This window comes from Python bivittatus, unplaced genomic scaffold (genome assembly GCF_059951505.1).
Source record: "Python bivittatus isolate LINGU-HERP-01145 unplaced genomic scaffold, Pbiv_v1 ctg000700_np1212, whole genome shotgun sequence".
NCBI classification, from domain to species: Eukaryota; Metazoa; Chordata; class Lepidosauria; order Squamata; family Pythonidae; genus Python; species Python bivittatus.
The window spans coordinates 53,661,740-53,720,855 of record NW_028277098.1 but is presented as its reverse complement, the minus strand read 5'-3'; the positions used below and the strand labels follow the sequence as shown (position 1 = coordinate 53,720,855).

The following is a 59,116-nucleotide window of genomic DNA, read 5'->3' as shown; positions in this document are numbered from 1 at the left end:
TAAAGAACACCCCTCTTGTTGATCCTGATGGATTTTTCTTTTCATTGCAGCTTTGGGAAGGGTTAAACAATGGGTTCATCCTTCCCTCACAAGCTGTGACCACCCAAATAATAATAACTGCATTTTAAAAAATCTTGTTAGCTAGGAAATGTGAGAATATATGCAGGGAGACTGAGACTTATCACTTTGTACAAAAGCTTATTTATTGCTGATTTCAGAGTCAAAACAATTTAGAAGGGTCATAAAACCCACAACAGAGTTGTGCAGCACTTTGGATATGAAGGCAAAAGATATTTCATAGTAACATCTACATCTCTACATCTCATTAAAGCAGCAGCATCTTTTTTGAGAGTCATGAAACTGCAGCTGGTCCATGATCCTGGAAAAAAAGATGCATTTGGTTGAAGGAGTTACAGACAGGTGCTACAAACATGCTCCAAAACACCTTTTTGCCTTCAAATCCAAAGCGCTGAATGGCCCTAATGAATACCTACACAAAAAAGTACTTTCTTATGTAAGGGAATTATGAAAATAACCCCCTTACATAAGAAAACAAGCTTGGTAATAAAAGCAAAACCCTGGATTCCTAGTTATTGATGCTCAGTTTGTGCCATGCCCTATTAAACTGCTTGTTAAAGAAAGCTTGAAAGAGAAGTAAATGAAGTTGTAGGTATGTATTAACTATCTTGCTATGATGCCTCCCTGGGGAAATCCTGCATACCAAGAGCTTTTAACCTGAGGGAATGAACAGATAAGAAAAAGGCTAATGAGCTTAATAATTTCAAGAACATTTCCAAGTTGAAGAGAACTTGAATGACATATGAACAAAGGCTTCCAGGCAGCTGAAGAAAATGTAGACTTGTTACACACTACTGTAGGTGTTATTGCTAATGGAGATGGGAAAATTCTAGACAGGGCAGGTCCGAACCCCTCTTTCAAATGGACTGGGTTGCAAGGTTAGAGCAGATGGCAAGTCATTGGTCAGACTCCAAGTGTACTGGCCTAGACCAATATCGCTTAATGTAATTGGCAGTGCCTCTCCATGGTTCCCGATTATGTGCTACCTAATCTTTTCAACTGAAGGTCTCAGACATGAACTCAAGACTGAGTTCACACAAAGACTGAGCTCTGCCACTGATATTCAGATTTCCATGTACTTTATTGGGCAAGTGATCCATTGCCTTGGCATTATTAACAGCTTGCTCTGATAAACTCAACCATATAGCCAATGCTACCTGCTTTCTTCACTTGTTACATGATTATATTGACAATCTGTGTAGCAGCTGCACAGTAGCACTAGTGGAATTTTCATTATTCTATGAAAGTAAGATCATTTTTTTTCTTTTCTTTTTTGCAAACATGGCCTTGGAGTTAAAGGGCTGATGTTTTGTTCAGACCAATTCTGGTATTGCAGACTCATGTTAGTCAAATCACTTAGTCTCATTCTTAGTGCCCCATCTATAAAGGCAATACTGTATACAAATTGGGAAATGTTTCACAAATAAAAATGTTTCAGAAATAATAAAAGGGAAAGAAAATGAAGAAAATGGCAAAATACTGTGCCAGTAATGACTAGAAGATTTGAAATTTCATTGTGCATTATCTGGCTATACGTCTGAGAGCTCCGCAGTAAAAGCAGAGGCCCAGATCCCTTCTTCTTTGTTTCTCTCCTGGTGACAGGGATCTCTTGGCCGCTGGATTCTAAGTAAGCCATTGTAAGGAGGTTCTGGGTTCCTGACAGAACTATTAAGCAGTGGAACAGCTTGCCTCCCAGAGTTGTGGGTGCTCCATTGCTGGAGGTTTTCAAGAAAAGATTGGACAACCATTTGTCCAAGATGGTATGAGGATCCTGCCTTGGGCAGGGGGTTGGACTAGAATCAACCCTATGATTCTATGAGAAGAGAGGCTATAAAACCTTTTCCCCTTGCCATTTCTTCCCTGCCTCAACTCTTCCAGCCTGCTACCTATTATCACACAATGTTGGAACAGTTCTTCCAAATTATTTGGGGTGACTTGCCTCACCAGCTTATCTCTCGGTTCTTCAGCAAGCCCTTCTCTGAACTGGTGAATCAGGGTCAGGTCATTCTATTCCCACATCTCTGACACAGCAATGAGATGCAGAACCTGTAAATCTACAGAACATGCAGCAAGCAAGTGCCCATTGTCTTGGGAATTGAATGGCTGCAGTTACATGATCCAGATGTAGGTTGGACACAAGGGACACTTTCATTCCCATCCCCTAAATCTGGCAACACCAACTGCAGGCATTGCACATCCCCCCTCTCCAGGTCTGACACAGCACAATGGAACTACTACCTTGCCAGAGAAATACTCAGATGTATTTGGGGAAGAAGAGGTAACTGTGTTGCCTCCCCATCGAGTCTGTGACTGCACCATCAATCTGAAGCCAGGAGCCAAGATTCTAGTGAAGAGATGTCTGCTCATGAGTTAGCCATCCTGAAGGAATATTTGGATATGAACATAAAAAAAGGATTTATTCGCCCTTCCAAATCCTCAGCATCTGCACTCGTTTTTTGCCACTAAAAAGGAGGAGGGGTGTGACAGAAGCAGCGGAGAGGTGACAGGAACTGTGGGGAGGGGGCAGCAGGAATTCAGAAAGGAACTGGGTGGAGCATGAAGATTGTGCATGACTACAAAAATCTGATTATTACAGACCACTATCCTCTACCCCTTATTTTGGATGTCCTGGACCACGTCCAAGAGAAATGCATTTTTACAAAATTGGACTTAAGTGCTTACAATTTGATCAGAATGAATGAAAGACATGAATACTTGACTGCATTTGATAGAAGGTATGGCAGGTTTGAATACACAGTGATGCTTTTTAGCTTGGTTAATAGCGGGGCTGTCTTCTCTAGATTCATGAATGAAATGTTTTCAGACACTTTAGATGAGTACACAAAGGTACAATCTATTCTAACATGGCAACCCCCGCCCCCCATGTGAAAGATGTGTAACATTTTCTGGGCTTTGCTAACTTCTACCAGAAGTTCATTCCTAATTTTGCCCAACTGTCTCCACTCCTAAAAAAAGGGTAATAAATTCTTATGGTCTACTCAAGAGCAAAAGGTGTTTCAAGAGTTAAAAGAACCTTCACTTCTCAGCCAGTACTCAGACACCCAGACCCCACCCATCAATACATAGTACCTGCCAAGGCTTCAGGTGTGGTAGTAGGAGCCATTCCCCTCTAGGCAGGGGACAGATCTACTGCCATGTGCCTTTTATTTCAGGTTGCTTCTTCTAGCAGAAAGGAACTATGAGACTTTCAATGAAGAGTTGCTGGCAGTGAAAACTGCTTTCCAACAATGGAGGCACTTTCTGGAAGAGGCTGCCCGCCCAATACAAATTCATACAGACCACAAGAATTTAGTTCTACAGAAGGCACAGTCCCTCACTCCTCAACAAATCAGGTGGGTACAATTTTTCTCCCATTTTGATTTTTATATTTCCAATATTCAAGGCTCACAGAACAAGCTTCCAGATGCCCTCTCACATAAGCCTGAGTAAGACCCATCCTACTTAACCCCCTCCATCATTGCTAATACCATACTGCAACCAAGCAATTTTGATTCCACCAGAAGTAAAATCCTCCTGAAAGACTGGAAGCCAGGACACAGACTGTTGGGATGCAAGGACTTGGGGTGGGGGGACAACAACTTCCAGAATGGGAAAATGAAGAATGGGCAGCATAGCAGGAAGAAAGTGGGTGGGGGGAGTCACCTCTCAACTGGATTACAGGACTTGTTGAGTGATCTTGGGGAGCTGCCAGCAGGATGGGAATCGCATATCTGCACTTTGTTCCCATGGCCCAGACTCAGATTTCTCTAGGAACATGGGAGGAAGGACTGAGGCTGATGGGAAAGGTGATGTAGAAGACAAAGGGAATGACCTTGAGGGACAGGAGGAATAGCTGCTGCCAAGACAACGGTCAGAAAAAGGGCTGAGCCTGGGCCAAGAATGTAATGTGAGAAAACATCTCAGACAAGCCCCTTTCTCGTTCACACAGAGATAAAGGGAGAGAGGGAGAAGCACATTCAGACTTGCAAGATTCTGCTATTATAGCATTACAGTAAAAGTAGTATTGACCTACTAGTAAATTAGACCTACCACTAGCATTGGTGTCCTATCTAGACTATCTACCTTGAAGGGCTGACAAAAGGTCAGTGCTGCATGCCCAAAAAAGGTGAAAAATGGATTTTGGCATTTTCTCAAAGAATGGCTTTGGTGGGGAGGAGACAAAGCAGTGAGAGAGCGGGGTAGCACTGGAATCAGGAATTGACAGGTCAGCCTTAACTGAAAGTGACCTTTGTTAAGAGTTACCACAACTGCATTCTGCTGTAGGGATGCCAAAACTATGTGTGCGTATCTCTGCTGTTGTTGCAACCACATCTCCATCTTGCCCAATCTGCTCAAGTGGACTTGCATTAACTATTCATATCTCTACTTACAGTTTCTAATTTTGATACAAGTCAGTGGACTAATGTGAAGAGGAAGCTGGGCTTGGACAAACAAGATATATGAACATTTTTGATTCCTCTTCAGTGATGCCTTAAAATGAAAATGATTTCCTTCAAATGATTGCCCAGAAGCAGATTCCTACTTTTGAAGGACACTTTGTTGCCACAGGTGATGAAATGACCAGGGTGGACATGCTGGAGAACCAGCTCATAGATTCCCGAATAGGTCTTTCAAGTTGTGCTACATTCCAGATTTTGTGAGTGTTGTGTTTTCTGCCTTCAAACTGTAACAGATGATCTGAAGATCTGTTTGGGGTTGTTTTGGAGTGAGTGGGCAGATTGCATAATTAACTGACTCTGTGTTCCTAGGGTGGGCAGGGGAGAGAATAGTTCTGTATTTAGAGTTACTGAGCAGAGGGAAGGTAGCAGAAAGAAAAAAAGAGGCCTAGAAATGGGAAGGTTAAGATTTCATAACAGCTTGGCTGGAAACCAGCCTGTGTGTAACTGTCATTTTTTTAGCAGGAAAAAACTGAAGCCTGAGTATTTGGAGTTACTGCCTGGGAAGTTCAAGTTGTATTCTCAACTTTTGGAGGACAGAAGTGTGTGACCTACATAGAATCCATGATATCTGACACATTTCATTGTTCCATGTAAAATATTTTTCCATTATTAATTTTGCTAGCTTACCTACATATATTTCATTGCATATGATTTTTTGGATCAGCACCAGATGTTTCAGCTGACTCAGTTTTCCAATCTTAAGGATTTCCTTGGGTGGTTGAGAGTAACATATTATGATTTATCCTCCCCTAATTAAGTCTTTTTGTTGTGTCAGGCAAACCGCCTGAAGGCCACAGCTGTTTCTAGTCCTCAGAGTTTTTTTTTAATCACCAAAGTGTGTGTGTATGTGTGTATATGACAGAAGTCAGTGGAAAATTATTCTAGACATGATTGGAGAGTTATACTAACTACAATCTTATTAAATTTCAGTGTAATTGTATCATATTTAAATTTGGTCTTGGCCCCAACCACTACACTTTCCAGATACTAAGGAAACATTTGCTGGTTTTCCCAAGACTCTAGTTCAGATTCTTACAGTGTGTAATGCTAGTTAATAACAAAGTTCCTTCTGTTGGCTTTCTCTGTAGGCCTTGGAGAAGATGTTTGCCTGCATAATTCAGGTTATTTCATAAAGACTCCTATCTCCTTGAAAAGGATCAAGTGGGGCAACAAAAAGATTAGAGGAGTTCATGAGTCTTGCAGTGTCAGCTACTGTAGACATTGTATGAATGTGAGACCTTGAGTCATTCATCATTTCTCCATGTTTTTAAACTTTATTATAATACCATCAAATATATTTCAAGAAACTAGCCAATAAAATTATTTGGGTACTGAAAAATGTTATTTCTTTCTTAGTTTTCTGGACTGTGACCAAAAGTTTTCCATGATAATTATGTTTTATTCCCACCCCCCACCCAGTCTAATGTTAGGTTCTCCAGTGCTGGCAGCAAACCTGACTTGTGGGTACTTTTTTAGAAGATGAACATATGAATAATCCTGCGATGAAAAGGTAGGAGGAGTGTTTCTTTTCCCCCTGAAACACTCTTTCCATGTTCTCATGGGGAGGCAATCAAGGTGTCCTACCAAAAATGAACCTTCCAAATACACTGAACTCTGCTATATATTTATTTATTAAATGCATCCACTAAATATCCAAGCATTATATTCCACCCTCCCCCCCCCCCCACATTAAGACTTGTTTAAAAAACACACACACAGAGGAACAAAAACTACATAGTAAAATACTGTATTAAAACAACAACAAAAAAGACTAGAGTGGCTTTATGGCTATTATAAATGACAATATGAAAGAAGTTAAGCTGCCCTATGCTGGAAGGGAGTGCCCCCTGCTTACTAATGAGTCCTTCCATAAGGTCCCTACCCATCCAACTGTTCAAACTGGGGAAACAGAGAGCTGGTCCTGACAGTCAATTCCAGGCTGGTTTACAATGGCCCTTCATATTTTTTGGTCACAAAGCATTTAGAGCAGGGGTATACAACCTTTTTTCACCTAGTGGGAGTGGCATACTGGGAGCTGAACTCCAAAACAGTAGTATGTGGGGCTGGGAGAAAAATCAAATTTGATTTCATTTCACTCAGATTTAAATAAATACTCAGTTTAGAATGGAACTAAAGCTAGTTGATACAATTCTTCTCCAATAATAAATTTTAAAATGTCCCCTTTCTGTCCCACTTGAATTTGAATTAAAATTATGATTTGGCAACAATATTTTACTCCCGCCCCCAACTGGACCACAACCTATGATTTTTGGAGCCACACAAAGACCTGAAGTATCAGATTATGCACTTCTGACTGAAACCTTTGTAAATTTGTGGGAGCCACAGATCCCACCTCTTGGGATTCTGTTACCGCAACATGCAGGCATGAGCAGGTAAAAGAGCTGCAAGGCATAATTACCTGCGTGCTGGCATTAGGCATTTGGAAGGCTGTGGAGGTTTGTCACCATTTCAAGCAGAGAAACATCAGAAGAAGCTAGTAATTGAATGCCTTTGATTTTTGTGAAGATGGAGGAAAGAGAAAAGGATGTGTGTTCAGGACCCAGGAGAGAAGGATCAAGATGCTCTTTGTCTCTGGCCAGCAAAGAAGAGACAGTTCTCTCTGCTCAGCTAGAGCTGCTGATCAGTTGCTATGTCTCTTGAGCTCCCTAATGTCTGATGTCCAAATAGATCCCAAGATCATAGCATTCAGATGTTGGAATAAATCTGAATATAGTCAGAACAACCCAGATGAATCATGGATGCTTTAACCTGGATTCAGAAGGGAAGGGAGCTGTTCATCTGAAAGAGTTCAGTGTGGATTCCACCTGGAAGCATCCTTACTTATGCAAAACAACATTTAACATTGTAGTGCCTCTTCTGGAGTCTTTTGGGGCACTTCACATCGCCTCTCCCCTTTTTTGCCCTTCCAAAAAAGTTGGTGTTACTTGCATTCTTAACTAACTTATTGCCCTGCATTGTGGATGAACTGATCATAACACAGTTCTCTTCCAGTCCTCCCTCCATCAAGAGAAACATTCAGAGGATAGGACTGTTCTCTTCCCCCAAGTCTGTGGTTGGTTCAGAGTGAGGGACTATTGAATATTCTTGTGAAAATTTTAGTAAAGAACCATGGGTCTTACCTATCTACTCAAGCATCCCAACACTTCGTAATGCTTGTTGTTATTATTTCAAGAAACAATCAAAATAATTTCCCTTCTCTTTGTTATTTCTTTTCTTTTTATAAACTGTGATTGAGTGATTGAGTGATTGAGTGATCCCATAAGAGTGGGCTGCTGTAAGTGAATTAAAATCTGGACAGTTTTAATAGTGTTATTTTTATTATTATTTTGATCTGTACGGCCGCCCATCTCACTTAGTGACTCTGGGCAGCTCACAACAGATCGAAAAATGCTAATAATTTCAGCTGATAATGCTCAAGCACATTGTTCTACTATGCTTCAAGCATTTTCCTTCTTGTGTAAATCAAATCACTAGTGCTCCCCTCTGGGGAGGGGGCAATTCAAGATCTAGTTGACTGCATTCATACAGGCTTTTTCCCCTTCGTGTACCCCGACTCGTTCCTTCGTTTACGGCTCAAGGTACTTTTCTTCGTACGAATGCAGCCGATCAATTACAACGATAAGCCCAGAGCGAAAAATTTCTGAAAGGAACAGTTAAGGCATCGAGATGGGTCCCCTAAATCTGGAAAAAGCTCCTGTGGTTCAAGCGAATGGCGCTCAATGAGGGCGACCTGAAGCGCCGCGCCTGCCTGAAGCAGGTGACGGGCCGGGAGGGAAAGTGGGCTCGGCGGGCAAGGGGAGGGACACGCGACGGCACGGCGACCTGACTGTCCTCAGTCTTGGGGGAAGGCTTTCCCGTCGGCGGTCTGGTCCCGTCGGGACTCGCCCCGCCACCGCCCTTCCTCGCTGGGAGGTTCCTCCGCTCAAGCATAAAAGCAGCTCTCGCGGTCCGCCGGCTGCGGCAGGGAGCAGCTTCTGTTTGCGACGCGCGAGAGCGCTTGGAGCCACGTCTGAATCACCCCGCGAGGAAGATGGAAGCCACGCTGGGCTACTGGGACATCCGGGGGGTAAATCCGTGTAGAGGGAGGCGGCGGGCCGAGCAGAGGCGGGCCGGGAAGAGACAGTTGGAAAACTTCCCTGCCTTGGTGCCTGGCTCCCGCCCAGGACTCGGCGCTCTCCGCCTCCGGATCGAGCGATCGAGGCCGAGAGGCGGCAGCGGAGGGGCGAAGGCAGGCGGGCAGAAGCGTTTGCTTCTCGGTTTCAGCCGTCGGTGAAAGCAAAGTGGAGGGTTCCTCCCGCGGTGGGCGTCCTGCAGCGGGCTGTGGCACGCGGCGCTGTGTGAACCCGACTTCCGAGTCACGCAGCATTGTTTAGTTTGGGCTTCGCGTGTGTAACGGCTTGTAACGGCTGGGTTGGAAACCCGGTCATGAGGCTTATTCAGCCACCCGTGGTATGAGGACTGGAACCAGTCTGGTGTACTGATAAGGCACCAGGCTAGACCAGAAGACTGTGAGTTCTAGTCCCGCATTTGGCACGAAGCCAGCTGGTTGACCAGTCACTCTCTCAGCCCTCAGAAGCAGGCAATGGCAAGCCACTTCCAAAATCTTGCCAAGAAAACTGCAGGGACTTTCCAGGCACTCACCAGGAGTCATCCCTGATTGGAAGGCACCCCACCCCCCCAAAAAAAGCAAAAACCAAACCTCATGAGGGTAGCAGCCAGTGACAACCACAAATATGAGGACAGGGTGAGAAGCCTTGATGGGATGAACGCAGGGAAACCTGCCTGTTTCCTTTGGGGCAATTGCTTGTCTTGGATGCAACCTGCAACCATTAGGGGCTCCTGCCATCAGACCCCAGACCAACCTACCTGGCCCTCTCTTCTGCTCCCAGCAGCCAGTTTAAGTACCTGTTGGAAGCCCACCAGCAGAACATGAGCAAAGCAGCACCCGCTGTTCCTCTACACTTGATACTGGAAGCGAATCTCAACTATTTCAATATTTATACATCATTTAAAGCTGCCTTTAGGAGCAGTTATGAGTACCTATGAATTGGCTTACCCACCATGATATTCCTTTCCTGCAGTTGGCCCATGCCATCAGACTGCTCTTAGAGTATACCAGGACCCCCTATGAAGAGAAACGCTATGTTGTTGGAAAAGAAGGTAAGGAACTAAACAGAAGCTGTGAACTTCCAAGGAGACTTGTCTAGCTAATTCTGGGAAGAGGATGCTGGGCTGCCCAGAATGTTTTCTGAGCTGGCATGGCGGTTCTCTCCAGGCTTATAAATGTTGAACAAATATTGGATGTGTCTGGGCTTAGCAGATTTTAACTTCACAGTTTTTAACTGATTCAGTGAAGACTCCAAAACAACACACCCTATTTTTAAGTATTAGAATTGCCTGGATAAATAAAAGCTAGCTGGTATCTGTAACACAAATATCCTTGCTGAACAATATTTACAATGGTCCTTTTTTCCACTGGTGATTTAGATATATGAATAACAGCAAAACATCTGTTAGTCTGTTTCAGTGGCTACACTGCAAACCTTTGGTATTCTTGATCTTTGATGCATATTTCTGTAAAATTGGTGGCACACTGATATTAGACTGATAGCTTCTATGCCCTCTTGAACCTTAGCACAGCATAAACAAACCCTAATGATACCCATTGTCTTCCTTGTCCCCATCTCAAGAGTGGGCAAGCTTAAGTCATCATTAGCTTATCAGTATAAAAATAATATTTTCCCCTTCTTTTGACACTGTCCAGTGGCAGCATCAATGTGTGTAAAAGCTGTTAAGCTTTGTCATTCATTCCCTTGGAGACAAAGTCAGTTGACCCTTTCTACTGTACAGGTAGTCCTTGTTTAGCAGCCACAATTGGGACTGGGAACTCAGTCATTAAGCAAAGTGGTCGCTAAACGACTGTGCTTATGATTTTACTACAGCTTTCCTTTGCAGACCTATGAAGGTCATAAATGCAAGGATTGGTTGCAAAGTTCTTTTTCATCACTGTTGTAACTGTGAACAGTTGTTAAATGAGGCAGTCGCTAAACTACCTGTATGTGTGAATGGAGGTATGTTTTGGGAGTTCAGGGAGGTGAAAGCTTACTCATGCCCCTTTGATCACTACCCAGCCTCCACCGAGCCATTTATATCCAGCCTTTGCCCTTTCCATTAATATTTTGTTTCCTGAGTTCCTTTCATATCTGTCACCAACTCCTGCACAACTCTTCTCCAGGGGGCAGCTTCTGCAGTAATCTACAGTAATCCCAAAATGATGACATGTGTGGTGACATCATCGTAATTACTGCCCTTACTTAATTGCACCCCAGCACCTGATGCAAGTATGTTATTCACCACATCCATTTTTGTCATTGCCCAGTTCTCCCTGCCACAGATGCTTATGTCTGCAGGCTTTCAGCAAGGTGGGAGAGAGCAGAACAGGCCTGCACTATGCCACTTGGGGAAGAATAAAGGGCAACTTTGTGCTCATTTGCCAGTTTCCCTGTATTTGTCAGTTTCAGTCATGTTCCACCTGACTCTAGGTGAGAAAGATGGTTGTCCAGTATCAAGTCGGAGTTTCACTTCTCCTACTGGACAGGACCTAGATAGTTATAGCATCACAACAGGGTCTGTTTCCTTCCTCTCTGGGGCTATTTCCAACCTGGTGTTTTTCTACATGATTCTTTATGTCACAGTATTTCTTACTTGGGAGTTGGAGGCTGCAGAAGACCAGTTAGAGAAGCTTAGAGTCCCAAAGTTGGACCCATGCCATTCTGGGTCCACTGATCTGATTGGTAGATTTCTTCCTGCTGATTGGTGACATCTGGAAAGGAGGTGGCAGCAAAGCTGAAGGAGAAACTTCCTGTAATGAGTTGTACGCTCACCAATCAGGGCAAGTGGCAGCAATGTCTTGGAAGAGATGTACTAGAGACAGGACTAGTACAATGGGGCAGTAGATGTTTTGCAGGGGATAAAATAGGAGGGCCACCTATAAACCATTGACCCATTCATGATAGATCACTTTTGCTGCCCCCCCCCCCGCCCCACAAGCTGGCCTAGGGAGATCAAAGTAATGCAGAAGTAGGTATTTAGTTTCAAGCAAAGTTGACAACTTGGGATCACTTAATACCACTTGGTTATGTATTATTTATAAAGACATCTTCCTGGGAAAGTGTACAAATAATAATTACTATTGTTGGGGCAGTTTGGGGGGGGGGGTTGCTTTATTTTAAAAAAGGTTTGTGTCCTGGACAGGTAATGGGTGAAGTCATAGTATCTAGAGTCATGCAAAAAGGGCATTTGGTCCTCATAAATTCTATATGGTTTAACCTGTCCATTCCATACTTGCAATACAGTATATATAATACACACCCATCTATACTGATATGCATAAAATGTACTAATATGTATAAAATGTACATATTTAAATGTTGATGATAAACACAAGACATCTCATCATAGTGCCATCAGGAAGCACTTCACCACCACTTGGAGTTCTTGGCATTGGTGAGTATAAGATGGGAATGGAAAATGTTTTTCTAAATAAATTGGGGAATCATGCATAAACTGCAATGTATGTCAGATGTAATGGCAATAGGTCATTTATCATATTTCTGCATGAGAAAGTTCTTAATAGTTGAATTCGTCTGCCATGAAGCTACAAAAGGCACTAGAGTCCTGCTTTATCCAGCGTTAATCAGTAAGAGGAGATAGGACCTAAGCTTCATTGGCTATAAAACTGATGGTCCAGCCAGTTTTCAACTGGCCATCCATTGAACTTAGGTGAGCAATATTGCATTCAAGACAGGGCTAGGATTAGTTATTTCAGAGCAGCCACTTCCAGCCTCAAATGCAATGGGCAGCCTGGACCCAGCATGGAATGGGAAAACCAACTCCCATCAGGACAAGCCTTCTTTGTAGTTCCAAAGCTGCTGTGGAGTTCCGGAGTTCAACGTGCTGGATGGAAAGGTCAGTGGTGCGGAGAACGGCTTCAGTGGGGAGGAGACAGCAGTGAGAGAGAAGTAGCAATGGAATCAGGACTTGACAGGTCAACCTTAAATGAGAGTGACCCTTGTCAAGAGTTGCCACAATTGCATTCTGTTGTACGGATGTCAGAACTATGTGTGTGTATCTTTGCTGTTGTTACAACCACATCCCAATCTTCCCCAACCTGTTTAAGTGGACTTGCATTAACTGCATATCTCTGCTTACAGTTCCAAATTTTGATGCAAGTGAATGGACAAGTGTGAAGGAGAAGCTGGGCTTGGACTTCCCAAATGTATGTAGTGGTTGTGGAATAGGTAGCAGTATGTTCCTGTTGATTGAGAGGGGATGTTGGATCAAGTTGCTGCTGCTTTTGTTATGATGGGTAGAAGTAGTGAGGGAAGAGTCCTGAGTAGTTGCAGAAGCAGTGATGTTAGGCAAAATGTTTTGACTGACTCTGCTTAATTGCAATTACAGTCTAGTTGAAAACCGGGATGGTGTGAGAAGAAAACATAAATCAGTCTAGAGTGACCTTGGCACTGTCACTAAAGTCCTAGTTTCTCACTTGAGCACCGTTAAAAATAAGCAAGAGCTGAGGGCAAAATACTATATCACCTGTAGAAATAATCCCCTAGCTGGATGTTTAACTGTAGTTAATTCTGTATTGAGAAAAGATGAAAGGACTGGGGGAATAATGGAGTATTATGTGCCAAAAGAAGGGAGGTGCTGTCTCAGGGGAACAGAGTAGATAAGATGAGAGAAATAATAGGTTTTTCCACTTCTGGTACTTCAATTTAGTCTCTGCTGAACCCAAAAGTTGTTATTTTGGCCACTGACAACTCTGTAAAAAATTATTATGTCCATGGTCTTGAAGTCCTAAGCAATGTTTTGGGCATGAAAATGTGAATTCAAGCCATTCTCAGAAAATCCTCCAGTTGGCACATTCCTAGATTTTAACAATGCTCCAATATTTGGATGCTGCAATAATTCATAATATCCCTCACATCCTTACTTTCCTCCTTTTCCTTTCCCCCAGCTCCCATATCTTATTGATGGTGAGAGGAAGATTACCCAGAGCAATGCCATCCTGCGATACATTGCACGCAAGCACAAGATGTGTAAGTGGTTCAGATTCCCCTTCAGTGTTGCCTTAAAAAGAAAATTATTTCTTTCAAATAATTGCCCAGAAGCAGATTCTTACTTTTGCAGGACATTGTGTTGCCACAGGTGGTGAGACTGAAGAAGAAATGAACAGGTTAGACATGCTGGAGAGCCAGTTCATGGATTTCCGAATAGGCCTTGGAAAATTGTGCTACAGTCCAGATTTTGTGAGTGTTGTGCTTTCTGATTCAATGGAATCAGGCTGTAACAGATGATCTGAAGATCAGTTTGGGGTTGTTTTGGAGTGAGTGGGCTGATTGCATAATTAATCAACTCTCTGTTCCTGGGGTGGGAAGGGGAGAGAAAAGTTCTGTGTTAGTTATTGAGCAGAGTGAAGGGAGCAAAAAGAGAAAAGTGGGGAATTGCTAAGTTCAAGGTTCCAAACGGCTTGACTATAAGCCAGCCTGTACATAGTTGTCTCTTCTTGCAGGAGAAACTGAAGCCTGAGTATTTGGAGTTACTACCTGGGAAGCTCAAGCAGTATTCTCAATTTCTGGGGGACAGGAAATGGTTTGCAGGAAACAAGGTATTTATGCTATAGGTGACCTACATAGAACCATGATATTGGATGCATTTTATTCTTCCATTTAAAATACTTTTTGATTATTAATTTTTCTAGCTCAGCTACGTAGATTTCATTGCTTATGATACGTTGGATATACATCAAATGCTGGAGCCAAAGTGCTTGGATCAGTTCCCAAATCTGAAGGAGTTCCTTCGTCGCTTTGAGGTGAAATGTACTCTGTCTTATACATGAATCTCTACCAATAACTACTGAAAGTTTGCAATAGCAAAGGGAGTATGATTTTCATCCCAATTAAGCCGGATTTCCCAGGTGTGAATCTAATAGTGCTCAAATGGGATGTAAGCCAGGATCTTTGCAGCAAAGTCAGCATGCAGCTTTTTAGGGGAGGAGCTAGGAATATTTATTGAGACCTATAGAAGAACTTGAGCAACCTAAATTCCTTCCAACTCTCTAATTCCCATACTCAGTAGCGGCCTTCTGCCATTACTGAAATGTCACATCATGTTAAGAATCCTTGGTAGACATTTATCCTATACAAAGTTGTTTCAAAGATAGCTATTTTATGTGTTGTAGCATGGGGGGGGGGCTGGTATTTGAAGGCATTTCTTTTTCATTTTTCAGCAGAAAAAATGCTGAAGTAGAGGAGGAATATAGAGACCAAAGACAATAATAAAAACCCATGGTCTCTGCCTTTAGAGGGATGTGCGCATCTTGAAATTATTCAGAAGGGATGAGGCAAGGGAATAAACATGCTGCAGCTCTCCCTCTCTTTGTGCGGAAAGATGCATATATACAGAACTCAATTTTTCTGCCTCATTTGGGTTCTGTTCTGATGACATTTTCATAAGTTGCATTAAAAAGAATAGACTTTGCTAGCTTTTATTTCTTCTGAAAATGGTCAGTTCCTGCTGCAGTGACAAGGGACAAGAGCTTCCATGACCTTGGCAGGAGTTGATGACTTCACTGAGGTTCCTCTAATAGCCTTAAGGCAGTGTTTCTCAACCTTGGCAACTTGAAGGTGTGTGGACTTCAACTCCCAGAATTCCTCAGCCAGCATGCTGGCTGAGGAATTCTAGGAGTTGAAGTCTACACACCTTCAAGTTGCCAGGGTTGAGAAACACTGGTCTTAAGGTCTCAGCAGGTAGCAGCATCTGTCCACCCTTGCCTGGGCTCAGAAGCTAAACTGAATTGGAGCTATGGATGGGAGATCTCCAGCTTCAGGGAATCCCAAGGCTGTAGGTTAGACAGGGAAGTGGAAACACTCCAAAGAAGGCATTTAACACCATTTCTATACTGTCGCTAAGAAAAGGACATGATTGTGTGCAGTCACCTAGAGTCAAACTTGATTCAACAGCATCTTTACTTTTAGAGATCTGGGTTTGTAGGATGCCTGCTTAATGCATCATAAATCACTTTTATTTTTCTTGTGAGGGAAAAGGCTACTGACAATGATTAAGAAAAGGTTTGGGCTATGGTCTAGTCTTGCAACTTTTTTACCTCTTCCTGTTCCAATGCTAGAAACCTGTGTTTGATACATTTATTATTGAAGTTTTTCTTTGATTTGTGCATGTGAATGCTAGTTCTGGACAGATAGATTATTTTAAGGAATAAAATAGGCTATTGCTCCATAACCTTATCTTCCCCTCTCTCACATGCACTTGTGTTTTGGGTACTAGAGAAAATTGCATAATAGCTAATTTATTCTTCTCCAGAACATAAGTATTTGCTGTGTCCTTAGAGTAGTGTTTGGTTTTGGGGTTGAGTTGACACAACAATTTAATCAGCCTGGCAACCACCACCTGTCTTGGGACTGCAACATGCAGAATTCCCAGCCAACATGGCTAGCAGTATTCACTTGATTGTGGATTGTTTCTCAGCCATCTGAGAAATGTGGCTTTAAACAATTATGTGCTTTGTTTAAGTTTTGGCTTAGTGTTTTTTGAATCAAGCCACTGTGGTTGTACACCAAGGGTTATGGCTTTTTCAGAAAATCATCATTAATGCTATGTGTGAGCTCAGCCATTGTGTGCTACATGCCATGAAACTGAAAAGTCTTCACTTTTCACTGAATGGAGTAGAATGTACAGATAGTCTTAGCATGTGTCATCCAGTCCTTGCTGGAGAGAAAAAGATGTGCCATACCATAATGGATGAAATAGTGGCAAAAGTCTTGATCAACTTTGTGTGTTCTAAAGTTAGCATCTCTCTTATCATGCAAACACACAACTAATTAAAAGCAACAGCAATATAGCTTTTCGGATATTAAACAGACACTTGTGGTTTTGTTCATAAGTCTGGCTTAGACTGTTGTGCTGCATAATGACAACACTAGGCAATGACAAATATCCTTTTGCTGGCTTTCTCTGTAGGCCTTGGAGAAGATTGCTGCCTACATGAAATCAAGCCGCTGCATAAAGACTCCTATCTTTTCGAGTTGTGCCATGTGGGGCAACAAAAAAGTCTAGAGGAGACCACAAGCCTCACAGGGATAACAACTGTAGACACCGTGTGAATGAGAGACCTTGAGCCATTCATAATTCCTCCATACTTTCAAACTTTATTATGATTCTAAGACACATGTTCACCTAATAAAGAATATAAGGAACTGAAAAATAGTCGTTATTTCTTAATCCCTCCTTGGTCTGTTTCCCCACTTTAAATTTGGGCTCCAATGTTGCCAGCAAAAGAGGTTACTTTTTAATAATACGAACAGAAATGTTTCCAAATGGACTCTGGGTGCAAAACTATGTCAATCCATAATGTGTTTCTCCTGAGATACTGCTTCCTTCAACAAGAGAAAGGCAGATTAAATGCATGAGGAGCGCTTTCATACTGCCACTGTTTCTATTCCCCAACCTCTACAGTTTAAAAAGCCATCTGTCTTCACTTGTTGACTCCGAGAAAAGGAGCAAACCTCACTCCCCCTGCCCCACCAGCTGCCCTAGTTCTTGCAACAAAGGAAAAACTCTCTCTGTACAGAAAGGAAAGCAAAAAACTAGGCAGCTCAGGCGAAAGAAAGGAGATATTGACAAAGTAGCATCAATTCCACCCTGCTCTCATTCTCTGAGAGAGAAGAAGAACTGGATTTGCTGGAGCAGCTGAAGCTCTGGAAAAAGAGGGAAGGGGGAGGCTCAGCTGTCCTACTAGGCCACTCGGCTGGGTGGCCTCCAGTGGCTCTGAGCCAGCCCTCTTCTATTCTGCGGCCCAAAATGCTTCGCGGCTGGGCATATCAAGTTCTCCTGCAGCAGCTGCGGAAGCCGCCCACCCAGGAAGACCTTCGGTGCAGGTGGGCCAAGGTCTCTGGAAGTGGGCAGCTACAGCAGGGGCAGCTAGCAGGAGATTCCCATTCTGAAGGCCCCACAACAGGTGCCAGAGCTGAGCAATAGCAGCTGCAGCATGAAAAGCAGCTGCTGCTGCTGCTGCACATTCACCCTGAAGCCCACTTGGCATGTACCGAGGGCTCTCCAAGGCTGGGCCAGTGATGCTAAGTGGCAGCGATGATGAAGTAGCCAGACCCTCCCCAATCCTGCTGTAGTGTCCTAATTAGTGGGGGCTTCTCCTTGCTGGTTGTTGACCTGCAGAAGTGTGACGATAGCCAAGCCAGAGGAGAAAGCTACAGAACAGCTACAGAACAGCTGCAAACATTGGAAAATCAGGATTTACAATGAGATGGCTAATTTCACAGCAGCGATGGGTGGATAGCCCTTGGATTCCATAGTGGGAAAATTGAGAAGGCAACATACAATTTTCCGCAGGAATTGAGAAATCTGAAATCCCTTCCCAAGACTATGAACTGCATCCCCCTCTTTTTTGGGGTGTGTGTGTCTGCATATTATAAAGCTGTTTTGGATAGAGCATCTACTTCTGATGCTGGGACATAACTATCATGGTCAATTAGATACATTCTTGAATATGATTTATAGAGTTTACCAGCCAATTAAGATTTAATACAGCAGAAAGTAACTTCCCCCCTTCCCAACCCCAAACAATTATTTCTTCCAACTGAACAGGAAACATTTTCCATAATGAATTCTAGAATTGCCACATACACAGCTTAAGTAATTATTTTGTTCTTTTGCATTTTACTTGTTCTGTTCAGTCTGTGTCATAACTTTTGCCCTTTGCCAAAACATGTTGAAAGAATGAACCTCACTGTAATAATGTGCAACACTGTATCAAGGGGTGAAAGGCATTTCATCACGGCATACAAACTGTGCCAATGAACCTGGGGAAAGTCAATACAGAAGAATTGAACCAGCTCAATGAATTTGTGCTGTCTAGGGCTCTGCACACATTTGGATGAAAAACAAAAAAGTAGAACAAGGGATCAATGATTCCATTCCAGCAAGTAGAATCATGTAGAATCATGTGGATGAGGAAAAAATGGGATCCTGTAAAAAGTATTTTGAAAATATCCCTAATTTAAAGTGTCACATTAGGGCAGCACCTAGCAACTCTGACTGATTTGGAAAATGCTAAACAGTCAAACCTGGTTAGTACATGGGCAGGCGATCAGGGGCATCTGCAGGGTATGGTCAAAAAAGTCAAGATGATCACTGCAATGGTGCAACTGAAATTCTGCTTTTTTCTTTTTTTAATGTGCACTGCAAATGCGCATAAGCATGGTTCTGATTACACCATCATGGCCACCATCTTGGCTTTTTTGACCACACCCTGCAGAAAATCCAAGGAGATCTCAGAAAAAGACTTTGGCAAACCACCTCAAACCGTGTTGCCGAAAGAATTTCAAACCCTGTGGTTCAGTCCCGCTTCAGACCACGTTTTTCTGCTTTCAGCTAATGCCACAGCCTTTGCCATTTTCAGCCAGAAATCACGATTAGAAAAACACAAGACAAAACTGTTAGGGAAGGAGGGCACAGAAGATTGGAATGCCATTTCTGCGGGTCCTGGTCTCCCCCTTGGCTCTGTAAAGGCCGCACCAATCACTTGCCATGGATTTCGTACCTAACTGACTCCGCTCAAAGTCCTTTTCGGTCCCTGAACTTGGACCTTTTACTAAACCATCTTTATCAGCTTCGGGAATTTTAGAAGCCGTTAGCAATATTTCTCATTCACCTTTACAACAAGATACGCAAAGAGTCGCTGCTGGCGCTGGATCAACCTCCGCAGCTCTAAGGGGACTCGAGGCGAGTTTCAGAAGGGCGGTTCAAATTCCACCGTCCCCCAGACTCAGCAAAAAAGGCTCTTTCACGCCGGCGGCGCAGGAAAAGGCAGTTTTAATTAACTGTTCTCGTATTGGCCTGACTCTCTCGACGATCAAGGCGGCACGTCAGCAGTTTGTTAAGCCCCGCCCAGGCGGTTTCTGCTGCTCAGGCTGCGGAGTTAAATTTCCCGCGAAGCAGAGGGTCAACACTGGTGGTAGTGGGAGACGCGAGGAGCTGCAGGGCCGTGACGATGATTCTGGGCTACTGGGATATCAGAGGGGTGAGTTTCTTGCCCAGAAAGCGGGGGATGGGCTTGCTTTCTCAGGTTGGAGCTCGTGCTGTGCAAGACTTCGGCTCCGCCGCCCCCTTCTCGTCGCTCCCACCAGTGGTGCCCGCGGGGCTCCCGGTTGGACCCGAGGCGTGCAGGAGCCTGGCCGCCTCTCCTGCGGGGGCTCGAGCCGACCGTTTGGAAAGGAGGGGAAGTGCCCCTCTGCGCCCCAACGGGTGCCTTCCTCTGCCTGTGGGGGAATGGAAGGAGAGGCGACGGCCTCTCGGGCCTCTCGTGGCCTTTCTCCGGTTCCCGGCGAGGCATTTGCCAGCCGGGCTGTTGCAGACCCAATGGGTTTCTCCTGCACGCGTGCGTTTGCTCCGGTGGCAGGTGCCTGCTTCGGTCTCCTGAGCCTGCGGGCCGAGTGAGCTCGCTACCTGAAAGGAGCTCGCTTCCTCCAGCTAAGTCTGCCCGGGCCTCTTCTTTGTCTTGAGAGAGGAGAGGGGTCTGCCGGCCTATTGAATAGAGTTGGGAGTCGGATCTAAATAAACGTTGCCGGGGTTGGGCTGCAGAGGGAAGATGTGCGTAAAAATGTCCACGTTAAAGCAGGTTAAGCTATAAAAGGTAGCTTTTCCCATTGGTCCTCTGCCACTTTTTTCTCACAGTGATATCAGGTGGTCTTTCTTGGAAGAATCTCTCTTCCAAGGCATAGGTCAGTCTTCTTTTTCCTGACCCATAGATAAGGGTAGAGAACATAAATTCACTAAGTAAATTCAATACACAAATAAACAACAAACTTCCAGGCTGTATACTACCTCCTACCTTTCAAGATCCCAGTTTAAAGTCAGTAGGAAATCCTTTTCTTTGTTGCTTTTTCACAAAACAAAACCACCACCCAAGAAGGATATTTAGTGTGTGGCTCCTGGCCCAGAGAAGTTGCCTGCCTTGTCTATGTGTGAATACATGGAATTTGAAAAATGGTAACTACTATGTGTTTAAAGTGTGTATGTGAAACAGAAATCTCACTTTTTTGTACTGATGAGTTTGGGGAATATGTAGGCCATCTGTGAACCATTCCTCTCCTTGATTTCCCTATTATATTAATAAAGGAAAATAAGTTTTGTTAGAAGCATTGGAAAGGATTGAAGGAGCTCAAAGTGATATGGAAGAATGATTAACAGGATTTTAGTAGCAGTGTTTCCTGCTGAAGGGGTTCTAGTTCATCCAGCCTAAATGAAGATCCTCCAAATATGTTGGACTACAGTTTCTGTCACTCTGCATGACTCTGCTGAGTAAGGATAATAGAAATTGTTTTAATGCAATGTAACTGGGGAGCACCTGGTTGGGGAACACCGAACATATGTTTTTCCTCTACCAATTAGTGTAATAGTTTTGAACCCCTTCTTTCTGGATCCCCATGGGGATCTTTTGCTAGTTACCAAGCATGACATAATATAGATCTGGTCTTGGCAATGAGGAAGGAATGTGCAAATCATTGAGGGAGGAGCTCAGTGTTGAGGAAGATTGAAAAGAAACTCAAAATAACCCTGCCTTGATTTTGCTTGGTATGAGATGGAGTAGTGAGAAACTCCAACAGGCTTTCAAGTGTCTGGCATTCTACCTTGTAAAAATAAAGAACATTCCTGGAAATTGTTGAGTTGACCTTGTCTACTTCAAAGGGCTGACATCAGATTTCTTCCCATCTTGTGAAAAGTATATGAGAATGCTAGCTCTTCCCCACCCATCACACAGCATTTTTGCTTGTTTTCTTTACAGCTTGCCCATAGCATTCGACTGCTGCTTGAATACACAGGAACACCTTATGAAGATAAGTTATACAGCTGTGGAGAAGGTATGTGTGCCTTGCTGAGTTTGGTTTGTAATGAAGTCCTCTCCTCCCCTTTATTTCCTTCTGTGAATATAAATTGCTGTTGAATGTAAATATCAGATCAGCCTTTCATTCAAAAGAAATTGTATTAGCTTCTAGCTATCATTTTGAGTATTCCGAAGACAGTATGTGTGTTCTTATTCTATACAAAAGTATAAAAGTATATAAAAGTATAAAACTTTGCTATAACCAAGAAAAGCAGAATAAATTACTCCAGCGTTCCTTGAGTTACCCTAAGGTAGGGTGGAACACACAATAATTAGATGGAGCTGCATATTGAAAGCTGGGTTGTTACAGAACAGTTGCACTGAGCCTTTCCAGATAATATCTCTAGTGCAATATTATGGACCTCTTTCCAATGCCATTAACATAGAGAATTTTCCTTTGCATAACAACTGGCTCCTTGTGTCCATTCACCATCTCATGCAGTTCTCATGCTTTGGAATATGCTGCCCTTAGAACTAGGTTCATCCTGACTGTCATCTCATTAGGGAGGCCCTTTGGATTGTTTTATATCAAGGAGCCTCTGGACCATATGTTTTGGGTCCCTATCAGTTAGTTATTCCAATGTATCTATCCATTGCTATGTGCTGTCCAAACTGTGTAACTGGAGCAGTATGCAGACATTGTTAAGTGAAATAATAATTTTGTTCACTGTTGTGCACATTTCAGTGCTCTTGAGTTGGCCTCAGGATGGTCCTGTGGTATATAATAGTGTTCTCCTAATGAAAGTCAAAGCAGGGGATGTTGCCTAATCTTTGTCACCATAATTGCAGCTTTCTAGTCCAGCAGAATGTCTCCATTTATCTCTGCTGATTTTTGGTCTATCTACCTGAATACCAAGGCACTTGAGGGCCTTACCAGGACCCATTCCTTCCCTCTCTAACAGGGAGCTGCTCTTTTGCGCTTATGCCCATGAAGTGCTGTGTAAGATTTCTTAGTTTTATTTGCAGTTACTTTCTAGGACAGATCTGTCTAGAATTTAATGCTTTTACTGTCCTAAGAATAAGGACAAGCAGCTTCGCTCCATGATGTAGTTATAGAGACCATGTCTGACCGTCCTCCAACTGTTTTCTCTTATTCTGACTAGCCACAATTCTCCAGGAGTCTTCAAGGGAATTCTCTATAGTGAGAGTTTCAATGGACTTCAAACAACCTGTGATAATTCAAAAATTATTATTCAGTAGCAGGTCCATTTTTTTACATTTGAGTGGAGTTTCTGCATCAGGCAGTTGCATGTTCACATAGTTGCATGAAGGCCAAGGCAGAGCTGCTGCTGATTGCTGAGCGAACCCTGCAATGAGAGTCTGCATGCTTTGAGGCACTGACCTTGTTTCTAAATGCCTGTATGTGTGTTCTAAATGAAAGTGTGCAATCCAGGGTCATTCCAAGGTATACTGGGTTTTCATTGTTATTCAACCATGTCCTATTCCAGTTAATGTTCAATTTCTGACTTGTGTCTTCATTGCACAAATGGAACATCTTGTCTCCAACCTCCACCTTTTAGGGAAGGTTGTTGAGAAGCTGGCTGTCTTGCAGCTTCAGAGGCCCCTGGATGAAACAGATTACCTGGTTCCTTTCCAGTCAGGTTTCAGGCTGGGGTATGGGACTGCAATGGTGTTGGTCACACTTATGGATGACCTCTGGAGGGAGTGGGATTGGGGTAGGCATCCATCCTTGCTCCCCTTGATCTCCCTGCAGCTTTCAATACCATCCACCATGGTATCCTTCTGGACTGGCTCCAGGAGGAGCACAGTGTTATTCTGGTTTTCTTCCTTCCAGTTGGTGTTGATGGGGGGAGATGTCTGTCCAATGGCCCTTCATATATGGGGTGCCTCAGGGCTTGACTCTTTCCCCATTTCTGTTTAATATTGACATGAAGGTACTGGGTGAGGTCATTCAATGACATGGGATGAGGTATCATCAATATGCTGATGATACAGTATTCAGCTGTATATCTCTGCCCCTGGCTGGCCAAGTGATACTGTGGAGGTTGTCTCAGAAGGGAGCTGTGTGGGTCTGGATGGGGATGAATGGGCTTCAGCTCAACCCTAGCAAAACAGAGTGGCTTTGGGTGTTCCTTCCAGGTGGAATACAGATACACCTGTACATAAAGCCCTACATGGCATGGGACCAGGATATTTACTCCCATTGTGTCTACCCATCCCACAGGGTCAGGTTGGGCTCAGGGTCCCGTCTCCTAGGGATTGTTATCTAGCAGGACCCAGGAAGTGTGACTTTTCCATAGCTGTGTCTGCTCTCTGAAACGCCATACTAGCTCAGATTTGGCCGGTCCTGACTCTGCTCACCTTTCAGAAAACCTTGAAGACATGGCTGTTTTCACAGGCAGGGGGCCAGGAGAGTAATCAAGCCTACACTAGTGGTGAATGGTGTGTTTGGGAGCCACTTTGTGTTAGTCAGTTTTTTAAATATACATTGTATTTATATTGTATTTCAATTTTTGCTAGCTGTCCAGAGTTGTATTGGTGAGATTGGCAGACATATAAATATATATAAAGAAATACAAATGAATGAATGAATGAATCAATCAATCAATCCTACAATGGTTAACAGCACTGTATGCTACCAAGAGGTCAATGAACACTATAATTATGGACTGGTGTTTTAAAACCATTTCTAGTATGTTGGGTGAAGTTCAATGTTTGACTTGTACTTGACCTGGTTACAATCCAGATTGCTCTCATATGAGTCATTCATTTACAAGAGCAAAAGTCAGTTCAGAATTACATGGTCATGCAGCTTGTATGCATGACAGAAGAGAGGGATTAGCTGAGAGGTTTTTGGATTTGAAAGATGTTTGCTCAGGTTTAGCAGTGATACAACAAATATTGGTCTCAATTTATTAGGTATTTTGTCAGTTAAAAGGTCTTTAAAATACTCGTTGGTTTGATATTCCTATCACTGTTTTTCTTTTTCTATGATTGGATTGGAGTTTTCTCATGTTGCTGACTCAGCAAAATCAAAGGTTGTATTTAGTGATTTGTAAAGTGAGGTGAGTGAGATCCCCCATTTTTATAACTGAAGGCCTCAAGGGGGTTGCAGACAGGACTCATTCCTCTTATAATATTTAGCCATCTTTTGTCTTTCAATGAGCTTCATGAAATGGTATTATCAGGATAAGTTCTCAGTATCCAGAGAAACTCCTAACTCCCAGGATGACATGAATGTTCCTGCTCATAGTAATGAATCCATACTCAACTGTTGGGTTTTGATTTATCTGGACATCATCATAACTATATCTGTATAGGTATGAATAAAGAATAGTAGCCAGAACTCTACTAAGGGTGTGTGAGAGATTTTGGTGTTACAGGAAATATGGGAATAGTTTGAGGTGCTCCCCCCTTTTTTGTATATGACTGTTGTGCCACTTACTCATCAGAGAAGGGTAAGTTTCTCATTTATAGAAAAATAATACAAAGGACTCACACTTGGAGTTAGCTTATAGCTTTGGGGTTCTCCACTTTGGTGCCAGCTAAGGTAGGATAAGAGTGCATCCACAGTATTGAATTTCATAGCTGTCTGACAAATGAGACCAAGGATCTGACACTCTATTCATATTTTTACTGGGAAAAAATGTCTGAGATTGACACTGCTGTTATTTAACACCATAAACTTACACTGATTATTGTCAGCCCCACCAAGTAGACCAGACCAGGAATCAATTCCACAGAAAGGCTAAAACTACTTTTATTGAGATTGGCTATAATAACAGAATTTTGCAAGTCTGATTACACTGAATCTCTTCCCCCTTCTTATACTCTTGTGAATTAGGGAGTTTAAGCATCGTCCACCTATTTTCTGTTTGTTGTGAACTTAAGATATGTTTTTCCCCTTGTTGCTTTGGTAATGGAGGTTGTATATCTCCATCAAGGTCATCTTCCTTACCCTCTACAATGATTAAAAACAGATTTCATTGCTGATCCTATATTGTGTTTTGGTTTATCTCATAATGTGGCTTGACCTTGCCAAATTGTTTTCTTGAAACAAAGTGTAACATGATGTTCTGGGGAGTATTTTTCCCGTGAAACCAACTAAGATGACCCATAAAATTCACAGAGTATATTTAGCTATCTCAGCTGAAGGCTTAATGCCTGTATTTGTACAACATGCTAAGCTTGGATAGCTTACCCTTGGTTAATTCTGTTTTGTTTTGTGGCTTGATGTGTTATATAAACCTAGCCCATTTGGTTACTTTATGGTTCAGTGCAATGTGCAAACCCAGAAAATTGGATTAATACAGTAACCAAGCTATGCTTGTCATGCCCACCCAGTCATCAAGTGGTAGTGGTAATGGAGGAGGGGAGATTCAACAGGCTTGCCTGAACTTGTCAACACTTTGAGTGGTAGTTGCTATAAATGGGTCAGGAGAAGCATACCCTTTCTGGCATTGCCTAAAATTGATTGCCTTGTCTAGTGAAAGGTAAGCAGTTTGTATCTATTCAAATATTCTGGCTCTGAATTTTCTATCTCCCATTTCCCTCCAGCTCCTGATTATGATAAAAGTCAATGGATCAGTGAAAAGGAAAAATTGGGGCTGGACTTCCCTAATGTAAGTAACTATATGTATAATGGATGGGAATAATATCTTATAGATATTTGGTGGAGAAGGATGCTGTTCTCTGGGGTATTCATATGTGAGGACTTGGGTAAAGAAGAATAGCTGAAAGACAATTAGGTGTGGAACAATCATGGGAAAGCCTAGTATGGCAAAAGTTTGTTCTTAAGCAAGTCACTCTATTTACTTTCCAGCTTCCATACCTAATTGATGGCAAGACCAAATTGACACAGAGTAATGCTATCCTCAGGTACATCGCACGCAAGCATAATCTGTGTGAGTATACCAGAGTTCTTCTGGGGCCTGAACTGGCACTCAAGACCTGTTTCTGCTGCCCAACATTTCTCATCTCTATGTACTATCTCCAGGTGGAGAAACTGAGGAAGAGCTTATCAGAATGGACATGCTGGAGAATCAGGTGATGGATTTCCGCATGGGCCTTGTGATGATTTGCTACAATCCTGACTTTGTGAGTTGAGTTGCCTTCATTTCCATTTTCTAGTGAAGTGGGATAAAGGAGTGATGCCATACAATGCTGTACAAACAAGAGTGGGTCCAAATGCAGCATAGTAATACTTACTGCCCGTGTATGCCAAGGTTTCTTGTGACAAATATATAAAAATGGATGATGTGCAAGCATCTGCCAATATCTGTGTCATTTTTCTGGGAACCACAGTGGAGAGGTTTCTTGGAGGACCATAGTCTGCATTCAGGCATTAACAAATTTGGAATATTCTACATGTGAATGCTCCAGATATAAGCCTCCCAACTCATGATGTTGGTCTTTGCAGACACTTGCATGTTAAGCTTAGATGTCTGCTGATATTTGAAATCAGTATGTGAATATCTGCATAGGGGGATTATATCGTGCTTGCATAATGCTCCAGATAATGAACATCTGAACAGTTTAAATTCAAATGTTGCCTTCACTTTTTTGGGGTAGAATTGCTGTATAGATATGAATTATGTTTGCTGTTCATGGGCCAATTTCTTTTGATAATTCCTGCTCACATTGCACATATTGCTGCAATGGTTGGATTGGAAGGAATGCATTTTATGTGATTAAAAAGTAAGCTATTTGACAGTACTGTCGTAATACTATCGGTGCTGTTGCAATACTGGAGGTATTGTGTAACTTTGACTTACTCTGATGGCTCTGGGTAGAGCATGCCAAATTCCATAACTGTTGAGTAGAGAAAAGTTGTTGAATTTTGGCTATGATTTTGGTTCAATTTTTTCCACTTGCATGTTTTGTAGGAGAAACTCAAGCCTGGATATTTGGAGCAATTACCGGGGAAACTGAAACTCTTCTCCCAGTTTTTGGGGGATAGAAAGTGGTTTGCTGGGGATAAGGTACATGCATGGCAACACCTGGGCATCCTTGGGCAGGTCTGATCTTTTTGGTGTCTCACTGTTGAATTTTTTTTTTCTAGATCACATTTGTTGACTTCCTCATGTATGATGTACTTGATCAAAACCGCATGTTTGAACCCAAGTGCCTTGATCAGTTCAAGAATCTTCAAGATTTTCTGATTCGTTTTGAGGTTAGCTTTGCTTGCATGAGATGTGCTGGCTTGTGGATCTTGTGACTTAGTTCATTAGGTTTTGGCAAGAAGTGACAGATTAACCCACAACATTTGTTGGCTAGAGTGGATGCCCAAATTGGCATAGGCAGGAATATGTGAAAAATACTGTCCTTATGGTATGGGCTACTGTCCCTTTAGTATATGAATTCAGAGAGGACTCCAAAATGAGCACTTGAAGGACTGGTGATAGATTCTCTTCCATGCATTTATTTAATGTATATTTTCCTATGATGAACTGGTTGTTAACAATGCAAGGATTTTAAAGTTCTACTCCCAAGTGATCAACTCTGATATTTGTATATACATGTATGGTAAGTAAAACAGAGCTCCATACGTGAATGACCTCTTCAGAAAGTATGGGTGGAAAGCCTACTGACCACCTGTAGACATGCAGATCTTCTTTTAGTTGCCCCTGAGTCCCTCCCCAAAGACTATGGATTTAAAATAATGGATAACTGTAAAAAATGATAGCAAGATTTTCCCGCCAATTTTGGGTGGGAAGCAAAATACAATTGGTACTAAATCTAGCAGTCATTCCCTAACGGGTGGTTTCAGATGTTTTTGGACTTTATCCCCATCATTCTTTCCTACTAGGCATACCAGCAGAGGCTGATGGGAAAAGGAATGTGGAGGATACTCCATTAATGTGGTCTCACCTAGAATTTGTTTTTAGTATAGAAGAAACGAGTATGCTTGTCCTGATGGTGGGTTCATTGGGTTGTTGGTGGGGTATGCTTCCTTGAGCTTTTGGCCTACTAACAGCTTCTCTCAATCTCCTAATATTTTTTTTGTCTGCATCCTCAGGCCCTGGAGAAGATTGCCGCTTACATGAGTTCCAGCCGCTTTATGAAAACTCCAATTAATAATAAGATGGCCAAATGGTGTAACAAGAAAGCATAAAGAAAAAAAAATATCCTTGTTGCTGGATATTTCCCCTTTTTCTCCCTTCTTCACTTGGGTGGAGTTGATAAAAGAATGTGGTCTTTCTGTAGAATTGTGATTGAATCATTTAGGTATTTGAAAGGCAGTAGTGGCCAATAAAGTATCTTGGAATTACTTGGTAATGTTGTCATGCTCAGTATACTATCACATTCTTTTGGCTTGTAGTCTCATACCTCCTGTTTTTCACCTCTGTGTTATCGTGTATTCACATGAATATGTCTTTATCTGTGAAAAACTACTTTCATGTGTGCTCAAAGCTGATTGGCTGTTGCCCTTTTGTAAGATGAGAACATCACAGAAGAAACATAAAAGGCTACTATTTTTATTTTCCATTGCATATGAGAAATATTTAAATAAACAACTTGTTTAAGCAAAATAACAATAAATTAGATTAGGATTAGCAGTATCAGAAAACTATGCATTCTGATTTGCTTAAAGCATGTTCCTGAAAATTGAATCATGGGTCAACTGTCCAATATTTTTGCAAACCCAAAATTGACAAGCTATAACATGAGTTAAATGCCAGCTATCAGATCCTGGGAGTAATCTCACATGAATGCATGTGCACAATCTGGAATTAATTGAAAACACAGCTATTTCCATAGAAGGGAGGTTCATTGATTCTTTTTAAAACAATAACCTCATTTTTCTGTCCAACTTCTCCCCATTGTGTTCTTTCCCTAGCAAGAATCAGTGAAAATATTTCTAAACTGACAAATTACAAAGTGCACCTAAAATGGTGTATCGGAACCCTAATATATACAGTAAATACATAGAATCCTTTTCTTCCTTTCTAATCCAGAAGTGTGAAAAAGTATCACAAGGAATGAGGAATCCATGCATGTATAAGAACTGCAGCACACTGACAGTCTTCTATTTCCAAGCAACCTAACTTTCTTGTCCTAATAAACTATGTGTGGAAATAAATAGTGAAAGTTGGAAATTAGGGGAATATGCTATGATTATCAGCTCTTACATGGTTGGGGTGAGGTTGAAAATAATGTCCTGGCTCGTTGGAGCCTTTTCATTAAATGGATAATCTGCCAATCCTCGGGAAAAGACCAATTCACGTATTGTTTTCTGAATCTATTAATGTGTGCCTTAAATACAAATTGATATATATTTCAAATTTGTCACCACCCATCTCACTGTGGAGTGGCTCTGAGCAGTTTACAGTAAAAATAGAATAAACATTAAAATAGATAAAAATTAATTAAAATATGCTAAAAAACTTCCTTTATACTTCCAAGAGGCTGATGTTAATTAGGTGTTAATAAACTCAGGGAGCATCATCAAGGCGCCAGCCATTCCCAGGGTCGATTGTATCTTTCCTCACCCCATGCAAGTTGGCAAAGCCAAGTCTTCAATTCCCTCTGAAAAATTGGGAGGGTAGGGGCCTGCCTTACCTCTGGGGGGAGACTATTCCATAGAGCGGGGGCAACGGCAGAGAAGGCTTTCCTGGGACCTGCCACTCAACATTCTTTCACTGATGGGATCCGCAACATGCCTTCTCTGCCAGACCAGGTGGAATGGGTTGATGTAATGGGGATGAGATGGCCCCTTAGGTAACCTGGACCCATGCCATGTAGGGCTTTAAAGGTGATAACCAACACCTTGAATTGGACCCAGAAATAAACTGGAACCCAATGCAGCTCCTGCAGCAAAGATGTTACATGCGCCATCCTTGGGCACCCAAGATTGCCCACACAGCCACATTTTGAACCAGCTGTAGCTTCTGGATACTCAAGGGTAGCCCCATGCAGAGTGCATTGCAGTAGTATAAATGAGAGAGGACCAGGATGTGAATGACAGACTGGAGGGAGTCTTGATCCAGGAAGGGGCGTAACTGGTGCACAGTGTGAAGTTGTGCAAAGGCCCTCCTGGCCATGACTGCCACCTGCTTCTTGAGCAGGAGTCGTGAGTCCAGGAGGATCCCCAGATCACACACTGGTTCTGTCTAGGGCAGTGCAATCCCATCAAGAACCAAAGATGGTAAACCCCCAGATACAGAGGAGCCTCCAATCCACAGCCACTCCATCTTACCAGGGTTCAGCTGAAGCCTGTTGTTCCCCATCCAGACCCCTACAGCCTCCAGGCACTGTGAAAGGGTGGTCACAGCATCACTCAAATCACCTGGGATGGAGATGGGTATCATCTGTGTATTGATGATACTTCATCCCATGGTGGTGGAATCTCACCCAGTGGTTTCATGTAGATGTTAAAAAGGAGTGGTGAGAGTACTGAACCCTGCAGTACGCAACAACAGAGGGGTCGTGGGCCGGACCTCTTGCTCCCAAGCAACACCGACTGGTACTGACCTTGGAGGAAGGAAGTGAACTAGCACAAAACTGCCGCCCACTCCCAACTCCCTAAGTGGGCCCAAAAGTATACCATGGTTGATGGTATCAAAAGCTACTAAGAGGTCAAGAAGAGTGAGGATGGATGTACTACCCCCATCCCACTCCCACCAGAGATCATCATGAGTGTGACCAATGCTGTTTTCGTCCCATATCTGGGCCTATAGTTTTTTTATATACTCTCAATCTTCTTTTCCCCATCCCCCAATCATCCTCAATTGGAGAAGGTACATTTAGAGCATTTCTAAATTAGGCTCATTACTCAGAACGTCTTGGCTTCCCCAAAACTATCCTTTTAAAGTTCTAAGATCTGAAGGATCAGTTTGAGTTTCTGTCCTTCATAGCTATCTTGATATAGTCCAGAGTTGAAGTCCACATGTCTTAAAGTTGCTAAGGTTGAGAAACACTGATATAGTCTGTTTCCCTACTAAAAAATTAGAGAGGTGGTCTGTGGTAAGGCCAGGCTGCAAGAATCTATGATCCCTGCAAATTTTGTCCCCATCCTGAAAACTATAGCCCAGTGATTGAACAGGGTATCTCCGCTGTGACTGTAGCCCTTCACAAATGTTCCTGAGATCATTCAAAAATGGTAAGCATGTTACCACTTGGTTACAGAATTTACCGAAGCATTCTAAAGCCCCCTTAAAGGCTAATCTTAACAAACACAGCAATTACAAATGAATTGGAAAATAGATTGAAGATTACCATCTAATAATATTTTCATCAAAACCAATGAAGAGAAGAGTTGTCGATGCAGTGATCATCTCTCAGAAGTAAATGATGGAATGGGTTGGGAGATCTACAAAAGCTAATGCTGAGGACCATTACTGTGGAAGGAAGCACAGAGATAAAAGCGTAACTTAGATAAACTAGCCATTTTTAAAAATTAATACCAGCTTCATAGTAAACTACGATGGGATGTAATTAGTTTTGTTTTAGTATTATATAAATTTAGCCATTCTGCAATCCATGGTTTATAGCTTAGCACAATGTCTGAATCCAGTCATATCCCTTGAAGAGCTCAGGACTGTATGGAGTTAAATATACTTTTGTCCTCACAGCAATGTTGTAGTGGGTGTGCTTAACAATAGAGACCCATTTAAGGCCACCCAGTAAGTTTCATACAGAAGAGAGGACCCTGAATTCAGATATAGTTGGTGTTTTGTTGCTGTGCTCATGAAAGAGCTTTATCAGTATTCCAAAAAATACTATATTGTAAAAGTATCACTTTTTCTCCAAAGACATGGATTTCAGCTGGAAGAATATGTGCTTCTTCACCAGAACAATGAAAGTGCTACCTCTGAAGAAACATATTAACATTTTAGTGCACATTTTTGTGCTACAATTATTTAGATAGAAGTTGATCCTTGACAGGAAGTACAATAACACCCTCCATTGCAAAATGTCTAGGGTTGGATTCAGGCTGCCTCACTTCTCCCTGTTTAACAGTCTTTCTCTCCCAACAGTCTACTTACAAAACATTGCAAGCAGAATATTGCTTTCTGCTCCCACGTGCTTATTGTGCAGATTTCCTTCAACTATCAGATGAGTTTGTGATGTTAGAAGTATGATGTCAGGAAATTAATGGTAAGATAAGGTTTCCTTATAGAAATCATAGATGAAGTAAACTTATCTGCTAGTTTATCATAGCTTCCTGAGTTACTAATCCTGACATTGATAGCTAAATATCAAGTAACAAGGAGTAACCTATAGGTGTAGAATCCCCAGGCTACATGTGCCGATACCTCTGCATTTTGTGGTCTGAGGGCATCTGTGGATGGTTAGGCCAACCTTCTTTACCCTGTTTCTGTTTTTGAGGTTTTAAGCAAAAAATCCATTAAAAACCTACCAACTTCCTGCAACGTCATTCCTCTGGAGATTAGATTGGCCCTGGCTCTGCCGGCCTTTTACAAGGTCCTGAAGATGTGCTTGTGATCCTGGGATGGGTGCTGGATTGTCAGAGCCTTTGAGATGGTTATTTTAATCGCTGTTTGATTAGTTTTTAACCTTAGCTGCTGGTTATGTATTTTATTTTTTTGTTATTTTTTTTTAAACTGCTGTTAGCTACCCAGAATAACTATGGTGAGATGGGTGGCTATATAAATAAATAAACCAACCCTCTCTGTTCTGTGGAGGAGGTGGAGACCATTAAGGCACATCTCTTTTCCCTTTAATTTTTCCCACCAAAATGCTCCCCAAAAGAGCCCCACACCCCTTCACCACACCTCATCTGCCAAATCCCTGGTGGGCCTCAGAGGCCAATTCCTTTTTCAAAGGGCAGCCCCTGCCTGCAATATCCACCTGATATAAGTCCAGAGTAGTCCCAGTGACAGGGTTTTAGTTATTCCTACATTCAGTGGAATAATTGAAAAAGAGAGGAAGACTGAATAGTTATCCAAGGCTGCATTGATAATATGGTAGCATATCTTTCAGCAGTTTTCAGGTCATGAGATCAATTTGATGGTCAAAATTTAGACATTATCTTACCTGCAGTGGGGATTTGACTCCTGCAAGCATTGAAAATACTTTTCTTCCCTCCTCCGGGCAGACCATTTTCAGTTCTTCTTGGCTCATTGATAGTAGTTGTCTTCCATTTAAGATGCCAAGGGATCTAACTGTGCTGTTGAAATAACCCAGAAAAAGTTAAATGTACATACATAGTCAAGCTAGTCAATCTTGAGGCATCCTGAAGAGGAAGGCAGGGTTGGACCTGATTCTATATGCATGTGTTTATTACGCTGCAACTTTTTTTTTTTTTTTGGGCTGAAGTTAGAGAATCAGGGATTCTCATTCAGTATTTACAAACATCCTGTGTAGATAGTGTTGAAAGTTGCTTCATGACCGAGGACTGGAACATGGCTCTCTTGCTTCTAGATTTGACACTTGATCTGTGTGCTTGATATGCATGACTGTAAATGTGGAATCTGGTATTTCCTGCATAAGTTAGCATTATCATTCTCACCTTGCTCTTTCTTTGCTTAAAAGCAAGTTTACATCTATAGTTTTGGTAAACTCTCAGCACCTAGAATTATATCCCCAACTTGACAACTTTGGTCATAGTGGTAGTGTGATTGCTGGGCGTTGTAGCTGCAATGCATCTGGAGGAAAGCTAAGCAGCAAGGGACCGAACAGAGTTGAAAGTGAAGAAGGAGTTTGCTACTCTGCACAACTCTTCCTGTCATGGACATCAAGCATGAGAACAACCAAACCAGCCATGATCAGAATAAGATTTATTGGACTGGTTATTAAAGCGACACCTACATCTTGGAAAAACCTTTTGTCCTGAGCCAAACTGTGACTTCTGCTGGTGAGGAACCTGGATGGAGATCAGTGAAACTTGTTGAAACCTGAATGCAGAGACAACAGGAAAAATATGATTCATAGGAAAAGAGGATATTAATTGCTCAAACTTCTAAAAGCCTGCCTGCTTAGAAATAAGTATAATTTTAAAAAATAAGTCTCAACAACTGGGCTTGATTTCAAACTTACTTTCTGAATAAATGGCCGCAAATTTGGGGATCTGAGATTGTCCTTCTAGTTCTCAGTGGATGTGTAGGTGAAAGTATAATCAATACAAACTTACAGTAATCTCAAATACCTAACTGCTGCTGCTTCTAGATGCTTCAGATGTGTTGCCTATGCTTAGCACAATTAGTCAGTCAGTTCCATTGTTATGCATCAACACAGCAGATTGAGAGTCTTTGCTTTCACTAAATTACCAATCTAGTTTCTCAGCTTTAATTCTGTGATGCCTCCCAAAAACCTAAACAGTTGGGATGAGACTTCTTGCTATTCCCCCTCCATGAACCTGCAAATAACTTTTTATGACACAATACAGAACTCAAGATTGTTCATAATCTGGATGTCAATAAGGATTCAGTGTATGGGTCTCCAATGAGACATAGCCAATGAGAGCAATTCTGTCTGAAGAAAACTGTGCACAACTGGTTCCAACAAACTTTTTTCCCAGAGAACACACACTTTTTCTGGTTCTGTATCACATTGCCAGTAGAGAGCTGTTGTCTAGATATGCTTCAATTTTGTACAGAAGAGGAGGGGTTTCTTATTAACTCCTAACATCATGTATCTGTCTCTGCAATGCCACATGGCACAATAGAAAATTGTACTCACTTGCTCAGCATTATTTTCTTTAGATGTTTTCTGATCCTTAGGTTCCACAATATTATTAGGAATATAGCCTTTCTCCTGCATGGCATTTCTGGCAAGCCACCATCTTTTTCTTCTGTCTAAAACCTAATCAAAGGGAGAGTTCATTATATGAGGGGGAGATGGGCAGAGATAAATCTAATAAATAAGTAAGTAAGTAAAAGATAACTTTTGATAGTCTAAAGAATCCAGTACTGAATCCTGTTAAAAAGGAAAGTGATCAGTGTTCAAGGTCTAGCCTAGGTGGAATGTAGTTGCAAGAAAAATTGAGTCCAGTGATTGTTATCGTTGCTCCTGTGGAGTGTTGTTTAAGGATGCCAGGCCCTAAAATCTTTTTTTGGATTTAAAAAAAAATACATTTTTTTATTTTTGTTGCTGTGGACAGCCTAGATGGGCGGACATATATGTTTTCTAAAAAAATACCATCTGGGTGACTTTGGGCCAGTCACTCCCTCTCAGCCCAACTCACCTCACAGGGTTGTTGTTGTAGGGAAAATAGGAGGAAGGAGTATTGAGTATCTTTGCCGCCTTGAGTTATTTATAAAAAAAATAAAGGCAGGATAAAAAAAATCTAAAAAATAAATACATAAATAAAGATGATACCTGTGCCATTAGTACAAGTTCAGACTGACCAGTGTGACTGTCAAGTCTCATGATACATGGCAGTAAAAATTAAGAAAAGGCTGTTTATAGGAAATGTTTGGCAAAGCCACATGCTGTTGGGAAGAGGTTATGAACAACACTTTGGAGTTTGGGGAAAAGGCATCCTAGGGTCTGCACCAGTCCATACATCTTAAAGTTGCCAAGTCTGAAAAACACTGGTCTACACTGTTCCTTCCAGGTCCCAGCTCAAGAGCCTATGATAATCATTTGCAGTATTGATGACAACTAGACACAAATTACTATTCCACAGTCTTCAGTTCTGATTTTGTTTGATTATGTGAAGTAGCTACAAGCCACTATTTTCTAGCAAGAATTATTATTAGAACTTTCTTCTCCTTTTGGTATTTACTTACTTACTTACTTACTTACTTATTTATTTATTTATTTATTTATTTATTTATTTATATTTCAAATGTTTCACCGCCCATCTCACTGTGAGGTGACTCTTTTTGGACCTTCTATACCTCTTAGAGCAAAATACTTTGGCATCATTTGCTCTCCTTACTAGTCATGATTGGGCTGCAATTGCTTTGGCTGTGTTTATGTAAAGAAACAAGACATCTGTTGACCCCATGCAGGAAGACGAGGAAGGCAACTTTGTTAGTGAAGAGTACTGTACTTGCCAGGAGATCTCTCTACCAAAGGGACAGAGTTTCAGTCTTACCTCTAGTAGGTCTCCTTTCCTTACAGTGAGCTCTTGGGGGTTCCGGGCATGGAAATCATACATGGCTTGCATGAGTTGGGGAGGACCGGAGGCTCTGAAAAGGAGATGAAACCGCTTTTGAGAACAAAAGAATGGGAGATGAGCGGCCTGTTATTCCTTCTTTATCTGAAAGACTCCCTTGAAAAGAGTTTGCCTCCTTGTCCCTACATGGCCACATCACTTATGATGGAACATCTAACAGATCCTGCAAATGTGGGCCAGGCACCCCAGCTTGAGGAGTGGGGGAAGCATGACAAAGAGACACAGAGTAATTTCACCTTAATGACCAAAGGTATAAGTTGAGCTAGAGAATTGTTTTGACAGGCTTTCAGGATTTTGTTATAATCTCCTACTATTGTTTTTACAAGTAGTTTGCCTTTAGTGACTTCCTTGTTTAGCGATCATTCACAATTAGGATGGTGATAAAAAAGTAACTTTACAACCATTCCTTGCATTTACGACCTTTGTGGGTCTGTAAAGCAAAGGAAAGCTGAAGTAAGATCACAAGCACAGTTGTGGTTTCACTTAGCGACTGCTTTGCTTAACGACTGAGCTGTCGGTCCCAATTGTGGTCACTAAACAAGGACTACCTGTACAGTGATTGTTGTTTTTTGCATGTGCCACCCTTGCAGGGTTTGACATCCATGTAGCTTTCTTTTGAACAAAACAGGAGTGTTTGGGTATTTTGCTTTTTTTTTAAACTTACCAGACTAGCGTACAGCCCTGGGATTTCCTGGTACTCTACCATCCAGATATTAACTAGGTTCAACCATGTTTAACTCTTTCAAGTTAATCCAAAATGTAGTTAGATAGTGTCACCTAGTTGGCTCTCCTTTCTTAGATTCTATCAAATTAAATCTAGCACAAGGGCAGGATTCTATGGTCTTCCAGATAAACAGTAGATCCCAGTATTCTTCCCACTGATCATGCTGGCTAGGACTTTGGAAGTCATATTTCAGTGACATCTGGAGGGACATAGGGTTTCCACTTCTACTTTGGAGGATCTGAGTAACGTGACTCCCACTTCCAAACGGTACCACACATCTGCAACTGGGAATATTATGAAGCTCTTGTGCACAAAAACAGCTCTAGCAATAGGATTCTGATGCACAGAATACTATTTCTTCCTTTAGTTCTCATTTATGCCAGTTTCAGAGAGGTAATCATGTTAATTTGTTTCAGTAAAAGCCACAACATGGCACATTAAAAATGAACATACTGATAAACATGTTGAGGACCACAATCATTTCAATATACATGTGTTGTATCTTGTGCTGTTTTTGTGTTTTTTGTATTGATTTTTGTCCTTAAATGTTTTTAACAATTTTATTTATTTATTTATCACTCATATTTATATAGCCACCCATCTCACACAATGTGACACAAACAATTGTAAACCACCCAGAGTCACTGGGAGCTGGGTGGCATATACATTTAAATTATTATTATTATTATTATTATTATTATTATTATTATTATTTCTGAAAAGTGGATGTAGCCTATGAAAGCTGTGACCAGAATATATTTGTCAAAGTCTTGATCATATTTATCGCAGTATAACTTGAGGGTCTCCATGGAATGCAATTTCTGGAGCAGTGTTTCTCAACCTTGGCAATTTTAAGATGTGTGGACTTCAACTCCCAGAACTCCCCAGCCAGCTGGCTGGGGAGTTCTGGGAGTTGAAGTCCACACATCTTAAAGTTGCCAAGGTTGAGAAACATTGCTCTAAAGTGAATCTGATGCAAGGAAATTCTATCCATCTGCCATTTTCTATTAGAATCAAAATAATTTGTATGTGGTCACATAAATTTCATTCCCCAGGAATATTTCCTGTATATCCACTAAAAAGTCTGGTAGAAGGACATACCCATCTGAGGAATGATTCTGAGTTCCATTTGCCTACGAGAAAACAATACAGCTTATTTAAGTGAAAATAGTCATTAGTACGCATTAAATAATGTTTTAATAAGCTAATGGTTCCAAACTTACGCAAAGGCAATAGTCATGATATTTGCTTACATATCTAATCTACGTAGGAATCTGCTTTATTGGTAGTAGCAATAAAATTTTATCTGCTGGAGAATTGCATGGTTAGTAATGGATGAATGCATTTGTCTGTGATAGCAAGATGCATTTTGACGGTATAGTAAGTTTCTTCTTTGCAATTGCTAACTGACATGCTGATTTACAAATTGTGGCAGCCTGGTTCTCTCCAAATGTGTTGGACTTCAGCTCCCATAACCCTAGACAGCAATAGTCATGCTACATCCATGAATATCCATCCCAAGATACTGATACTGGGAGTTGTGGTTTTCCTTATCTAAAGAAAGGCACCAGGTACACAACAGCTGAACTGTAAAGTAATCTAGCTGGACGGAAATATAATGACTCTTCACTAAATGAATATTGCCATGAGAATTAACAGTGCCCTTGAACAATGTATGAGATCGTAAACAATCAGGCTATTTGAGAAGACTTTGTGCTTTCCTTTTATAGAGCAGGCAAGATTTTGCTTTTGCTTCAGAAGCTCAAAGCCAGGCACCTGCTGTCTGTAACATGGCTCTCTATGAGAGACATTGAGTTTAATTCTGCTCTGCCTGTGGTGGCCTGCCATTCAGGAGTGACTCACCTTAGCCATATCATTGGATCTCCAAGTGGATCTGGGAGGTTCCCATCCATCTGAAAATGTGGGTATATAGGGAGGGAAGGATTGTTCCTTTGGAAATTCTTCTCTGTGAGGAAGAAGAGAACTTTTTGGGTAATGAAAATGTGGATCAAACTACAATAAGTCCAGATCATCAAGGTGTTTCCTTCAGAATTTCCATTACAAATCCAGTTAAATGATAGGGTTACTAAAAATTATACAGTGAACAAAATGCAGGATAAAAAGGGTAATTTCAATGAATAAGAATCCCGCTAGGTTTGACCAAAAGTCCATACTGCTATCTGAGGCAGTGGCTTTGCATGATGCTAATGGGAGGGCTCTGGCCACAGCATGGTATGCAATGGTTGATACGCTAGTTTAACTCAGTTTCTTAACATTAAAGAAGCAAGCCAATTGCACAAGCCTTGTTAACAGGTGACATTCTTACCTAGTTAGAATCCAAGCAGTTCCCAGATTCTTCCAAATAATCTGCTCATCATAATTCAAGAAGTGCCTGAGCAAGTTAATAGCTGCAGGTGTCAGCAAAGGTGAGGCTACTGTAGAGGCCAGGTTCGTCCAGGGGCATCTGGACAACATCTGAGGAATGAGAGTACACATGATTCGGGGAACCCAACGTCATCATGTGGTCAAGCTTTTTGGGGGGCGGGCTTGCAAGTGGAAGTCACAGATTTATCTGTGCTTTTAACAGTTTTGATACATTGAATGCTTCCAAATAGAGAAAAGCTCTTATTGCTTTAGAAGGCACAGTATAGCTATTCTTTTTTCTCCATAATAGAATTGTGTTTTGGAAGGAAAAAGATAAAACAAATGGTAAAGAAATGCAGTACAGTTAGAAATAGAGCATGAAGTTATCTGGGGAACTGCCTACTCTACACCCTCCGTGGAAGCATCTACAGAGATGGCTAAAGAGATCTCCACTCATGTCTTTTTTTTGCCTTTTCCAAAGAGATCTCAAACTTGTTAGGAAAACTTCTTCACAATTGGCCTTTGACAACTGTCGTCTTCCATTTCTCACATGCAGAAAATGAGGTAAAAACAATGCTGGGAAGCATTCAGGTCGCTTGCAGTTCGGTCCTGAATATTAGGAAACGGGATTGCTAGAGCAAGGAAAACACTTATCAGAATTCTGGGGTGCCTAACTGATTTAGAAAAAAAATACTCTCTATGGTAACTGCAGCCAGGTGATTATATGCACAAAGATGGAAAAACACAGAAGTGGAGTCCTTGGGGTTCTCTGAGTTTGGTAGTTTTCAGTGCGAGTGAGTAGCACTGAAGATGTTACCTAGTCAGGTAACGAAGCATCTGCAATCAAACAACCAAGGTCAGGGAACCCCAAGGACTCCACAGTTCAACCCTGAGCTACACATATTCTCTTCTTTTGGAAAGGCAGAAGTACCCACAATGGAGGAGTGGACTGCGAAGATAGCAGAACTTGAAGAAATGGCAAAATTGACTGGTTTGATTAGGGACAAAACAATAACGACTTTTATAAAAGATTGAAAACCTTTTATGGACTTTTTGCTGAAAATGGACAAAAATGAACTGGAAATGATCTCTGGATTTGCTGATTAAAAAGGATTGAATATGGGAAGAAGGGAACTATCTAATGTAATTCTAAAGGGGGAGAAATGATAAAAGTTTGTTTGCAATTGCTGTAAAGAAGATTGGAAGCTGGTTTTTTAACTTTATTTTTTCTTCCTTCTTGTCTTTATCTGTACTGTTTCTAGCGCTTCTTATTTTATCTTTTTCTACTTTCCTTTTATATATTTTTTCTTCTTTATCTTTTAATGGTGTAAAACTTCCAATGAAAATAATATAAGAAAAAAATGCTCTCTATTAACAAATGGATCTTTTTAAAAAAACGACAATCCTCAGAAGCCTCTAGAATTTCTTGCCTGACTACCGTACTCACAGTTGTTAGAGTGGAGAAGATGAGTTTGATCAATTCAGGAACACTTGGCTGTTGTATGATTTGTTCAAGCTTCCCCTGCAAAAGTGAACACAGCTCCACAATTGTTATTTCTGCAATTTTGAAAAACTAATTCACAGACTGAAGAAGGAGGGGAGTAAACCATTGACAAGTCCACATTAGGGGTTGGGGGGGGGGTTGGTGCCTTTGAATCAGTGTTGTTTCTGATGACAACCTGGACTAATTCCTGCAGTTTTCTTGGCAATGTTTTGGAAGTGGTTTGTCATCACCTCCTTCCTAGGGCTGAGAGAGAGTGATTTGGTCCAAGGCCACTCACCCAGCTGGCTTTGTGCCTAAGGTGGGACTAGAACTCATGGTCTCTCGGGTTCTAGCCTGGTGCCTTAACCACTACACCAAACTCCTCATAGTCATATTGCTTAAATGTAAAGAAAGGGTGGCCCCAAGTCCACTTTCCCAAACTTGATGTCTTCCAAGTGGCTATATAGGCTGGGAATTCTGGGAACGTTGGTCCCAGCCATTAGGAGAGTGCAAGAATGGAGAAGGAGGGTGTGCTAGCTTTGATTAGAATCCAGGCAAGAAACATACAGTGCTCTGCCCCTGTGTTGGCAAAGAGCTTGACCTGCCAATAACTGTATTGAGCTTGCTTATTGAGCTAATGTTTAGTTCCCTTCTCAAAGAAAAATATGCAGGATGGACTAAGAATTAGACTGGACCTGTGAAGCTTGCTCTGGATTGATGCTTTGTCCTGGCCAGGATTCTGATTCTTCCAGAAGGGAAACAGAAGCAGGCCTTGCCCTGACCCTTGGCTGGAGAGTGACCCAGCCACAGCATAGATTGGTTTCACCCAGTGTTTCTCGACCTTTTTTCACCTGTGGCCCCTTCCAACCTAGTTTCCTCCTGTGGCCCCTCGGTCCAGGTCCCATTACTGGATACAGACATGGGACAGTAGCTGGTGCCTTTTCTGGCATCAAGAAGACATTATTTGCAGAATAACACACCTCGCTATCTGTGGCCCCCTCAGCAGGTGCCATGGCTTCCCATTATATGTTTTTTACCGGTGGCCTCCTTAAAATATCCTAGGGTGCCTAGGGAGCCACCCCATCCCAGTTGAGAATTGCTGGTTTAACACACTGTATGAACATAGTTCATAAATCAGGGTCTGTTGTGTAATTGTTGTGTAAACACAGCCAGTTGTCATATATTTAACAAACCATCATTAAGCAAAAAACTGGGTTAGTATGATGTGCTAGTGAGTAACTACTGGGAACTTGGTCTCCTGTCCCCATCCACCAGTTTTAATGACTGGGGTTGCAGCATCTTGGGAAGGGGATGCCGGATGCTGCTGGGGCCCAGGGAACCCAGAGTCACCGGGGATTGCATCTTTCCTCCTCCTAGCAAGGCCACCCGCAAAGAAAAATGAACTTCCCCTTCACTAGAAGAAAATGCTGGTTTTCAAGTTCTGTTCATCTTGGTGTCTATTCTTCAGCCCTTTTCCTCCACTCCTCTTTCTTTTTGGGAACTGTTTAGGAGGCTCAGGTAACATAGAGGTTGGGCTTACACAACATACTAACCCATGATTAAATGAACAATGGTTGTCAGATTAACTTTATATGTTAATCCAATGCACTGAGCCATTAATAAACCTCATCAGCTAGATTTGCACAACACACTACAGTAAGCCAATCTCATTTTAATCTAGTGTATGACACAGATCTAGCTATGGCATTTGCTACCAGTAATGTCTTTTCTCCTTCCATTTTTTTTTTAAGCAGTAGAAACATAATACTGTACAAATGAACAAACAAAGGGAGAATCTTAACCCTCTCCCTTCTGTTCATTTCTGGACACCAGATTCCTGCATCCACCCACCTTAGCTGTCTATAAGAAAAAAGAAACAGGTCGAATGGGGTAATTCTGATGTGAACCATCAAGACAGTAAAGAACTTTGGTGCTGCAATAGTGCCTTGTGGATGAATGCAACAGAGGTAGTTATGAAAGAAAGGAATTGGAGGAAATGACAGGAGATAAAGTTCAGATCACATTTAGGGTCTTAGGATCAAACTAAACAAGGTAACAATTCATTAGAAAATTAATTTAGTGAGTGGCTTTTTACAGTAGATACCAGGCAGAGGGATTGATCTGTTTCTGGATCATAGGGAAAGGTAAAGATGATGTTTAGGATCCTTTACTCTTCCCCAAGGTGGTCCTAATGCAGATTATTCCAGCTGTTTCCACTGGGGAATAATTCTAGTGATGCACATTGGGAGGTGGGGAGAGGTTCTGTTCCAAATTACACAGAGTAGCAGTCTGGATTACTTTCCCCATCCTGTCTATCATGTCTATTCAAGTATTCAAACATTGCACTTTATTTGGCCTTCTGATAAAGTAAGATCTGTACCATTTGTGGACCATGCTTGTAAACATAAATGTGCATAGAATTTTAACTGCTGAGAGTTTCTTGGGGAAACAATTTTCATCTGAAAAGCTGGATTAAATAACAACAAGCACATACACTATATTTAGATACTGTATACAATTATATCTGGTGAACATATAGGGACATCTATAATCCTTCTTCTCTAGTCTCTTAATTTCTTATCCTACGATCATAACTTTTCAGTTAGTTAAAATATTCCTAAATTAATTTATCAGTGGCAACAAACAGCTACAGCTAAACAGAATGCAGCTCTTTGTGCTGCTGCCCTAGATATTTTGTGTGGTGGAGTTCATGAAGAGGAGTTCTTTTCTTAAGAAATGTAGCCAACTCTGTTGGCAATAGAGAAATTTCTGCCAAGGTCAAACAAGCTGCAGACCTACCAGCAAATTGAAGCTGTATTTGACCTTCTGGAAGCAGTCTTCAAACTCAGATCTTGAGGGCAGTGCTGCTGAACCAGGGAGAAATATTAGCAAGCTCATTCAGAAGATAAAACAAAGTAAGGCTATTGACAGGTATCTCCACATGCTGGAGATTCAGGTGTGGTAGGGGTTTGTGTGCGTGTGTCTGTGTGTGTACACACACACACACTACACACATACACACACATACAAAGACATTTGTAATCCAATTAAATCAAAATAATCAGAACATAATATTAAATAAACTGATTTAATTCCAACTCTCTTGCTTAGTTAAAAGGCAGTCTAAATTTGAAGATTTGCTGTGGATGAGATCAGTATAATATATAAAACACACATTTTATACACAGGAAAATTATCTGATAAGGTATTTGATAAGATATAACATTCTAGCAGTCAGAGAAACAAAATCATAGGATGTAAACTATATGGATCTAGACACTATGTTATAATTTTTATAAAATAATGTACCATTGGTATATGACACCAGAAAAACTATCTAGAATATATAAAGGTACTTCAAATTTATGTTGGAAATGTGAACAATAAGAAGAGTCATTTTATCATGCTTGGTGGATATGCAAAAAAGAAAATTTTGGGTTCAAATACATACACTGATTCAGAGGATTTTAAAGATTAACATTCAACTGAAACCAAAACTTTTCCTCTTGGGATTGATGCATAAGCAGTTGGAAAAAAGTCATGCAACATTGTTTTTATATATGAACTGCTGCAAGATTATTGAATGCACAAAGATGGAAAGATTTGGCAATACCTATGACAGAGGAATGGTTGGTGAAGAGGACAGAACTCACTGAAACGGCCAAAATGACTTGTTTGATTAGAGAAAAGACAATATCTACAATTATTGGTGACTGGAAACCCTTATGGACTTTTTGTATAAAAAAAATGAACTTGTGATTTATGGTTTGGGTGATTAGATAGATTATAGAAAGAAGAGAGTCATGATGTAACTTTTGAGAGAGAGGTCAGTTTATAATTATACTTATAAACGCTGTAAAGAAGATTGGAAGCCACTTTTTAATATCTTTTTTCTTTTCTATTTTTCTGCTACTCTTTTTCTTTTTGAACCTTTAGTTTTTACTTTCATTTTTTCTTTCCTTTTTCACTCTGTTTTACTTTGTATCAATCTTATTCTTGTGTTTAACGTTTTCAATAAAATTATATAGTAAATTGTATAGATCTAGAATACAATCAGTATTCAAATGTGAAATTGATGATCTAACAAAAATAGCAACTTATCACTAAAATGTGTCTCCATAACAGAGGATTGGTGAACAGCGCACGGAACACCAACGTCTAATAAGGGAATCAGGAAATCTTAACAGATGATAGGATACAAAAAAGTGATCATGGATTAAATAAAAATATTCAGGAAATTGAAAAACCAAGCAGGCTGTATATAGCTCCAAAAGGATATCTCAAAAATAGTGTGATCTGGTGAGAATAGGGCAAATGAATTTCACTGTTGGGAAACATACAATGATCTATGTTGGATCTTATGTTAAACCCTCTGTGGTGTGACATGACTATGATTTACCAGGCAAAAGAGCTTGAGATTGTGATAGAAAATTCAAGGAAATATGCAGCCATTATTGATTGATTGATTGATTGATTGATTGATTGATTGATTGAATGAGGCAAAATCCATGATTAAGGAAGGAACTAAAGTCCCAGGACTGTAATGTCCTGGGAGTTAGGTAATTCAATAAAAAAGACTGGCAGATGGATATCCTGTTCAAAAGTCTAGTACCCACAATGAACTTCAGAGTAAAGAGCTTTTATCATGTCTTATATTGCTTGTTCCTTCCTTCACATTACCTCTCTCTTGTCCAGAATACTCTGAAAAGAGACTATTTTCTGGGGCTGTACAGAGCTTCAGTTCAGAGATTTGAGTCAAAGGTAGTTTGGATCAGAATCAGTTGACGCCCTCCCACTCTTTATTTTCCATGAGGCAATGGAAATTTAGAAATTTACAGTTGCCTACTTGCTTCTGCTCTGGTGCCTTACCTTCATTGCTATAATGTTCCTTTTTCTTTTTCTTCTTCTTCTTGTCACTCTGGGAGTTGTTCTTCCGCAGCTTTCTTACAAAGGACTCTATATCATCTAGAACATGGTTCAGGATCTCCTGTCCCCGATGGAGGAAAAAGAATCCAAATCAAACACTGTATCAATGGCCACTTATTGAAAGCTTTTGTGGGGAACCACTAAGAGCGTACATTTTTCCTGCCCTCATGCAGAGATTTAGCATTGGAGGCTATGCTTTCAACTGGGTTAGGGTTTAATTTACTTCATTTGGTTCCTTGTCTGAATCTGGGAAAAACAACACTCATAAAGAAGGGAAGTTAAAATGTACAGAGACATTTTCTATCCTTTAAATATTACTGATCTCCAGATCAAAGGATTATGATAGTCCTCTTATTATAGGCTTGTAATCCTGGCCTTCTAGCTAAACATCATCCTAGTTCTCTACTATTTTTCCAAACTATTTCTACAACTTCTTGTCACGCTTTCTTAGAAGTGGTGCTTCATGATTGCAATCTCTGTTCATCAAAACAACTATGTTCAGACTTTGTACCAGTCAGGATAGCTGTCCTCACAACGGAAGACTTCTAGTTGTGTTTGGACTAAAATTCACATAATCTTCAAACAACATGGTTAACCTAAGGAGTTGGGAATTTCTAGTCCCAAATATATTTTAAGGGCACTTGGTTGGAAAAGGGTAATATAGATCTTCAATATACCTCTCTTATCCACTCAGCCTTCAAGACTATGCATTTTTGTTGCCCTACTGGTTTAGATAACAACATCCTGCTCTCCAGGTTCCTACATTCTAGAGTAGGGACATGTGTTTTGGTATGGGGCCAGCAGAGAGTTGGTATCCAAGAAAGGACAGAAAGTACTTACAATTTCTGTACATTTATCCTGCCTCATCAGAGATAGCTCAGGATCTTCCTGAAATAGTTCATGCTTCTGCTGCCGGCCAAATGACTGTTCAGCTTCTGCAATGTTCAAACTCAGAATCAATAATGGATGTGCCACATCTGGCAGACTTTCCATTTGGACTCTTGCCCCAGTTGTGCATATCCCAGTTGGTTTTAAAAAGGGTGCATAACCACTGTCACCAAGTGGTAAAAGAGATAGCTGTCATTACATAATGAATGGATATCACTTAACACTGAATGACATGCAATGGAAGCTGTGAAAACCCATTCCTAGTCACAGTTAATGGGCCTTGGGCTCTAGATCCTGGGCTGAAGCATACTGAGACTGCAATCTTGAGTCTTCAGCTGAATTTCCATTCCCTGACTTGCTTTTTGACTGACTAGAAGCATCTCTATCTTTTCTGGATTAAGCTTTAATTTATTTGTCCTTATCTAACCCATCACTGACATCAGTTCAGGATTTCAACAGCTTCCCTGAAATCTGACATTTTAAAAAAAGGAAACACATTACTGGATGCTATCAATTTATTGGTGACACTAAACCTGAACTCTCCAGGACATTTATCCCAATAATTCCATGCATATATTAAATATCAGAGAAAGATAAGATAGAACATTGAGGAAAACAACACGCCAATGGCATATTATTGAACAGGAGTTCCTAAACCTGATTGTTGGAGAAGCACTAGAGTCCCCTAAAAAGGACTAGACACAATGGAACTTAGTACCTCCAAATTCCAGTTTAGCTAGGAGATCCAAAAGGATACCACCAGGTAGAATTTACTACCCTGTTCTCATCCAACTAGATCTCCACAATACAAGCCAGATCAGCATGCTAAACTAGGATCAGGTCTTGGATGGCTGTTATTTTCTACTGCATTCATTATTCAGAGTATCTGAAATGGGAAACTGTCCAGGAATAATCCAAGCCCTATTATACACCTATCCCATATAAATAATCTAATCCTTTCCTTTGGTCATATCTCTCTGTACTCTATATTGTGACAATTGTCACTCCCTCCCTCCATCTTTTTACTTTACTTAGCATACATCTCTTCCATTAGCAGGCAACATTCCAGCAAAGAGGTGAAAAAAGGACCGCACAGTTACCATTGTAATCCATGTAGGGGGGCTCCATTTTCCAAGGTTGCTGCTCCTGCCTCTCCCAAGGAGAATCCTGAGGAATCTGTTGGCCAGCGTGAGATACTCTGCTCTGCTGATACAACATGTTCTCCAAGTTCATCCTGAATTATAATAATAAATCTACATCAACATCAAAATCATGCCTTGAGGTAATGAATAAGTGTCTGCAGCAGAAAGTTAGTACTGTAGATGCCCAGCTCTTCTGTTACCTGAGCATATCGTGATTCTGCCGTTCACTTCTCCATTCCTCAATAGCTTTCTGTATTTTGGTTTTCAACAAGTCAGCCTAAAAGAAAGTAGAAGTGGTCTTCAATACTATGCTGTGCATTCAAAAATCTATCAAAGTTTCTCTCACAAAGGTCTCTCTGGATTCAGGCCTACTCCAAACTGGAATGGCTACTATTATTGTCCAGTACAAATTCTTCTCAATCACTGTCCTATGACAATAGAAGCACTGCAGAACATTTTCCTTTGGATAACCTTTTCACCCCTTTGATAATTGTGCAGGATGTAGGACACATACTTGAGCACATTCTTTCTTACTCCTATAAGAGAATAAGGGACTAATTGCTTTTTATTTCACCTTCTTTTAAACACCAGGAAGAGAGTACGCATTAGGATTTGGGCTACAGAAGCTTTCCCCCATGTTTATTAAAATCTGACAAAGAGTGCCTTGCTGCCAAAGGGGAACAATTTCCTGACTCTCCTAGTGCCATAGCTCCAACTGAGATTTGCTAGGACTGCTATTTTTTAAGACAACGCTGAGAACTTCAGATATATTACATGCAATCATGGATTTCAGAGGAAACTGCAATTTGTCTCTAGGCCACCTTCAAAGGTGTCCCCTTCCAGGTTAAAGATGTGCTTACCCCAATCTGCTCGCACTGAAAGAGTAGGATAGTAGTCTTGTGCTGGTTCAGTTCTTTCACAGAAATGGCCAAGATGGAGTTGTAAATACAACTGTTAAGGAAGGAGACACATTCCTGGACATCTTCCAAGGGGTAGCAATCTAGCTCTTCCTGTAGGCCAAGAAAGAAGCACCCAGGAAGTGGCAGAAAGGGCCAACTGCGGCTTTCCAGGTCTGACGAAAGGGACACAACTTTCCACGTCAGTGATCCATGAGGAACATAAGAGGATACAATAGTCCTTTGCCACTCCTTGGCATTTTAAATGTCTTAATTAATAGCAATATCATGGTCACTGTTCAGATATTTAGACTTAGGTGCCCCACATACCCATCCCAGCTTGTAAGAAAACCTAGTAAGGCAAACTGGGTGTGAAATAAAGCACAGAGAAGCTTTGTTTACCTCAGCCTCTATGTCGGTCAGTAACAACATGTGCTCCTTGATTTGCAAAAGCATGTCTTGACCCCATACTTGACTTTGGGCATCCATCATCTTGAGTCGCTCAATACAGTTCTCTGCATTGTTGATTTCTTTGCCATCAACATTACAAGTCAGAAGGTGCTGTGGATAAAATATGGACTTTGGTCCTTTAGTACATAAACTGAGTGAGAAGTACACTGCAAATACACTACAGTGTATAGGAAGTACTGCAAAGAAGGGCCATCTGTGCTGCATAGCATATGCTGTCAACTTTAATTGGTTCAGTATATTAAACAGCAACATTTTTCAAATGATTAATTGATGTTGGAAATTTTATTCAACAGAGGCAAAGTATAACTGATTAAACTGTGTAGGACAATCATTAATTACATAATTGTTTAATATCTAAAAGTAACTTAAAGTTGTTATTTACTGTAATAAGGAATGAAAAAGAAAACATCTATCTATCTATATACTACTAAAACTCTTGTGCTTGTAACCTTCAACTGGGTGAAACAGTGCAACATAGGGCAATAATTTTTGAACCAAGGTACCTCAAATGGGCTAATTTACAGAATGCATCCGAGGGAGGGAGGGAGGGAGGGAAGGAAGGAAGGAAGGAAGGAAGGAAGGAAGGAAGGAAGGAAGGAAGGATTTCCGATGCTCCCTGCCAGCTCCCCATAAGCAAAGTCAATGGGGAAGCTGGCAGCAAGTCGTAAATTGCTCCCACACCCACTGCTTTTTTGCCCTTGGTCATTCTGTTTCTCTGTTTAGGTAAGGAAATATCTCTGTAACATTGACCCAATGGGTCATGGGTTGCTAGTTAAACATTAAAGGAAAGCAAACTAATTCCCCATCTATAAGCAAATATTTCTAAATTTATCTGATTAAAATGCAGGTGATCAATCAGTTAAATATTAATCATTCAAAAGATACAGGCTTTTAGTGTTGAAATTATAATAACTCCCTTCCTGTCTGAAGAATATGCCCCAATCTCCTTACAGATATTCAGACAAATGTACACCAGAGGAATTGAGTTCACTATGGCTCTGTGCATGCAGCATGCTTAACCAGTCTAATTACAAGTGGCTGTATTCATCCAACATGAAGCTCTTGGGGGATGGGGTTGAATAGCATGTTGTGCAAACCAAGGCTATTTGGTTAGTTTGGGGTTCAGTATATTATTCAAACAAAATGGGCTAGTTCAGTCATCAGATTAAGCATGCTGTGTGAATACAGCCAATAATAGGCTTTGCCCTAACTTATCTTTATTCATCTGGATGTGTGAAGGCAGCCTCTGAGAATACAATAAAGACTGTAAATTCTACTAATTCATGAATGTATGGTAAAAAAAAATGAAAGGGTATAAATCAAGGATGTCGTTTGATGCTGAGTTTCTGTTCTCCCCCACTCTGAAAAATCATTTGAAGACCTTTAAGAGGCTAGAACCAGAGAACTGATAAAGAAAAAGTCATCATGTGTGGGAATCACAGGATTATGGAGTCAAACAAAATTTTGGCAGCCATCATGTTCAACTCTATGTTCAACGCAGGAAATCCAGAACCAGAGCATTTTGAACAGATGGTCAGCTAACTTGTACTTCAAGATAATCAGCACGAAAGGACCCAAAATTCTTTGGGTGAGCAATGGGTGAGGCTTATGTGGAGTATAACAGATAAATATACCCATCTTCTGCAATTGGACAAAATGGCAGGGACCTTTCTGTGCTTCCAAAGCTTTTTCCTACCTCCACCCGATGCTGGAAGTCATGCTCAGGCTTCATCATAGCTTCACTGTACTCCTTTCTCTGGCCTGTGAGGCAAAAAAGAAAAAGAAAAAAATAATTCAGAATTCAGCTCCAGCTATTCATTAGGATGGCAATCAGACAGCTGTTTGTAGTGGGTACCACAAAAATGACAACCCAAAACCTCAGTGAAAGTTTATGTCCTGGAGGGCAGGGGTTGGTTCTAATGGTCTTGGCTTGTCCAGGAATGTTTTGTGGTGCCAATTAGAGAGAATTAATGAGGGGGTTTGTTTCTTTTTGCAGTGAACAGAACAGAAGGAGGGTAAGTCTCCACCTTTCTAAACTAGTTTATGTGTAAGGGATGGCAGATATTCCTCTCTCCAATGCCAGAGTGAGAAACTACATGGCACAGGGCCTGGTTATTTGAGGGACCACCTTCTCCCATATTATCTGCCTGGCCAGTCTGATCTTGCGGGGTTGGTGCACTCTGGATTCCTTTGATTAAACAATGCCATCTCCTGGGACCTCAGAAGCACGGCTTCTCTGTTGCAGCGCCTGCCCTATGGAAGAAAGTTCCCCCCAGAGATTCAAATGGCCCCCACCATACTAGTGTTTCAAAGGGCCCCAAAGATGTGGCTCTTCGCCCAGGCCTTCGATGAGGAGGATTGACATCCTTTTCTTCCATTTCTTGGTTCTCATTTGGGTTTGTTTTCTCTGCCGTTTTTGTTCCTTTTGTTTTGTGTTGTTCCCTTGTTTTTAAATGTTTTTAACAATTTGTAAACCATCCAGAGTCACTGGGAGTTGGGCAGCATAATAATAATAATAATAACAACAACAACAACAACAACAACAACAACAACAGCAACAGCAACAGCAACAGCGATAGGTAGATAAAAATGCCAAATCCAGTCTAAACATCTGGCTGATTGTGCGATCAACCATAATACTAATAATCCAGTTCTCTATAGGCTCTTTCTTGAGATAAAAGAGTTATACCCCTATACAAGAAAATTGACAGTGGCGGCTACAACTGGATTTTTGCTCCTTTGATTAAAAAAAAAAGACATTTTAGTCTTCTAGGATTTGATTCCACCCAGATGATCTGGAAAGAGGAGTGCAGGCTATCCTTACGGTAAATAGCTTTGCCACTTGGCCTGGACATGCTGTTGACTCTGTTGAAGCGGATTCCAGTGTCACTGTGGAGAAAAAAAAATAAGGCATATGGATTTAAATGTTTTTGAAAGGTCTACTATTCACTTATGCTCTCTTATACCTCAATTATCCCCACCCTTGCTCTGTTACTACTGTATCAAGAACTTTATTTTCCAATAATAAAAATGCATTACTCTGAAAAAAATGAAATGATCTGCTGTTCGAGATGTGAGCTAAATCTCACTTGAAGACTTCTGTAATTAATACAATCCAAATCTTCTTGATAAAGACTTTCTAGAATCTGTGTCTAAGAATAGTTTATTGTGGCAAACTCTCATTAAGATTGAAATACATAGACTTACTCGCAATAAGCACCATTCCTATGGCCAAAGCGATCTTCCATTCTGAATTCAGATCCTACAAATTATACATATATCTATCAAAATGTTTGCCAGTCAGGTGCACAACATTTGTGACAATGCAATCAAAGATCTTAGATATGTATATGTATTTGTGTGCAGATGTGTGCATGTCTATGGGAGATAGAGAGACAAGCAGAGAAAAGAAAGAATGGGCAAAGTAAAAATCAAGGAAAAAATTCTTTGTGAATATACTTATACTTACATTGCATTGATTGATTGTATTTATATGGCCACCCAACTCACACACAGTGACTTTATCTACGTATTAACCCATTGACAAACCATTCTATCCTTGCATTGGATTGGGAGACCCTTGGCTTCAACTCTAAAGTTAAGCAGTGGTGGCTAATGTTGCTCTCCATTGTAATCATTATCATCTGCTCAGTCACTCCTGGAGAGTTATTGGAAGGCATATGCTGTTCCCACCCAGTTTCTCCTCCAGTGCTACAGCTGATAATCAGGTGAGTAAAGGAGCAGTAACATCAGGGAGAAGAAAGAAAATACAACAATTCCATTCTCCTTTGTCACCACATCTGTTCCTTGCGGGCGCTGGTAGGTCAAATTCCTGCTGTTGTCCAGAGTTCACCAAGCTGGGCTCCTTCTATTTCTCTTTGCTCTTGTGAATTGCCCTCAAGGAACAGATCTCTTCACCTGAGCTCCTTCACAGAGAGGAAGCTATAGTGATGAAAAAGTAGAGAGTTCAAGGCTTCTTTTCCTTTTTCTGCCTACCTTTTCCTTATGGGTTAGGGACAAAAACTAGGAAACCCGAGTGGATGATAGGAAGAGAAGCAGTGTGTGGGAGAAATGGAGAACAAATTCCTGCTGGGATTTGGATCTTGACAGATGGCTGGCCTCTGATCCCAACCAGTCAAGATGATTTTTACAATTTCAATTTTCCATTTCAAGATCCTTTTTAGTGACCTTTATATAACCCCTTCATACCTTGAAATGCGTAACAAAAGAAAATATCAAATGCACAGAAAGGCAGTACAGAAGAAAAGGAAAGAAAAATTAAGTGGGGAAAATAACAATGAATCGCTGGATGTTTCTCAGTATAATTGCCATTTTATACTGTGTTTCTCCATAAAATGACTTTTATAGTTCCTCATCCGTCACTACACCATTGTTAATCTTCTATACATTTGAGCTATGCACTGAAATGTACCAGATGTGAATCTTGTATTTCATGATTGTTTGAACTTAGTGTTACAAATTCAAATATTTTTATATATATAATCAAGAGACAGAGTATTAAACTATAAGGAATGAGTTTCAGGTTAGCCATTAGGAGAAACCTCCTGACTGTATGAGATGTCAGCCAGTGAAAGAGGCTGCCACATGTCATGGTGAGTTCTCCTTCACTGAAGATCTTCAAACAGAGGCTAGATAGTCACCTGTTAGAGATGCTTTAGTGCAGTGTTCCTCAACCTTGGCCGCTTTAAGCTGTGTGGACTTCATCTCCCAGAATTCCCCAGCCAGATATTCTGAATTCTGGGAGTTGAAGTCCACACAGCTTAAAGCAGCCAAGGTTGAGGAACACTGCTTTAGTGGATCTCACACCCAGCAAGGGTTGGACTAGATGACCTTTATTTCCAACTCTATGATTCTTTGAGATGATCTGACAGTTGAGGAAAATTGCTTGTGCCTCTAAGAAAACAGATTGTCTAATCCACAAAAGATCATTCTATAAGATTTTGTTAATCTTTAAAGTGTTTTATGATATAGTGTAACTCTCATAGCTGTGTCATCTGAATTTCCCCAATTTCTATCTTATGGTTTGCATTTTCTACTTTATGTTTTCAAATTACAGTAGCAGTTCTGTGAATTTGCCGAGCCTCAATACAGGGTGGGTTTTGTTTTGGTTTTTTAGGTTTAATGGAATTCTTTGTTTTTATCTTGTTCACCACCTAGAGTTTCTAGGATAGATGGGTGACCATATAAATTGGATGGATGGATGGATGGATGGATAAATACATGCATAAATAAATAAAATACAAGATCTGCATTTTAGTAAACATTTCTGCTGTTTTGATTCAAGCATTTTATTTCTTCTCAACATTCTAAGCCAGCTGTTATCCTAAATCTAATAATAACTCTAGAGAATAGCACTTTGGTGGGGGGAATCTGTAGCTTGCTCAGACCATCTGACCCAGCCCTGGTATTAATCTGACTGGTAGCATATGGCCTAGATTTTAATTGGAGATGCCAGACACTCATCCCAGGACTTCCTGCATGCAAAATCTGTCTTCCCTACAAAGCTAAAATCCACAAGATAATTATTTCCTTTGAGAAGCAAAAAAACCCAAGCAATTTTGTTATGTTTTATATGAACATAATTTTAAGATTCGCTTCCTTGTATTTTCTAGCACCAGCACATCCCTTTCCATGGCCGTCAACTTTATTAACTCTTTCCTTTCTACCTGAGACCCTTCCACCTTCTCAAATTATTGTAAAGAATGAAATTATTGTAAGATAAAGATAGCCCCCAGTTGACTGGATCCAGTTGGCTCTCTTCTCTGTGTTATGCATAGCCTTCTTTCAGAATTTTTAACTTTTAAAAAACTTTTGTAAACTTCCCAATCTGGTCAATAGACCTGGAATTCCAAGGTAGTCCCCCTTCCAAGTACTAACCTGGGCACCCTGGCTTAGCTTTCCAAGACTAGCCAAGATCCATTAAAGGTTATTGAAAAGACCAAAATTCTTTGAGGCTGGGTTTGGCTCTACTTATGAGCAAGTGGACTTGAGAAATCAATGCAATTATTCCATCAACAAGAGGGAAGTGGAGCAGGATTTAGTAAAGCAGCTTACCTTCTGAATTGTTGTGGTAATAGATTGTTTGATAGAACAAACCCAGGATTTCTCTCTGCTGAGCACAGAATCAGGAAAATGACCACAGAAAGAGTTGTGTCTGTGCCTGGAACATGGCTTCAAGTTTCAGACTTTGCCCCTCTGTTCAAAGGAGCCTTAATACACAGAAAAAGGGAAGTATTCAGAGAGCTCCAGAGCAAATAATAGGCATTAAAGCTTTAGTGCTGCATGACGCAGGAACCACACCTTTGCCCTTTGGTCTCTTCTCTGTACATATAAATCATCTATCTCCTTGTGTGCTGATCCTACCAAAGCTACTGTAGAGTGGCACAACCCTTATTCTTAGAGTTGACACTTGTTTGTGCCAGTGGGCACTGCTCTCGAAGTGGTGGGGTTTGAGTCCTCATGTTAAGTTGGGCTGTAGGGATAAGCTGCTGTTCCACTGGATTTCTCTCTAGGCTCCTTTGATCTGGTCACTGGAATGGTGTGGGAGTCCCCATGCCTTATGGTTAACCATTACACCTGCAGTGACCCATTGGGTGCCTGGTATTAATTATTATGAGCATATTACACCTATCCAGTGGGCCCTTTATTGATTGCCAATGGGTTCAAACTGCTAGCTTAAGTTATAAAGCCCCATATGGCTTGGCACCTCGGTACTTATGGGTACATTGTCAGTTAAGTGTGCCAGAGCACAATATGCTGATGGCAAAAAATGGGTCATCAGAAGAACACTATAAAATTGGAACAGCTAAGCATAGCTTTAAGCTGCCTTGACTATGGGCTGGGTATGAGATATAGGCAATGTCACTGGGATATGTCATACAAAAATTGTTACCAGTGCATGTTTGTGCTGCAGTTAGGGGGATTCAAGAATGAGCCAATAATGTCTTCTACAGTTATCCAACCATTGTTGTGTAAAAAATAACAATAGTGAGGATAGGCATTGTATCTTTTCAGTGTTGACTGGGTGATGCTATATTACTCTGCCCACAGCCCAGTAGGGTTGGGTCACAGGTTCTTTTGGGTTTCCACACCAGTATGAATATTTAAAGCTTTATTCCAAGACAGTATAAAAATAACATAGCCACATAACACAAGACAGCAATCAAAGAATATTAACACAAGACAGTAATTAAACATATTTAAGAATACAATAAGAGAGAAGGAAAGACTTTATATCCTTTCTGATAGATAGGGAACCCCAGAGAGATGATGGCAGGTGGATTCTTTCAAAGTCAGCCAATGTGCAGCACTCACCCAGTTAGGTCTACATCTAGGTTCCATCCCATGGGGCTTTCTGATTAGCTTATATAGCCCGAATGCTAATTAAGCCCACTTGCTTTTCAATGGTCTAATCTCACTTGATTACCAGGTGGCAATGGGACCATGTCAGAGTTAAGGAGCATCTGTTTCTCAAGGTTAATTGGGACTGAAGATGAGAAAGATCATCTTACTTATAAAGGGGTCTCACCAGGGTCATGTTAGAACAAAATAAAACCCAAGTATGACCCTTTAGTGACTTACATAAATGCTTGCTCAATTTGGTTCTATAATACTGAACCATTACATGAAAATATAAAATCATATAGAGTGCCATGTACCATGCACCTAAGGGAAAGAGGTACACACCACCCCCAATTCCTCCTTGCCATCTTCCAGTAAAACCACCCAGCATAACAAATGCTCTGAAGACACTATACATCACCAGTGAGGAAATGACCTTATAGTCAATCCCTGCTTCTCCAAATTTTTAGTTAACTTGTCTGAATACATTACTGATTCTGGAGCATGGCTCAGGAAAACCCAAGATCCATCTTGCATTATCCCTCATGAAGAAAATAAATATCAAGTTGCTCTTTAAGGGAACAGAACAAAATTTTCAGGAGCCTTAGATAAATAGGAGGAAATAGGACAAAAGTGGGCCAAATTTCAGAGCAATTGGTACCTGGGTTTTCAAAGTATACTTTAAATTTTAGTTTATTCAAGTGTTCATATCTACATAAAGGCATGACTATTACAAGACAATGAACTGTGCCAAATGTCAAAGAAATAAGTGCAGTTTTCAAGTTATGGGAACTTTTGATCATTTTAACTGCTTGCTGTGTTCTCAAAGCTCTCAAGTTATCCTTTGTTAGTGCAATTTGATATTTTCTGTACACTTGCCTGGCTTTGATCTCTCTAATGACACTACTATTAACACACTCACACACTAGAGCCAGAATGAAATGGGAAAAGGGTGGGGAAGGGGTAGGTGAAAACTGTTCCCAAGGACAAAGGCAGAGAGAAGTCAGACTCATACAATTATATTATTTACGAAGAAAAGAAAAGAATTAATGAATGATTTGCAGGAGGGATAAATGAACCAGGGAGCTGTACCATGGAAAACAACTGCCTTCAAACCAAAAAAATGTGCATGATGTGAAAGAAAAGGAGGAAGGACAGGGATGGAAAAAGGAGAAAAATGAACTAATTGAAGGAAGGCCAAGTAAGAATCAGAATGATAAAAGTAAATAAATCAGTTAGTTGCAAGGTGTTCACTTGAGTACTACCACTCTTTATTTATTTCTCCTTGCCTCTGTTGCACAGATGTACATGCCATTGATTATGTTTTATGGAAATAAGTCGGGAGAAACATAAAGCAACGGAAATGGGGTATTCAAAAGAGGTGCATGGTAAACCTGAAGAGATAGAGTCAACACATGTGTGCACTATTTTGATCTGAAGTGTTTCAGATGTCTGTCTGTCTGTCTATCAAATTTGTCACCACCCATCTCGCCAAAAAGCAACACTGGGCAGTGACAAATATGGTATAGATGCACTCACTGGACCTGGATCAGCCCAAATGGAAGTTGACTAATAATGGTAATGGGCTGATTTGAGAGTGGGAGAGAGAGGCAGCTCCCGTTCTTCTGCTTCATGGTGCAACTCAGCTGTTTTTTGGGCAACTTCTAAGCACAGCTTAGCCTGTCTTTTTTAAATCTGTCAGATTCCTTTTAAATCTGACAATCCACTCAGGGGAAGAGTGGCTGTTTTAATAGATGGCCAGATTGGTGGGTTTAACCAACTGTTACAACTTGCTCTGGTTTTGTGGAAGTGTTTTGCCTTTGAATGCAGGCTTGCATGACACTTGTGCAAAACCAAATAAAACTTTGACAGATGCCTAAGCCTGCTCATCTACCCATCTCTTCTCCTGGCCCCAGCTGGAGGATTTCCTGCCATTTGATGATACGGTGGGAGGAAGGCAGAGGGAAACAAGTCTGGGAGTATCCACCAATCCATGTTCTTAATGTATCCTGTACACAGTAAATAAGGATGGCACTTTTAGCAGGACAAGAATCATCAGGGGTCAGCAAATATTATGCTGATAGAATTGATTGTTGGCTGAAGCCTTTAGACTCAGCCATGAGGAAGAAGTCTTAGTAGCTGTAGGAGGAATTCCTATTCAGGTTGCTGTTCATCTTTATTGTGACATTTGCTGGCAAATTTTTGCCAGGACACCCTCTGGATGGACAACTGAAAGGAAATCTTACGTGCCTGCACACACAGATACACAAGGCA

General features: G+C 41.1%; 3 protein-coding genes and 1 long non-coding RNA gene across 5 annotated transcripts; 3 read left to right on the top strand and 1 right to left on the bottom strand.

The window, feature by feature from the left end:
• Positions 1-3,224: 3,224 nt before the first annotated feature.
• On the top strand, positions 3,225-5,833 carry LOC112540553 (uncharacterized). Its single transcript, XR_003084637.2, has 4 exons — positions 3,225-3,431; positions 4,472-4,735; positions 4,998-5,128; positions 5,627-5,833. It is a non-coding gene; the product is annotated as an uncharacterized LOC112540553 (long non-coding RNA).
• A 2,636-nt stretch (positions 5,834-8,469) lies between these two features.
• On the top strand, positions 8,470-16,842 carry LOC103067998 (glutathione S-transferase Mu 4-like). The gene is made up of 9 exons (XM_007427526.4): positions 8,470-8,625; positions 9,641-9,719; positions 12,021-12,065; positions 12,773-12,837; positions 13,579-13,660; positions 13,770-13,870; positions 14,134-14,229; positions 14,323-14,433; positions 16,599-16,842. Exons 1-9 carry the CDS (start codon positions 8,590-8,592, stop codon positions 16,692-16,694), a joined length of 711 nt encoding a protein of 236 aa, XP_007427588.1. The 5' UTR covers positions 8,470-8,589; the 3' UTR covers positions 16,695-16,842.
• Positions 16,843-19,473: 2,631 nt separating this feature from the next.
• LOC103068242 (glutathione S-transferase Mu 1-like) lies at positions 19,474-28,768 on the top strand. Its single transcript, XM_007427527.4, has 8 exons — positions 19,474-19,674; positions 21,439-21,514; positions 26,056-26,120; positions 26,321-26,402; positions 26,495-26,595; positions 27,384-27,479; positions 27,560-27,670; positions 28,517-28,768. Exons 1-8 carry the CDS (start codon positions 19,645-19,647, stop codon positions 28,610-28,612), a joined length of 657 nt encoding a protein of 218 aa, XP_007427589.1. The 5' UTR covers positions 19,474-19,644; the 3' UTR covers positions 28,613-28,768.
• EPS8L3 (EPS8 signaling adaptor L3) lies at positions 27,582-55,730 on the bottom strand. Of its 2 annotated transcripts, none has more exons than XM_025166242.2 (20): positions 55,556-55,730; positions 52,688-52,742; positions 52,305-52,369; positions 51,177-51,241; positions 49,412-49,570; positions 48,974-49,123; positions 48,314-48,390; positions 48,072-48,205; positions 46,924-47,018; positions 46,027-46,144; positions 43,957-44,024; positions 41,122-41,196; positions 39,637-39,785; positions 39,174-39,276; positions 38,412-38,443; positions 36,506-36,599; positions 35,143-35,265; positions 34,273-34,358; positions 33,499-33,631; positions 27,582-31,838 (listed from the first exon to the last, which is right to left on the bottom strand). In XM_025166242.2, exons 2-20 carry the CDS (start codon positions 52,726-52,728, stop codon positions 31,836-31,838), a joined length of 1,770 nt encoding a protein of 589 aa, XP_025022010.2. In that variant the 5' UTR covers positions 52,729-52,742; positions 55,556-55,730; the 3' UTR covers positions 27,582-31,835. The 2 variants fall into 2 exon arrangements, with proteins under 2 accessions (XP_025022010.2, XP_015743435.2); XM_015887949.3 differs by having other exon boundaries at positions 43,957-44,021; positions 55,556-55,729.
• Positions 55,731-59,116: the final 3,386 nt, after the last annotated feature.

Excerpts from the sequence above, each read along its gene's own strand:
- EPS8L3 (XM_025166242.2), bottom strand. The coding sequence starts at position 52,728 with ATGGAAGATCGCTTTGGCCATAGGAATGGTGCTTATTGCGA. Across the intron at positions 49,124-49,411 it reads TGACCGACATAGAGGCTGAG|GAAGAGCTAGATTGCTACCC; the intron begins GTAAACAAAGCT and ends CTTGGCCTACAG. Across the intron at positions 35,266-36,505 it reads GGAAAGGAGACCTACTAGAG|GTTTTAGACAGAAGAAAAAG; the intron begins GTAAGACTGAAA and ends CCCTTTGATTAG.
- LOC103067998 (XM_007427526.4), top strand. The coding sequence starts at position 8,590 with ATGGAAGCCACGCTGGGCTACTGGGACATCCGGGGG. Across the intron at positions 12,838-13,578 it reads TGGGCTTGGACTTCCCAAAT|CTCCCATATCTTATTGATGG; the intron begins GTATGTAGTGGT and ends CCTTTCCCCCAG. Across the intron at positions 13,871-14,133 it reads TGTGCTACAGTCCAGATTTT|GAGAAACTGAAGCCTGAGTA; the intron begins GTGAGTGTTGTG and ends CTCTTCTTGCAG.
- LOC103068242 (XM_007427527.4), top strand. The coding sequence starts at position 19,645 with ATGATTCTGGGCTACTGGGATATCAGAGGG. Across the intron at positions 21,515-26,055 it reads GTTATACAGCTGTGGAGAAG|CTCCTGATTATGATAAAAGT; the intron begins GTATGTGTGCCT and ends ATTTCCCTCCAG. Across the intron at positions 26,596-27,383 it reads TTTGCTACAATCCTGACTTT|GAGAAACTCAAGCCTGGATA; the intron begins GTGAGTTGAGTT and ends CATGTTTTGTAG.